The sequence below is a fragment of the Lepisosteus platostomus genome, chromosome 4 (assembly GCF_059453375.1).
Source record: "Lepisosteus platostomus isolate fLepPlt1 chromosome 4, fLepPlt1.hap1, whole genome shotgun sequence".
Taxonomy (NCBI): Eukaryota; Metazoa; Chordata; class Actinopteri; order Semionotiformes; family Lepisosteidae; genus Lepisosteus; species Lepisosteus platostomus.
In genome coordinates this window covers 47539096-47611184 of record NC_142614.1, presented here as the reverse complement: position 1 = coordinate 47611184, position 72089 = coordinate 47539096, and the positions used below count along the sequence as shown (strand labels likewise).

General features: G+C 41.3%; 7 long non-coding RNA genes across 9 annotated transcripts in view; 3 read left to right on the top strand and 4 right to left on the bottom strand.

The window, feature by feature from the left end:
• The window catches only part of LOC148673301 (uncharacterized), a 3331-nt gene extending 2503 nt beyond the window's left edge, over positions 1-828 (bottom strand). Inside the window, exon 1 of the long non-coding RNA XR_015935987.1 lies at positions 1-828. This exon is cut by the window's left edge and continues 2372 nt beyond it. This is a non-coding gene — a long non-coding RNA (uncharacterized LOC148673301).
• An 8237-nt stretch (positions 829-9065) lies between these two features.
• LOC148673300 (uncharacterized) lies at positions 9066-11760 on the bottom strand. Its single transcript, XR_015935982.1, has 2 exons — positions 10668-11760; positions 9066-9327 (listed from the first exon to the last, which is right to left on the bottom strand). It is a non-coding gene; the product is annotated as an uncharacterized LOC148673300 (long non-coding RNA).
• A 3240-nt stretch (positions 11761-15000) lies between these two features.
• Positions 15001-25237, bottom strand: LOC148673299 (uncharacterized). Of its 2 annotated transcripts, XR_015936190.1 has the most exons (4): positions 25163-25237; positions 17240-17351; positions 15576-15678; positions 15001-15173 (listed from the first exon to the last, which is right to left on the bottom strand). It is a non-coding gene; the product is annotated as an uncharacterized LOC148673299 (long non-coding RNA). The 2 variants fall into 2 exon arrangements; XR_015936189.1 differs by lacking the exon at positions 15001-15173 and having other exon boundaries at positions 15504-15678.
• Positions 25238-33581: 8344 nt separating this feature from the next.
• LOC148673298 (uncharacterized) lies at positions 33582-35712 on the top strand. Of its 2 annotated transcripts, none has more exons than XR_015936187.1 (3): positions 33582-34316; positions 34860-34912; positions 35557-35712. It is a non-coding gene; the product is annotated as an uncharacterized LOC148673298 (long non-coding RNA). The 2 variants fall into 2 exon arrangements; XR_015936188.1 differs by lacking the exon at positions 33582-34316 and adding an exon at positions 34725-34751.
• A 6649-nt stretch (positions 35713-42361) lies between these two features.
• LOC148673297 (uncharacterized) lies at positions 42362-44627 on the top strand. The gene is made up of 3 exons (XR_015936186.1): positions 42362-42671; positions 43712-43836; positions 44467-44627. It is a non-coding gene; the product is annotated as an uncharacterized LOC148673297 (long non-coding RNA).
• Positions 44628-58107: 13480 nt separating this feature from the next.
• Positions 58108-60348, top strand: LOC148673296 (uncharacterized). Its single transcript, XR_015936185.1, has 3 exons — positions 58108-58703; positions 58812-58864; positions 60124-60348. It is a non-coding gene; the product is annotated as an uncharacterized LOC148673296 (long non-coding RNA).
• A 2849-nt stretch (positions 60349-63197) lies between these two features.
• On the bottom strand, positions 63198-66115 carry LOC148673295 (uncharacterized). Its single transcript, XR_015935981.1, has 2 exons — positions 64196-66115; positions 63198-64037 (listed from the first exon to the last, which is right to left on the bottom strand). It is a non-coding gene; the product is annotated as an uncharacterized LOC148673295 (long non-coding RNA).
• Positions 66116-72089: the final 5974 nt, after the last annotated feature.

Below are 72089 nucleotides of genomic sequence, written 5' to 3'. Positions count from 1 at the left end.
TCCTTTTTCTCCTCTTTGGGAGCTTCCATATCTCCCATTTGCAGTGCTCGCACTTTAGCATACATGCTTTGCTCTATCTTCCTAGCTTCGCGAGTTATTAAATCAAATCTGTCTCCGCTCTCCGCAATGTCAGGAGAACGTAGCTGCACATGCTTGGCAACATCAGGTTTTACTGTAGCAGTCTTGGAGTATAATAAATGTATCTAATGTGAATCTGTTTTAAATTTGCACTATTTCTTCTTTTTGTAACCTGCATCAGAAATAAAGTATACAATAAGCATATTTTGTTCCATGTAAAGGTTCGTATTACAATTGCCACTAAATCTTACCGCAAAGCATCATTTTATATAGACTGAAATGCAAAAATAAGTGAGATTATCATGCAGAAAGTGTGTTTGCAAACTTTGAATTTTTGACCATTTTTGATTGACAGGTACATGGCTAAGCAAAAACTGCAAAATTGGGAAAATTTATTTGTTGAGGAGACAAAAAAACACCTTTCCTGGAATTTAAAAGGCATCTGAAAGCACGGAAAATGCATTAAAACATTTCCAGGAGTGTTTAAACCCTAACCCTAACCCTAGCTCGGGTACTTATAGAAAAAGTTTCAAAATCCCGGCATCAAAACACTGCTAAAAATGTTACCCAAATGACTCCAGATCACTCAGAAATACTTAATGTAGCAGTCTTGGAGTATAATAAATGTATCTAATGTGAATCTGTTTTAAATTTGCACTATTTCTTCTTTTTGTAACCTGCATCAGAAATAAAGTATACAATAGGCATATATTGTTCCATGTAAAGGTTCGTATTACAATTGCCACTAAATCTTACCACAAGACATCATTTTATATAGACTGAAATGCAAAAATAAGTGTATAAGAATAAGTGTATTTGCAAACTTTGGATTTTTGACCATTTTTGATTGTCAGGTACAGTAACCTACTCAAGCAAATTTGTTTTATTACTGTGGAAGTATCTTCATTCACTTCCTTTTCATCTGCTAACCCGGAGTATTCTATCCATAGAATTATAAACCTTTCTGTAAAATCTGAAACATCCTCACTTTCCTTCTGCTGACATGCTGTTACTTTTCTCCAATCAGTTTTCGGTGGGTAATGTTCTTTCAAAAATCTCCACACTAATTCCCACCCTTCTCCCAGGTTCTTTCTTTCACACACCTGTTTTAACTGCCCTGCCTTTCTTTCACCAACTCTTCTCAAAATCATTGCCGCTTCTATAGGTCTAATCCCATATGTATCCTTTCAGTCTTGAAGTGCACTCCAGGTTTGCTGCATGCCTGACTTAGGGTGAGGCACTTCTTTAGCCCATCGGTCTATATCCTCAGGTTTGGATTTGTACCCGTCTTTGTCTTCTGATCTTTCACTACTAGATCTCTCAGCCCTGCTTATACCCCTAACTGGGCTCGGAGACTCTTGTCTTTTCCCTGTAAAAACGTTATGACCTGGGGGTTGCCAGGACCCGTCTCTATCTCTATCATATGAAGTGTCTTCCCAATCCGACCCCCCTTCTGGATACGGCCAGTCGGGATATCTGTCCCAGTCCTCATTTTTGCCTTTTAAAGGTCTCAGATCTGGATATAATTTAGGTGTTACATTCACATTACTGCATTTCCCTAATTCGTTCTTGAGACGTTCTATTTCTTCTTTTGCTTTTTCTTTTTCACTGTATAGAACTTCATTTCGTTCTGCCAAAGCTTTTAGCTTCACATCAAGACATCAAAAACAATTTAGACATCAAGAACCATCAAACATAATTAGTAATTGTCTTCATCAGCATATGTACTCTGTGTACAGTATATAACTGTATTTTATATTAATTTAACTTTTATTCCAAGCATCTTATTCTGTTCTAATGCTGTATTAGGCAGTTTTCACAGGCAGTGACTGTAAAATGTATTTAATTGTTCAAGGATTTTCCAAAGAACTTGTTAAAACCTCCACCTTGCAGCTACCCCTCAGTTCACTCAAATGACTGGGGTTCGAGACTGCTTGTCTTTTGGCCAGGAGGCTGGCTGCCTACTAACCAAATGGGTTAAACCAAATGTTTCTAGGTAGTGTTTTAACAGAAAGAATACGGTTCTGGATCCGGAGATGAAGTTAAACAGAAGAGTTTACTGCATGCAAGGAACAATAAAGCCGAAGTCTTGTTTCCCGCAAGAAACAACAAAACAGAAGTATTGTTCCAAGTGTCGGTACAAACTTTTAGTTTATATAGCCCTTCCTTGCCACTTCTGATGTCACTCGTTATTATAGTAAAGGGGGGAGGTCATGTGTTTGGCCAGTTTACAGCCTTTTGGCCAAATGTTCAGGGATTAAGTCCCCAGGGAGTTTCCTAGCTCGCATCTGGAATCCTTATCAGTTAACCCCCTTCCTGCCATAAACTCCAGCCTTAGAAGTCTAATCTTCATGCAGAAAGGACTTAAAATAAACCTCGTCTTCACATCTTGTTTCTTACTTCATTCCCCCCTTATAAAATATGGCATACGTCAGTACTGCCTATTTTTTACACATACAATGTCAGGGCAGATCTTTCCTTTCTAGATGTACGGGCATGCATTACCATGACATTGTGTGTTCCACGGTTACAACAAGATGTGATTGATGTTTTTGTACAAGTGATAGTTACAATTATACATTTAAAACAATCCTAATCCTACAAATAAATAAAGTCCTATCCCAGGACCCAAATGCAGACCTCAGCCATGTGGAGATCTATCGTCAGGATCTTGGAATAGCAATATTGACCCAACTCTGATTATCATTTTTGGCTGATAGATATGACAACACCAGGAATGTATTGATACATATTCCCCAGTAATGCTCCTCAGGCCTAACAAGCACACTGTTGGTTCACCTTACGAAGCATCAGACACAGAAACAGTAACAACATTATTCTTTCTGTTCACTCAGTCTCTGGTGCAGTGGCTCGGTGACAGTGCAATGCGTGGATCCAGCGATCTCATCCTGTCGCTCAGATGGCAGAGTCAGTAGTTAGTGGCACTTGTATGGTCCCTCCCAGCAGGGTTGCAACGTCTGGCAGGGTATCTCTTCTTCACCCACACCCACTCGCCAGGTATCCGGTCATGTCTTCCCTGTACTGGAGGTCCCCAAGCGTCCGGCACCTGTTCACGAGCCCTGTGCAATGCTTCAATTAACAAACCTACAATACTGTAATAGAGAGTCAGTAAATTCAACAGTCCGTTAGCCAAACTTGGCCCTCCAGGGAGTTTCTTTGGCTGCCCGTGATGATCTCAAATGGGATCTCAGTCTCACAATTCCATTTGCTTCAGCCCTCAAACTGCACAGGACCACAGGTAGAGCATCTACTCACGGTGTTCCTTCGGTTGATATTTCCCTAGTTGGTCTTTCAGACTGTGGGTGATGGGGGCAATGTAACTTCCACCTCACCCCTAGTGATGCGATTACAACCTGGCACACCTTCCCAGTGTAGTATGCCCCTAGATCAGTATCCAAGGGGCAGGGCAGTCCGCACCACGGGATCATCTTTGTCATACACCTGGGTATCCGCCAGCATGAATTTCTGGCTACAAAATGGCATTAGGCTGTGAGGGCATGCAGGGCATCTGGTGTGCTGACGGCCCCACATCCCATCATCATGCAACCCCACATTCTTTTCACATTTTTTCTAACCACATCTATTAGAGGCCTCAACCTGAATTCTCCCTTTTCCCCAATAGAGGTTTCACAGGGGTCTCAGACTCAGACCCAGGATTATTTATTGTGTCATTTACACCTTACTACAGCTACTTCAGTTGGCAGCTGTAAAACTACAAATGAGATCAGAGACAAACCCAGTATTCTTAACTGGAGTCCCTGCCGTGGTGAGAGAATCCTATTTTTCCATAGCCATCCAGAATTGTGGCCTACATGCAACAAATACATAGATTATATACATATACAGTAACCCTTTAACATCTTTCTTTTTACAATCTTCCATCAGTGCTCTAAACTGGCTTGCTGTGCAGAGGCAGTGGAGGGGCATTTTCCGGTCGTTAGCACCTCGAATTCTGTTGCAACAGCTCAGCCTGTTCTCTGTTCTCCCTCATGCGCCAGACCCTTCAGTAAACAGTATTACATTTTCTTAAATTTTCACGGTCCCCCACCCTTTGGCTACAGCATCTAATGGTATAATAGTATCCCACCGGATGGTGCCTACCTCCATGCTCCTGCGTCAGCACAGCTGCCCAGAACCCATTTTCCACACTTACATACAAAGGAATGGTTGGTCCATCTGAGGAAACCCCAGTCTCAGCACCTGTAAGAGAGCTTGTTTCAAATTATTACAGGCGGCTTTTGCTGCTGGAACCAAGGCAATCCTGTCCTTGTACTGCACTTCCCCCTTAATTAGATCTGTTAAAAGTTGTGCTCACCCCGTAAAAACATTGCACCCAGGCCCTGTTAAAATTACACAATGCTAGACACAAAAGGGCCTTATCATAACTGCTTAATATTAGACACTCTAAACCTGAAGCAACTCAGACTTGTGGGTTTCCTCGTCAGGGGAAGCACTCAGAATACCATCAACATACTGAGTGATCACAGTCAGTTGAAGCCACGTGATACCCTGTTCTGGATAGTCATTACTTGTAATGCTGCATAACATCCCAACCCAACAGATCTGGGATAGAACCACCCACATTCGCATGATAAGTGCACGTAAATGGTAGAATCAATGTTAAAATCTGGTACTCAGGAAGTAAAACTCGCTGCCCCAATAGTCCTGTGGCCTCCTTCCGTCTCCCCATATACGTAACTCTATAGCACACTGTGAAGTGAGACAAGCATGACAGAAGTGCTCAAGTATCCCATAACAGAGAAACCAACACACCATTAACAGTTCACTTTAGGTTTAACCCCTTCTACGCACTGGACTGGGACAGACTTAGGGAGGCTATGAGGGATTTACAGGATCTAATCTTTAGGTAAACAAATCCCTCACAAGACTGTTTATTCTCCCCAGACAAAGCTCTTAGCTGGGTGATACATGTTTCACTGTTCTTCCCTGTCAGTTGAACCACAGGGTGTCACGATTATAGCTCCCCCTCCTTAAGGGTGCTCCAGCCCTTTCACTCAAGACTTTATTCTGCGCACCTGATTCCTATTCCTATTTGTGGGGGCTGGAGTGGAGAGTGTTGATAAAGATAGGTTGTTGTTCAAGCTGGCATCTTTTGTGGTTTTATGTGCTTCAAAGCAGGATTGTGAACTTGGCAAGGGAGTGAACAGAGTTGACAACACTGCTCGAACTCTATAAAGATGACAGAGCAGTGTTTATCATTTTTTCACTTTCCTCCACCGTGTCTCCTTTTGTGTCTTGTCTTCAGGTCCAATAACTCCCCTCCTTTAGTAGCAAGACCTCGCTTGGCTGGAATCCCCTCCAGTAAGCTGATGGCTGCTTCCAGAGTGGAGGACAGCCCCAACCAAGGTGCTGACAGCTGGAGCTGCTGGCCTGTCATTTGTTTGAATGAGTTTGCTTGTGTGTATGAGTGTGTGCTGAGAAACCAGCCGTGAGAGTAGGCAAAACTGAAAGTAACCTAGTAGCTCTAGGTTTGAACAGTACAGCACAGTAGAGATTGAAACTTCCTGTCTGCTGGGACTCAGTTAGAGTTATAGAGATAAAGAAGATAAAGACCTTGCCGATTATTCTTCTCAGTCAGTTCTTGCATTTGCCCTCCTTGTGTTGAGGTTGGTGTGTATGTCAGAGCGTCTGCTACTGTGGGCTGTGGTGTTGTGAGATTGGTGAAAAGGGTGACAGTTCTGAAGGGTGTTGAGAAACTTTGACCTTGTTTTCTAGGGGTGACCTCAGATGTGAGTGTAGCGGGACAACAACTGACCTATTGTAACGGGCCTGCTGAGCCTTAGGAGGACAGGCTGATAGTGGTGTCCCCACCTCCTGCCAGACCCCTTGGCCATGTGTCCCGCAGAGTTTCCAGAATCCCCACATGCGAGTCGGCTGCACCATTGGTTAAGATGTCACTAATGATAATAGGGACTGGTACCAGAGTTACATCCAAAACCTCACTTGTAACAAAAACTGTCTAATGGCCTGTGAAGAGGAATTTATTATAGACTTGACACTATTCCTTTCTAACAACCCACCTTCATAACTGTACAAAACGAAAATAAACTTACCTTTTTATCCATGATCCAGGATTCTCCAGCATCAGGGAAAAAAAAAATGTATTACTGTATACTTGGTTCTGCTCTGTCTTTTTAAACTGCCTTGCATCAAGAAAAGGCTCTTCTGCTGCTGCTGATGTGGTAAAAACATTATGTTTCTAACATTCGTTATCTTGAATGTTTTTAGGAGTCCTTTGGTAAAAGTTTAGAGGCTAGTAAGACTGGCCCCACTGTTCTTTCTCCTTTCTTTCATCTTGTTCAGTTTTTATTAAGTGATCATAAAAATTGAGGAACATTGATAATGGTAGTTTGGATGATTTTTGACAACTGCAGTTTTGATTCCAATTTTGGTGATAGTGATACTATTGATTACTGTTAAGTATCAGACTGAGGACTGATTGCCTATTATGAAGACTGGTAGAAGTTACAGTCAAGTTGGTTTGCACAATCTTGACCTCCATGTGGTGAAAGAGCAGGGGACTTGATGTAGTGTTTTAGCAACAATGGCAACTTGTTAGGAAGACTGCCATCCTGACTAACCACTAAAGCCTTCACAATAGACAAGCAGTCCTCACCCTTTATTCTTCTTAAAGGTCAAGTGGAAATATAGTTTCCTCTCAGAACGTTATGTTCAGACAGTATGTGTAAGCCCTGTCTGTGTTCTTCAGGGGAAGCCAGGGAAGGACCTTCCAAGAGCTCCTCAGAGCTTCTCAGATGTGCTCCACAACCTGCCGCTGTGTCTTCAATGGGATTGAACCCGTGCCCCCGATCTCTCAAGGAACCAAGCCCTTGCCTGACAGGGACTCAGGAAGGGCCGGCCAGACAGGGCGCCCCTTGGAGCGCCCAATGGAAAGTAACCTGCAGCTTTATGGAGAAGAGGAGGCAGTGGACTACGAGGAGGTCAGAACACACCAGTGGTGGACATCACAACATTCTTGCCTGTGGGGTTGGGGATCACAAAATTGGCAGCTCTGTAAAGATAACTGTCAGAGCAGTGCTGATTGTTATGATTTTTTTCATGTCTGCAGTTCCGATAACTCCCCTCCTTTAGTTGCAAGGCCTCGCTTGGCTGGAATCCCCTCCAGAAAGCTGATGGCTGCTTCCAGAGTGGAGGACAGCCCCAACCAAGGTGCTGACAGCTGGAGCTGCTGGCCTGTCATTTGTTTGAATGTGTTTGCTTGTGTGTATGAGTGTGTGCTGAGAAACCAGCCGTGAGACTGGGCAAAACTGAACAGTAATTAAACATTACAGCTTGGGTTTTGAATGGGGCACAGTCTGTTTCAGTTTTTTCTTTTCTAGACTAGATTATTGCATTTCCTAGTCATTTTCTTGAGTGAAAAAACTGTCTTTGTCCACAGAAAACACAGTTGCTGTTCATTATTGCTGCCTACTGGGTCTTATTTAGAGATAAAGAAATAAAGAATAACACCTGCCTACATTTTTCTCAGTTCATTTTGGCATTTGTACTTCGGCATGAGTGTCAGTGTGTCTGCTGCTGTGGGTTTTGACAGGTGAAGGTTGTCGAGAAATGCGGACTTTGTTTTGCAGGTGTGACCCCGGATGTGAGTGTAGTGGGGCAGTGGCTGACCTATTCTAATGGGCCTGGTGAGCCTGAGGAGGAAAGGCTGACAGTGGTGTCCCCTCCTGCTGCCACACCCGCGGGCCGATGGCCCCGCAGAGTGTCCAGAATCCCCAGACGTGAGTCGGCTGCACCATTGGTTAAGATGTTACTAATGATAACAAGGACTGGCTCTGAAGGATAATTAGTTTTTCTGAGGAAAAACAAAGGAAAATTGACTATTAAGCCTTGATTCTTTGTTAAATTATGTGTTATGTGATGCATTATGTGATAGTTAGTCCACAAAGGAATGATAATATCAGATGGGAATGCAGGCTTTAACTAATCTAATGTAGTCAATGGGACTCTGGATCATGATGATAGAGTTTTTGTAGTCAACAAATGTGTAACATAGGCAGAGATGTGATATTTTTAAAGTCATAACAATTTGTTGGTGTAATTTCTGAGCCTCAATTTGGTGAGTTGCTTTCAGTCGAATCTGGCTATTATCACATTATTATTTTAATATTGTTGCGTCCATTTCAGTGATGCCTGTCAGACCATGTAATTAAATCATATATTCCAACTCACTAACACTTTAAAAATAAAACAGGTGATGCAGTTATTAATATTGGTTCTGAAATATGTTCATATGTTCTCAAGAGCTCAGTGCAGGTCTAAGTCTCAGGGCCAGTGCTTTGGTCACTTTGTCTCTATAGGAGTGTTGGGGAGCTCCACTCGAGTTGCTTCTCAGCAGAGCCTGATGTCGTGCCCTGGGCAAGGCACCAGCACTGGCAACACAAGTGTCGAGCCCCTGGCGCGAGTCTATGGGCAGGCAGTCCAACAGAACAGTCACCCCCAGGTCGAGGAGGTGAGTAAGAGGCCTTTATTTCTCTTTGCTTTTGTTTTGAGTTTTTTACAAACAAAAATTTTGAGTTTGAAAATGCTCTGTAGGTCTTTCATTTTTGTGTTTCATCAATGTCTTAGTTTTTTATAATACCTTCTACAGTATATTTATTTATAAACACTTCACATCAAGACATCAAAAACAATCAAGATTGGTAATAATGTCTCCATCAGCACACGTGTGTACTCTGCATACTGTAATGCCATAGCACACAAGTGTAACTACAGTATATTATGATCAAGTCCTGTCTACGTACTGACCTAATATTCACAACTATAGTATTTGAAGCCCTATACAGACAGTATTCTGGAATAGAATATTAAAGTATTTTAGATGTAAAAATACAGCCTGGAAAGGAATTGACCCAATAATAACAAACAGCAAAAATGTGTTCAAGGGTTCACTATAAAGGAAATAATAATGATACAGGACTAATATGTTTCTTTTCCAACTATAATATATTTGGTATTTGAAGGATTTGATCATTTTGGGACCAGCCAGATTGCTTACAATGATCAGGCACAGTTATTTATCTCAGAAAGCTCAGAAATTAAAACATTTTTAATGTTTTTGTAGACCTTGGGGTTCAGTATATAGGAAATAACAATGAAACAGGACTAATAAGTTCTATTTTCATCTACAGTGGTATTTGCATCTTCGGTATTTGAGGGATTTGATCATCTTGGGACCAGCCAGATTGCCTACAATGATCAGGCACAGTTATTTATCTAAACATTTTTACATTTTTTGTAGACTCTAGTGGATAACTTGTGAAAGCCTTTAGCATGCTTTTAGAAAACACCTATCAAATCCCTTGCATGGCACTTTCATCTATGTACTGTACTTAATTTTATAAGCAGCATTATAAAGTTGCTGTCATATGGCTGTAAGTTATGTTACAGCAGCAAAATATAGAGGAAACTCAAAATAAAATGCAAGAAGGCTTGCCAGATATAGCAAACTATGGAAGATATTAACTGACGTTCGGGAGGGATAACAATGACAAGTCAATCTCACACAGCTGTTCCTAATCACCAGCATTATAAAACTAAGTACATACAGTATACTGAACTCCAACACCTCCCTTCGCATTTATCTCAAACATTCCTCCTACACCCCATCTCCACCTTGCAGCTACCCCTCGGTTCACTCAAATGACTGGGGTTCGAGACTGCTTGTCTTATGGCCAGGAGGCTGCCTATTAACCAGATGGGTTAAACCAAATTTTTCTAGGTAGGTATTGCTACAGTAGCATTCACAAAACATTCAGTTCTTGGATGTTGTTGTCCCTAGTGAAGTAAATGTTATGAACAACTCTAATGGCATCCAATAACAATAATTGTAAGACGCAGTACCCAAAAATATATAGCATTTATGGAAGTGTTTTTAAATTGTGTTTGTTTCTTTAATGATTGTGATTAGACTCTGAATATACTGTATTTGTACGCGAAATTTGTTTTATACTGTACTCCCCTAAAAATACACACAACAGCAACCAAGTCCTGAGGGTGACAAGTAGTTACGAAAGTGTTTTGTTCTTCTCTTTTTAGAAAACGTAAGTGAATTTAATCAGATCTGTTCTGTCAATTTGTATGGATTCTTTTTTTACACTCCAAGTTGTTTATGCTACAGATGATATATTCTTGTGCAATTTAGTTTTAGCTGAGATCTGAGCAGCTGATTACTCTTAACACTATCCTATCACTATCCTGTTCCCAGGGTGATTTTTTGCTGGCTACGCAATTGCAATTTCAGTTTCTAATTTGCTAATACTGGCACTGACATTGATATTGACAATACATCAGTACTGTTTTTTTAGGTGGAGCAAGTACAAGTAAATGTATATGTATATGAATACTATGAATCACTATTCAATGCTGTGAAACAATTGATGTCTTGGGGTCCTACAGTAAATATATCAGAGGACTGAAAGTAAAAACTTTTACCAGGACTGGTCCAGCTGGTCCCAAAACTGTGCTGAGCCTAGATTCCCCAGGGTTGACTTGTGCTTGTCTGTTATTACAGCAGAAAGCAAACCTACCAGTAACAGCCCACAAGATGGGGCACGTCCAGGACCAGAAGAGGAGCGCGGGGAGTGTTAAGAAACGCCTGCGCATGATAGGAGGGATGGATCTGCAGAGGAGAGGGATAACGTCATTTTTCTGCCTCTGAACAGTACCCCCCATATTGCAGGTCAGATCAGCATCTTCCTCACATCTGCACTGATTTTCTCACCTTCTTCCACCACTTTCTTTCAAGGTCAGGTTTTTTCCTTCTTCTAGAGCTTTTTTACTGATACCCTGAGGCAGAAGCCTTTCACGATCTGGTTTAGTCAAATCAGTGGTGACCAAACTGATCACAGAATGTTTCCCCACTCTGTTGTGACCTTTAGATGAGCTGTCCCCTGCCCTTAAAGGGAAGAGGAGAAATGGTCCAGAGCACCCTGGGCTGCGATGCTTCTCTAGGCCTGAGCTGACGCTCACCCAGAGCCTTCAGTTTCTGGCCTCTGACGACTGGTAGGCATAAAAGAGTACAATCAGCATCCACCTATTCCGTTTTCTATGAATACAATTCTGACTAGGGAAAATACAGACCTTGTTGCCCATAGCTCTATACAGTTAGACCTCTTTCCTTGTCCTGGTTGATGTATTTCTTTCTGTTTACTGAATTCAGGGAGAGGAAGGTTGACGGACTGACCTTCATAAGGCGTCTGTCCCAACACCACCCCGCCATCCTGATCAGCAGACTGCATGATGTCTCCCTAGAGCTTCTGCAGGAGGTGTGATTTCTCCAAAATATTAATTGTTAATTTGGATGATTGCTTTTCACCGTTTTTGTATCCATTTGACCCATTTATAGAGAGGGGTACAGACGAGGCTCTGCAGTGCTAACAGTGGTTTGCCTTTCCCCAGGTGAAGAACTTGCGATCAGTTGTGTCTAGGATGGCAGTGATGTGTCTGGGAGACATGTTCACCTACCTGCAGAGAGGGATGGACCCGAAACTGAGCAACACAGTTAAGGTGCTGCTGCACAAAGCCGGAGAATCCAACACCTTCATCCGACAAGGCGTAGACAGCACACTAGACTGCATGGTGCAGAGCTGTACCCCTGCTCGTGCAATCAACACACTGCTGAATGGAGGTTTGAGGTGAGGGCAGAAATATACAGAATAGAATAATACCCAGAATCTTTGGGTCTGACTCCAGGAGCTATGAAGGGTCATTTACGTTTCATGGAGCTTGAAATCAAAGCATGTAACAAAGAATATTTACTACAATGCTAATATCCATTCATTTTCTAACCACTTTCTCCAGTTCAGGGTCACAGGGTAGCTGGAGCCTATTTCTGCAAACAGCGGATGTAAATCCGGCCAAACCTTGGACACAGACACGTGCACACTCACACCAGAAACACATGAGAACACACAAGCAGATAGCACCCTACGTCCAAAATTGAACCCATTGGACACTGCGTGGCAGCAATGCTAACCACTGCGCCACCATGCTGCCATACAATGCTAAAATACTTAACAAAAATGTAAAAACAACATTAGACGGTGAAATACAAACTTTTATCATTTTAAAAGAAATCTGGTTAAGCACTGGAAAATGAGGTCCTCATTGGCAATGGTTAGGTCACAAGCTGATATGGTTTCAGTCAAAGTAACAGCTCAGTAATATACAATACACCTAAACTCCAGAGTGAGGGCGTGTATGGCACATCACCTGGCAGACCTGGTGGAGAGGATGGGTGCACGTAACCTCCCCAGGGATATCACCAACCGCATCCTGCCTGCTGCCACTCGGCTGGCACAAGACGACTCTCAGGAAACCAGGTACAACCTCGCGTTTTTCCAAGATGGGTAAGATGGTGATTTCCTTCAAGGAGCCAGCTTTGCAACTCCATAGTGCAATGAGTCTCATGCAAAGATTTGTCATTTCAGACACTTTGGACAGCGGTTGCTGTCTTCCCTGAAGCACCGACTTTGAGCAAAAGGTACTGTCTGTGGTCTGCGGTCCTGTATTTTACAGTACAGCTCTAATTTTAAAACGGAAACATTTCATTTCCTTTAAATTGAAAATGTAGGTCTAAAATGTCTAAAATCACAATCTACATTCACAAACACTTAATAGGGGACAATATACATCATTAATAGTCAGACTGTTTATTTTGTTAAAATGAATATTACATGTAGTATGTGCTCTAGAAACTTATAGATTATAGATATTAAATATTGTAATACTTTTCTACCAATGCATTATTTAGGTTATTCTTTTTACATTTATAGTACTAAGCACAAAAAAACTAATTTGGAATATGTTTAGCTTCCAATGTATTTAAAGGTATCACTCACTAATTAAAAACTACTTTATTTTTGTCAATGTATGTTATTCATAATCAGTGAATGAATTAGTCATTACTGAATTGTGTGAAAGATGAAAAATGAAAGTACTGTGGCAGGCCTGTTCTGGTACACCCTTAATTAAATGCAGGTGGGCTGGAGCTTGAGGCTCCCAGTGATGTTGCTTGACTGATTGATGGATGTATTGTATTCTGTATGCTTCATGCACATGATCACCCAGCCCGTCTGTCTATCCTGGTGCCAACTTCCACCTTTACCAACTCTCCCACCTTTGTGTCTGTTAGACTTCCAAGGGGAAGAAGAGACTTAATGGTGAAGAATGAAACATCACAGTGAAGACATCAGAAAGAGACAGAACTTGCGTTATTTGTGTTTAAACTATTCTCTGCTGTTTCTTGGTGGTTTCAGGTGCTTAATAAAGTCGTTATTTTGAAATCATAATTGACCTTGCTTCTCCATTCTTTATGTATTGCCTGTGGCTCATATGCCTTAGAATGTTGGCTCAGTACTTGTTCAAGCACATCACGGAAACTAAATGCAAGTACAGCAATACCACTGCATTTATTTCTCCACTCTTTCTGTACTGTATGTATTGTAATGCTGTAGTTATTTCTAGACCTAATTTCTGCCTCTTAAGACAGTGTATGAAGTTAACTCGATGTTCTGTTATTTTTAAGTTAAAAAATTAAGAACATAAGGTCTCCCAATGTGAAGAGCTCATTTTGTAGATTGCACCTAAATGATACAAGGATCTAATCCAAATATTTGTTGCAGGCTATCAGCTTCAGCAACGCTGAAGTACTGTAGCTTGTTCTTTACTTCATGGTTTTAGATGCACTTCCTTTATCGTTTCTACTTTTACTCCCAAGTTTGATTTACTGTTTATTATGAAGATGTCTATGGAGTTAATATAGTCCTGATTCCAATTTATCTTGATCATGTCCTCAGCTCTGACAGGGACAGCAGAAAATCTTTTTGTATAGCAACTGCTAATCGTGCAGGAGCTCTCAATGTGCCTGGTGTTTCATACATATACTGTAGCACTGCACACACACAGCCTACTTCATCTCCTCAAGCCCTGCCAACATACTGTTGCCCATTAATAACTCACCAAAATCAAAACGATCCTCAAAATAAATAAAACAATACAATGATCCCCAAGGCCAGTCTTACTATCCTCTAAACTTTTACCAAAGGACTCCTAAAAACATTCATGAAAACGAATGTTAGAAACATAATGTTTTTACCACATCAGCAGCAGCAGAAGAGCCTTTTCTTGATGAAAGGCAGTTTAAAAAGACAGAGCAGAACCAAGTATACAGTAATACAATTTTTTTTTCCCTGATGCTGGAGAATCCTGTATTACGAATAAAAAGGTAAGTTTATTTTCGTTTTGTACAGTTATGAAGGTGGGATGTTAGAAAGGAATAGTGTCAAGTCTGTAATAAATCCCTCTTCACAGGCCATTAGAGAGTTTTTGTTACCACTGAGGTTTTGCATGTAACTCTGGTACCAGTCCCTATTATCATTAGTGACATCTTAACCAATGGTGCAGCCGACTCACATGTGGGGATTATGGAAACTCTGCGGGGCACACAGCCAGGGGGTCTGGCAGCAGGTGGGGACACCACTATCAGCCTGTCCTCCTCAGGCTCACCAGGCCCATTAGAATGGGTCAGTCGTTGTCCCGCTACACTCACATCTGAGGTCACCCCTACAAAACAAGGTCAAAATTTCTCAACACCCTTCAGAACTGTCACCCTTTTCACCAATCTCACAACACCAAAGCCCACAGTAGCAGACGCACTGACACACACAGCAACCTCAACACAAGGAGGGCAAATGCAAAAACAGACTGAGAAGAATAATCGGCAAGGTCTTTATCCTCTTTATCTCTATAACTCTAACTGAGTCCCAGCAGACAGGAAGTTTCAATCTCTACTGTGCTGTACTGTTCAAACCTAGAGCTACTAGGTTACTTTCAGTTTTGCCTAGTTTCACGGATGGTTTCTCAGCACACACTCATACACACAAGCAAACTCATTCAAACAAATGACAGGCCAGCAGCTCCAGCTGTCAGCACCTTGGTTGGGGCTGTCCTCCACTCTGGAAGCAGCCATCAGCCTTCTGGAGGGGACTCCAGCCAAGCGAGGTCTTGCTACTAAAGGAGGGGAGTTATTGGACCTGCAGACAAGACACAAATGGAGACACAGTGGAGAAAAGTGAAAAAATAATAAACACTGCTCTGTCATCTTTACAGAGTTCGAGCAGTGTTGTCAACTCTGTTCACTCCCTTGCCAAGTTCACAATCCTGCTTTGAAGCACATAAAACCACAAAAGATGCCAGCTTGAACAACAACCTATCTTTATCAACACTCTCCACTCCAGCCCCCACAAAAAAACAGAAAAGATGTTCATAAAAGTAGGAGGCTACCTGTGTGGCAGTAAGCAAAAACAAAGTTACAAGTTTGGAAAACAAGCTTCAGTGCACTGTTTATGAAAGCCACAACCGTCTTGAGCTGTAAGGGCAGCATTTTAATTGCTCTGAATGTGTACATTTCTGAGGGCCGTGTGTTATGGACAGACCTGGGTTGGGCATTCGGCGGCACAGGTTTGATTCCATTGGAGAAATAGCGAGAACGCACAAGCGTGGCTTTAGTTAGCACAGGGCAATTCTCACGGGCTTCACCTGAAGGACAAAGTAGGAAAGGCATTCCTAAAAAATTATAAAAGCAACTAGATCACATTTATTTTCTAACCACTTTATTTAATTTAGTGTTGCAGATAGCACACCAGGAAGTGAGACACCAAGACAGCAATGCTCATCACTGTTTCACCATGCTGCCCATCAGATCTACACACTTATCTAGGATCCCCAGTGCAAGAGCAATCTACATATAGTTATTCCTAATAACTGTATATCCCAATGCAGACTTGATCAGTTATTTGGAACTAAACTATGGAAGAACCCAGGAAAATTCTACTGAAGTTTCTACAGATTTTAACTCAGTAAAAACTCATCCCCAGCACTGGAATACCACTGTGCCAGCTGAGCTCTTGATTAAGCTAATTCAAAAGTAGTTGGATACCATCAATGCTCAGTTTTTGAGTTTCACACCTGCCTTCTTTCAAGTAATGGACTGAATGAAGTGATTGGACCTTTTGAGATTAAATTCACATTGCAGTCTACAGTATGATACAATGATTGAAATCACCTGGTTTAAGTCTTTGACAAAGTGGCATCACCAAATACTAATTAACATCATACCATAATTTTGTCTCCTGTTAAGAGATGCTAAGAGACAAATAAGACAACTACCACTTAATAAGAAAACTGAGGGCAGAGTAGGTGGAATTTTATTTGTCAGGTTTTTTGTTGCATAACATGTCCATAGCAGAGTCTTTGAAACCAAAGTCTAAAAGTAGAAACAGGTTGAAGAGGTCAAATCACCAAATAAAAAGAATAATTCAGCCTCAATAATTTAGAGATCAGCCAGAAGGAAAAGTAAAAGACACTCCAGAAGCAGGGTTGAGAAGCATTACTTTAATAGACCGATCAGTAAATATTAGTCTCTGAAGAGGAATATTCTTACTCTCTAGCTTGATGGCAAGATCAGAACTAGCTGCTGTTTTGCCATGAGAGGGTTTGGGACAGGGAAGAAGAAATAGAAGCAGAAGAGGACAGATGCATTGAAAAGCCAGGAATCAACACAATAGGTGACCACACAAACACCAATAATGGGAATCAGTGCACTTTGGCAAAGCAGGTTAATCCCATCAAAGCTCTGTTAATATAGTCCTGATTCCAATTTATCTTGATCATGTCCTCAGCTCTGACAGGGACAGCAGAAAATCTTTTTGTATAGCAACTGCTAATCGTGCAGGAGCTCTCAATGTGCCTGGTGTTTCATACATATACTGTAGCACTGCACACGCACAGCCCACTTCATCTCCTCCAGCCCTGCCAACATACAGCATGTTACTGACACAGACTACTCCCTACCAGGAGCACATGTCTTTTTCCTCACACAAGGAGGGAAATGTACTTCACTTTCCTTTACCACACCATGGTCAGAAATGTTTGGAATGATTTTGGTGGAGTAATTGTGAACCTAAATTACTCTTTTTTCTCTGGGTTCAGAATTAGCTAAAGAATTCAAAACAGACTGTACACACAGTGATAACTACAGATCTCAACTCATCACTCATCTTGAAATTAAAAGTCTAGGAAGCATAAATCAGGTACTTACCAAAGTGTTTGGCACGTTTTGCATTTTCCTGACTTATATTCATTGTTCTAGTGAACTGCAGGTCTTTCTCAGAGGAGCCACTCGGTTGGGGAGACCAGGGATCTCTGTCCATCTGAGAGGCAGGAACAATGAAGTTCTCAGTGCTTGTTAATGCTTAATGTTTGATTTCAAGAAAACTGGCATAGTTTTTGTAGTAAATGCACGTTTTGCTAATTTCCATATCTTATCTTTTCCATGTACTGTAATTGAACCTTAATAATATCCTTACATATTTTAAGTAGAAAGACTGCAAGAGACATTTAAATCTGTAGATCATTTTTAGTAAACATGTTGACAGTTAGCTGATATAGTGATCATTTCTATTTAATTTAAGTAGAGGTCTTGGGCTCATCAATCCCACTTTCTTTTCTTTGGAGAACATGAACCTAAGGACTGCATGCAGAACAGTAGAAACTTATGCAATATCCTTTTCTTCCACAGAGTCCAAACAGTAAACTTCTCTTTATTTCAATAAAATGTCAAAATTCGGACAGAGAGATCACTGGTTCCAGTCTACTTACTTAACACAGTTTTCATTACAAACTATTCTGATTTACTTCATTATAAATGACGAGTACTGAAACTGGCACTCAATCAAAACTCCTCAAAGTGTTGTGATGTGTTATCAGTACTCAACTCAAGCATTACAACGGTAACATCGCATATTGATAGATGTAATGGAATGTATAAATCAAACATGAAAAATATGGGATTACAAACAATCAGACCTGTATGGAATTTCCTGAATCTCTTCTTAATGATTTTATAAACCAAAATGCAGCACACTCTAAGGAGGCAGTTCTATTCTATAATTTACAACTGGAGACACAGTAATAGGGGGCTGTACTTACTGCTAACATTGTCTATTTGCTGATTGGTAATTGTAGAGTTTAAAGGCAGCATGTTTATAAAAGAGGAGTGTTAATTCAAGTCAACTCCTTGATGATTATAAAACAACATGAAACATACAGATTGTAATCTGAAGAACAAAGAGAAGCCACCCCTAACTGTATATAGATCCCATTTCTAGCTGCTACTTCAAGGAGCCCAGATTGGGCCTTAAGACACCTAACTAGGAATCCTGTTGAAAGCACCCACAGCTCTCCAAAGTAACAAGCAGCCCAGCCATTTTATTGAAGCATCAATACCACGGCATTTTTCAAGAATTAATTCTCTTTTAGTTTCAAGTTGCGGCTCTTTTGCTACAAAAAAATGGTTGACCCCATCTACACTCCTTGGTTTTTTATAAACTGGAATATCTCTCACTACTTTTGTTTTTGGTTGGTTTTTTCTTTTTTCATTTTTATGAATTCACCAATCCACTGAACTTTAAAAGTGTGAACATTTAATTACCTAATGTAATTTTAGAGGTATGGTGAATAAAAATGAATGCAGTATTATAAATGCGATTTTACTAGTGTTGTAAACCTTATGTATAGTCTCAATGCTGAAGGGAGTAAGCTACACACTTCATGTTGTACCCAAACATTCTGTTTGTAATTTTATTGTTCTAATTTGACCATTAAAGAATCAACATAAACACCCAGATGCCTATAGTACAATCCTGTCTGGCGATTGATATTGCCCATGTGATATGTATACCAAGGCATTAAAAATCTATCAAAAATAAGTATTGGAATCACTAGCATGATCAATTTGTATAGGATATAGGATATGTTTCTATTTCCTCCATGAACCGCTTTGGACTTGTCTAATACTGGCATCTTAATTTCAAGATTTTTGAGTATGTATTTGAGCTAGAAATGGTGGAAAAACAGTATATGTCGAAATATTTCAGAAATTCCAATAAAAACAAAAAGGCCGAATCAGTGTGATTAAATAATGACTATTTGAACGGAAGTGATGATAACTGTGAAGCTGCATTAACAGTATAATGTATATAGCATATAACTGAGAGAACATGTGGAACAAACATTAGAAGACTCAAGGCCCTCCAGAAATTGAGTCTGACACTCCTGATTTAAAGAACTGTGCAAGTTACAAATTTAGTCTGCAGTTTTATTTTTTTAAAGAGATTCTCAATTATTAATCTTTATTTTACATAGCAGTTTTCAGAAGACATTGTTTTCTTAGGAAAGTGCACATTCACGAGAGATAATTTCACCAAATAAATCAATATACAGAAGACAATATACAGAATACATCATAAGATCTACTGTATGTGACTGCCAGGGTCTTAAGGTCAGATCTGAAAACAGACTACAAGGTGAGACTACTAGAAAGCCACTGCAAGTGAATGAAGTAAGCACACATCCAAAAGTAACAAGACCAGTGCTCGAATTCACACCCCACTCTTTACTCGTTATCGTTTTTGGATATGTTTGTATTTCAATTTATAAAAATATGAACGAAGATACTGCTTTGCTTGAAAAAAACGTTTCTGTTGCTTTGATCCTCGGACAATGATGCGCTTGCGACTTCCATCTCTTACAGGCGGTCGCATCGGTTCACCACGTGCTGGAAAGCGTCGCTACACCCCCATGCCCTCACACGAGTTTTTACAAATCTTGAACTGAACAAATTAACATCTTTATTGATATACACATCGATTTTTATCAAACGAATTAGCTGCTTTCAGGATAGTAAAATGGGAGCACTTAAAAGGGCACCGTTTGCATGATGTTTTACTGAAGCTGGTCTTAATGGAAAATCGACAGAGATTTCTGCTGACACCCAATGTAAAAAACAGTATTTTTTACCACTTTGGTTACACAGTGTAGAAAACCGGAATCTAATTTAGAAAATAGACTTCGCCTGACCTTTACCAGGTTGCAAGGTTGCAGATGCGCAGTAACCACACAAAAATAAAACTCTGTCGCTGCCATGCATGTTTTTTTTAGCTAAAGTAATAACATTTGAGAAACTACGATCAATTTAACCCCTTGAGCAATGCGTCACTCTCTCAGTAATAATGCAATTGTGAGTTCAGAGATGACACTTTGATTGCTGCGTGGCGCTTTACAGATTGAGAACGTGACCTACATAAGACGCGATCTAATACAAAATTAATACAAATTAAAATAAATTTGCAAGCTGGGAATTTGGAAAATGCAATTCCAATTACAAGATCCGACCTCGTTCATCTTTTTTGTGGAGTTAGAGTCGCGTTTTGAGATGAAGAAGGTGGAGGAGCTGCCACTGCGATGAATGTTTCAGTGAGGAGGAGTGGGAGATTTTTTCTTTTTTGTATTTCTTCTTGACTAAAAAAAGGTGCAAATCTGTTATTTTGGCGTAACACTATCGATGCTCCACCATCGTAATTATTCCCGTACTGCCCGTTCCACCCCTTAGTGTAATCAATGTAAGTTAATGCTTACGTGGCCTAAAAGAAACAACTAATACATTTTGGCTTTATTTGTTAACATGCCTGTGATTTTAAAGCCCATGGCAAGAGTTTGAAAGTTAAAACAGGTTAATTGAACTGCTGATTGTCGGGCAATTCAGACACCATTCCCTTTTGGGGCAAAGCACTGTATGCAGCCATATAGGTCAGGAAAAAAATGTTTAGAAAACATTGAAAGAACTGTATTCCTAAGTATGCTTTCAGCCCTAAAACACAGCCATGCCATCAAAAACTGTCTACATTGTATGGGAATAAAACCCTAACCCTAGTGTCACGCTGGGGCTGACTGCGGAGGATTGGGATCCAATGCGGTGCTCTAGGAAGGGATACCTAGCTTGGGGTTTTGTTAGTTAGGGTTAGGGTTCAAATATTTCTCAAAGGCTTTTCACAATATTACACTCAAAGAACTATATTCCTACAGATGCAGCCATTCAAAACGAGCGGATTATATTGCGGTAAAACGTGGTGGGAGTGTCCCAGAATAACACGGGTTATCGTATAATACCGCAAGTAAGATATTAGTGTCCGGAATTACCGCCAGGTGGAGCTAATAAAGCTCAACCTCTCATGTACAGCGTTTGAGCTTTCGCCATCAAAGTCTTTACAGAAGATATTACTCATAGTATTAATAATGAATGACCTTGGACAAGCTGTAAACTCAAAGTATTACCCTGGTCCACATTCTTTGTAAATCTAAAGACTATTGTTTTCTTTGACAAAAAATAACGCCACAGCATTTCATTGATCCAATCACACATTTGTTTCCAATCATACAAAGTAATTCTTGAGAATCTCCGATTCACCATGCCTTTCACATGCTCATTAAAGATATTAATTTAGGAACAAAAATATTACTGTATGTAAACTGTACTGTATATGGATGGTCTTGGTATTTGAAAGAAAAAATGCACACCAGTATTCCATTTCTCCCTAAACATTTTAAGAATCAAAGTCTTACATGTGGTTATTTTGGAAACGTTTTTACTTGCTCCTTGCTCCTTCTGACCATGTTACTGTACGTTTATACAGTATTCAGTACTTTGTGAGAAAAGTGATAGTTTTAAGCTTTTCTGTGAATACGCTCGATACCAGAGTAAACAGAAGCATACTTTTAGAATTTGATTAATAGGGAATATAATATGGAATCGCATATATAAAAAAATTATTAACAATATAATTATATTCATGTACTGTAGCACAGTAGTATATACACATATCTATTGATGTGTACGGCTGTTTCACCACTTGTTATGTGACTGTCTCAGTAGCGTGATGGTTTAAGTGCCTGACTTATAAGCAAAATAACCCAGCTATCGCAATGAGTTTTCTTTTATCAAACATTACCTTGAAAAACGAAAATAGCAATATTATGGACACTCTATTGACTTTTTTATATTTCTAAATATCACAACATGTTCGAATCTAAGTCATTTATTAACAACAATGGATAGTTTCAGACTGTTACCGATATCGTTATCATCAATATGTGAAAAAAGTGAATCCTGTTTTTTTATGGTCTGTAGCTCAAATCCTGCTTAACTAAAAATTAGACACAAGAAGCGTATTATTGGACAATGCTGTGAGGCTAAAGAAATCAATAATAATATTAATTCAAAGATCTAAATATATTTAACACATACTGTACGCCTGACTAGAGAGTGTGTCTGCTCGCCTGCACGGTGACGTCACCATCTTTCACGTCACACCGTCTGTGTGGTGTGACGCAGTGGTGGCCGGGCGCGGTGAGGTGCGCTGGCAGCTGTGTGACGCAGTGGTGGCCGGGCGCGGTGAGGTGCAGGAGAAGGGGTGTGTGCGGGTGGGTTTGTGGGGGTGTGTGCAGATGGGGCTGTGGGGCCCGGCGGGTCCTGGCTGTGGTCTGACCAAAAACTCAAAATAAGATACAATCGACAGACATTCCTAACATAGACATATCATAAAACATTTACATGCTGTGAATGTCTGGCGATTGTACCTGTATCTTATTTTTAGTTTTTGTTTTGTTTCACGTTAATTTTATACGGGAGAGTGTCATAGAGAAGACTCCCTTACCCCCATCTTGATTAAAATCGCAAACGTGTGTTTCATAAAATACTTTTATTTTTCACAATCTGGCAATGCCAGACGGAATCCACATTCGCTGCGGAAAAAACTGCCTTGGAGATCAGAACATCAAGGAAGAAAACAATTATTACACCCGGCTTTTCAACGTAATTGCTTTAACTTGCTAATGTGTTACTGTAACAGTCCGGGTGTGGCAAGCCTCTAATGTCTCCCGATTTGGGCAAAAGGAATAAAGCTTTGTTTGATTTCTGAAACCCTTTCTTTATGTCCTCAGTTTTCTTTTGACGTTTCATTTAACATTTATTTGTTTGTTTTGTGGTCTGGGTAATTGGAGGCTACGGTGTTATGCCTCCTATAGTGATATACGGCCGTATTTTAGCAGTATTTCTTGCGTTAAGAAAGTTAGGTGTTAGCATAAACTATTAGTAATCAATAATATTAAATTTAGCACTGTAATAAATTGTGCTAATAATAAATTCTATTCTACTCTGAGAACATAGGTGGGAGGAAAAATGCCCGTGGCCTTTTCACTGATAAACTTGTTAACAAAAACTACACTATGCTTAAGAGTTGTTCAATGGTTTTTTTTCAGCACAGCACAGACTGTGCCTGCTAGAGCACCACAATTCACACTCAACCACATCACAGATCACAGATCAGTCCCAGTGTGTGAGATCCTGCTGTTTGATCTGTGCTTGATCTTTGATCTGAACCAGTTCTAACCATTGACACATTTAGCCAATTTCTGCCTGGAATTTCCTCCCCCTTAAACATTTGTTATATCTCTGCAGCAGAACATAGCAAGAGCCTGGTTCGGGTCTTAAATTGAAACTAACCCCCTTGGCTTTGAGTGTGAACAAATCTCTTATATTTCTTAATGTGTCCACTCTGCAGACAAACATATGAAAAAACAAAAACAAAAACAGCAGGCAAAAATGGTTTTTTTTGTTGGTATTCAGAGGTCAGAATTTTCAATTCTAGGCCTGTCAGTGCCCTGGGGATGATTTGAAAACCTTGTTCTGGGTGACTACTAGCTTGGATAAAAATCTGGGACAAATTGATCAATAAGAAAAAATTCGACATCATGTTTTGAGAAGACTGTACCTGGAATTACATTTCAGGCCTATAATAAAAAAACATAAACATATTGAAAATAATAAGAATAAAAAACATTAGACACTGCTAAAGATCCTTTATCTGCTGTTATGTAATGAAGAAAACCTCAGAGTTCACTTCCAGTTTGTAAAAAAGGAGCACTGAGAAGACACTGATAAAAAACTGATTGATTAGCCCTTCTGAGTCAATGATTGACAGCTAATAGGCAGGCGGAATGAAGCCTGAGGCTTCTAGGGGAAGTCTTACCCCCTAAGGCCTCTGAATGGCTGAAAATACAATGACTGACAGCGCTTTTTACCAATCAGATCGCCTTATTTTTCGCGATTTACGTTATTTACGTTCAATAGCCTCCAGGTTTGGAGATAAGCTAGTCTGGGTTATTTTGGATATACATCATGCTTCAGAATAAGGTAAAAAAATGGGATATATATATATTTTTGCTGTTTTTTGCTTTTGCGGTTTTGTTGGTAAAAAGGTATGATATTGACATGTTGTGCTGGCCGGGTGTTTTTTTGGGGTTCTGCTAGTTCTTTAATTTATTGGTTTATTGCACAATAGTGTCATATCTGTGGAATAAACTTTATGGTTTTGTTGTGATGATATTGGAGAATACGTGCATATGAGAAAATGTGTGGAGCTATTTGAAAAAATCTTGCGTTTGTCTTTTAAAAAAAGAAACGACACGATCCGAAAGCTTACCTCTGTAAATATATTAATATCGAGTGGTATTAAATGCAACTTTTTTGTATAGACGTAGCCTGGCAAAGAATAATTAGCACAGGACACAAATATAATTTGGGGGTTCTTTTTTTCTATTTAAAAAATAAAAATAAAAGAAATGACATATAACGATATTTTTATATACACAAAATACGGCGCTGGTTCTTTCACGCAGAGGGGAAAACAAAGAAAACATGTTTAGTTTGACAGTTTTTTACATTCCATCTGCCCGTTACAGAAACGCATCTACACTGAACAACAAAAAAAGAAAGAAATGACATTACAGAAATAGGCCGCTCACAGGCTGCGCAGGTCACCTCACCGAGAACTACATTACGACAATAATTAGTATAAGACTCACAATTGCGTACACTTAACAAACGGTGCTAAACATAAGTCTCTGTAAAGAATGAAGGAACAGAAAATACAAGGAGCATGTGAAACCCATTACTTACAAATCAATAAACAGATATCCTTAGCCCGAGAAGTTGTCTAAAAACTGGCTACCGCCTCAGTGTACTCCGTTAAAATCTAATACCCCTCTTGCTAATCTTGTCTCAATCCTATGAAATACCGATTAATACTCAATTAGGGTGCAAATAGGGAAACAACACCGTATTTACCGTTACAACTCTCTGTAGTCATTTCGGGTTCTTTTTAACGGTCGCTCACTGCCTCTTAGTCCCTACTGCCCATGCGCAGAACGCTGAACTCAACTGACAGGAACCGCGAGCTAAGAGGTAGCGCCATCTAGTGGATTTGGCAGAACAGGCCGCTCTTCACCACTGGGTCACATAGATGACACTTTTCTAAAATGTCTTTAAAAATAAAAGCGATTACAATTGGCACGACTGTTGACTTTTCACGATAACTCCTAAAGTTATGAAAACACTTGTGTGCGTACAAAATACATGTGGCTGTTTCCACAGCCTTCACTGTCGTCTTTAAGCCATTTGTTGACCACGCTAGAATATTCTTCTGTCCATATCTTTGGAAGGGAAACGCAGAACCAAATGCATTTTAAAGACCACGACATGTGAAAGTGTTCACAGCCTCCACATAAAACTATCACTGAGCTTATTCTCTTTTTTTAAACCTCTGTATTCTCGTCGATGCACTGTAAAAAACATCCTGTAAAATTTACGGTAAGAAATTGGCAGCTGTGGTTGCCAGAAATCTACCGTAAAAAAATGTTTTTAACATCATACCATCATTTTTTCTCCTGTTAAGAGATGCTTAGACACAAATAAGGCAACTACCACTTAATAAGAAAACTGAGGGCAGAGTAGGTGGAATTTTATTTGTCAGTTGTTTTTGTTTGCATAACATGGCCATAGCAGAGTCTTTGAAACCAAAGTTTAAAAGTAGAAACAGGTTGAAAAGGTCAAATCACCAAATAAAAAGAATCATTCAGCCTCAATCATTTAGAGATCAGCCAGAAGGAAAAGTAAGACACTCCAGAAGCAGGGTTGAGAAGCATTGCTTTAATAGATCGATCAGTAAATATTATTCTCTGAAGAGGAACAATCTTACTCTCTAGCTTGATGGCGAGATCAGAAGAAGCTGCTGTTTTACCATGAGAGGGTTTGGGACAGGGGAGAAGAAATAGAAGCAGCAGAGGACAGATGCATTGAAAAGCCAGGAATCAACACAATAGGTGACCACACAAACACCAATAATGGGAATCAGTGCACTTTGGCAAAGCAGGTTAATCCCATCGATGCTCTGTTAATTAGTATTTGGTGATGCCACTTTGTCAAACACTTAAACCAGGTGATTTCAATCATTGTATCATACTGTAGACTGCAATGTGAATTTAATCTCAAAAGGTCCAGTCACTTCATTCAGTCAATTACTTGAAAGAAGGCAGGTGTGAAACTCAAAAACTGAGCATTGATGGTATCCAACTACTTTTGAATTAGCTTAATCAAGAGCTCTGCTGGCATGGTCGTACTCCAGTACTGGGGATGAGTTTTTACTGAGTTAAAATCTGTAGAAACTTCAGTAGAATTTTCCAGGATTCTTCCATAGTTTAGTTCCAAATAACTGATCAAGTCTGCATATGGATATACAGTAATTAGGAATAACTATATGTAGATCGCTATTGCACTGGGGTTCCTAGATAAGTGTGTAGATCTGATGGGCAGCATGGTGGTACAGTGATGAGCATTGCTGTCTTGCAGCACTGGGGCTCTTGGCTCACTTCCTGGTGTGCTATCTGCAACACTAAATTAAATAAAGTGGTTAGAAAATAAATGTGATCTAGTTGCTTTTATAATTTTTTAGGAATGCCTTTCCTACTGTGTCCTTCAGGTGAAGCCTGTGAGAATTGCCCTATGCTAACTAAAGCCACGCTTGTGCGTTCTCGCTGTTTCTCCAATGGAATCAAGCCTGTGCCGCCGAACCCCCAACCCAGGCTGTCCATGACACACGGCCCTCAGAAATGTACACATTGCAGACACATTCAGAGCAATTAAAATGCTGCCCTTACAGCTCAAGACGGTTGTGGCTTTTATAAACTGTGCACTGAAGCTCGTTTTCCAAACTTGTAACTTTGTTTTTGCTTACTGCCACACAGGTAGCCTCCTACTTTTATGAACATCTTTTCTGTTTTTTTGTGGCGGCTGGAGTGAAGAGTGTTGATAAAGTTAGGTTGTTGTTCAAGCTGGCATCTTTTGTGGTTTTATGTGCTTCAAAGCAGGGTTGTGAACTTGGCAAGGGAGTGAACAGAGTTGCCAACACTGCTCGAACTCTGTAAAGATGACACAGCAGTGTTTATCATTTTTTCACTTTTCTCCACTGTGTCTCCATTTGTGTCTTGTCTACAGGTCCAATAACTCCCCTTCATCAGTAGCAAGGCCTCGCTTGGCTGGAGTCCCCTCCAGAAAGCTGATGGCTGCTTCGAGAGTGGAGGACAGCCCCAACCAAGGTGCTGACAGCTGGAGCTGCTGGCCTGTCATTTGTTTGAATGAGTTTGCTTGTGTGTATGAGTGTGTGCTGAGAAACCAGCCGTGAGACTGGGCAGAACTGAAAGTAACCTAGTAGCTCTAGGTTTGAACAGTACAGCACAGTAGAGATTGAAACTTCCTGTCTGCTGGGACTCATTTAGAGTTAAAGAGATAAAGAAGATATAGACCTTGCCGATTATTCTTCTCCGTCAGTTCTTGCATTTGCCCTCCATGTGTTGAGGTTGCTGTGTGTGTCAGTGCGTCTGCTACTGTGGGCTCAGGTGTTGTGAGATTGGTGTAAAGGGTGACAGTTCTGAATGGTGTTGAGAAATTTTGACCTTGTTTTGTAGGGGTGACCTCAGATGTGAGTGTAGCGGGACAACAACTGACCTATTGTAACGGGCCTGCTGAGCCTGAGGAGGACAGGCTGATAGTGGTGTCCCCACCTGCTGCCAGACCCCCGGGCCGTGTGCCCCGCAGAGTTTCCAGAATCCCCACATGTGAGTCGGCTGCACCATTGGTTAAGATTTCACTAATGATAATAGGGACTGGTACCAGAGTTACATGCAAAACCTCACTGGTAACAAAAATTCTCTAATGGCCTGTGAAGAGGGATTTATTACAGACTTGACACTATTCCTTTCTAACATCCCACCTTCATAACTGTACAAAACGAAAATAAACTTACCTTTTTATCCATGATACAGGATTCTCCAGGATCAGGGAAAAAAATTGTATTACTGTATACTTGGTTCTGCTCTGTCTTTTTAAACTGCCTTACATCAAGAAAAGGCTCTTCTGCTGCTGCTGATGTGGTAAAAACATTATGTTTCTAACATTCGTTTTCTTGAATGTTTTTAGGAGTCCTTTGGTAAAAGTTTAGAGGATAGTAAGACTGGCCTTGGGGATCATTGTATTGTTTTATTTATTTTGAGGATCGTTCTGATTTTGGTGAGTTATTAATGGGCGGCATGTTGGCTCAGTGGTTGGCATTGCTGCCGCGCAGCACTAGTTTTTATGGGTTTCCAGGTATTCCAGTTTCCTCCCACAGTCCAAAGACATGGTGGTAGGTTAATTGGCTTCTGGAACAAGTGGCTTTGATGTGAGTATATGAGCATGTCTGTGTTTGTGTCTGTGTGCCCTGTGACTCCGGCTCCCTCCCTCATGACCTTGTATTGGATAAAGTGTTTAGAAAGTGGATGGATGGATGAATGAATTGAGAATTGATCAAAATTGGTTCTTGAAAAAGAAAATTGCCTGATAACTGCCCTATCAGAGGGGGTTGCAACAAGTCAGTTTCAAAGACCTTCAGAACTGTATCGTGAACTCTTACAGACATATGAACTGATCTGTAGACAATGGGCACAAATCAAGCCACGCTAGAGATAGCAGCACAACCCATTTATTGAACTCTTAGGAGTGGATATGCCAGTACACATTACTGTTCACATTTCAACTCCAGCTTTAGCAACACAGCAACAGATAGCGTGCCAGAGTTTTAGAGTATTGGGTGGGACGTTTTGGTTCTGTGAGGCAGTAGATCATCAGGTGACAAAAGCTCACAAGGTGATGATATCTCCAGATTTACAGAGAAAACCCCAAGGAGCTCCTTCAGAGTAAGCAAACTCATTTGCAGTAGATTCTGGCCAGAATACAGGTGGGTTTTGTTTTTGTTAACCCCAGCAACTCTGCTTCCCCCACCCAGTTATCAAAGAGCCTTGCCAGCCCCAGGTTTCAGGGAAGAAAGGGCTCCTGAGGATGTCACAGAACAGTGGTGGAGAGGACTCGGACATGCAGTTCCTGAGCCCCACCAACCCTTCCGACAGAGAGAGAGGTGTGCTCACAGAGGAGGGTCAGGCCTGAAAGGGGATCTGCAGTCCCAATTTCTCAGGCCGGTTATTAAACCGTGAAATTATTTTTTTTCACAAAGAAGAGAGAGGCTGTGAAATTTACAAAGCAAAAAGCAAATCCTTGATGAGTAGCCCAAGAGTCACAGCAGAAACTGATTCGGGGAGTGCTGCTTCCTGCTATTGACATTTCTTCTCTTCCCACCAGATTGCCTGTGCTTTGGTTGTGTCTTTGGCTCATAGATGTAACTGGACTTTTAGATGAAAAAGGATTTGATATCTCACAAGCTGTTAAATGTTTTTTTTTTATTTCTCAACAGAACTTTAGTCATAGCATTAAAACTCCCAATGGATTTTGGATACACAGTTCCACGCATATGCATTACTTAACAGCTAAGGCTTGGGCTGTCTAATGGTATACTTGATACTTGATGTCTAATGATATACAAATGATGCTTGGGCTGGTAATGACAATGCTATGCTAGTTAATTATATTAATCCTTAACATCTTTCAATGTTTGGGAAAACCAAGGAATGAGCTATGTTTGGCTGGTTTTGACAGCTCCCGTCCATGGTGGGGACAATGTGCCTACAAAGACTTCCTGCCCTCTCTGCGGACATTCCAGCGTAGAGCGTACATTTCTCACAGCCCCAGGAGCTGCTGGGGGTCTGGGCTCTCAGCCAGCTTGCAGGAATGTGGACCCTAATGTTGGCATGTCCAGCACCTGATCCAGCAGGAAGGAGAGCAGTCTTCTGTGCAGATCCCTCTGCCCCAGTTCCCAGAACACTGCAGGGAAGGATACACATCCATTCCTTTTCTTTCTCCTTTCTTTCATCTTGCTCTGTTTTTATTAAGTGATCATAAAAATTGAGGAACATTGATAATGGTAGTTTGGATGATTTTTGACAACTGCAGTTTTGATTCCAATTTTGGTGATAGTAGTACTATTGATTACTGTTAAGTATCAGACTGAGGACTGATTGCCTATTATGAAGACTGGTAGTGGTTACAGTCAAGTTGGTTTGCACAATCTTGACCTCCATGTGGTGAAAGAGCAGGGGACTTGATGTAGTGTTTTAGCAACAATGGCAACTTGTTAGGAAGACTGCCATCCTGACTAACCACTACAGCCTTCACAATAGACAAGCAGTCCTCACCCTTTATTCTTCTTAAAGGTCAAGTGGAAATATAGTTTCCTCTCAGAACGTTATGTTCAGACAGTATGTGTAAGCCCTGTCTGTGTTTTTCAGCTGAAGCCCAGGGAAGGACCTTCCCAGAGCTCCTCGGAGCCTCTCAGATGTGCTCCACAACCTGCCGCTGTGTCTTCAATGAATCAAACCCGTGCCCCCGATCTCTCGAGGCACCAAGCCCTTGCCCGACAGAGCCTAGGGTATGCCCAGGGACTCAGGAAAGGCAAGCCAGACAGGGCGCCCCTTGGAGCACCCAATGGAAAGTAACCTGCAGGTTTATGGAGAAGAGGAGGCAGTGGACTATGAGGAGGTCAGAACACACCAGTGGTGGACATCACAACATTCTTGCCTGTGGGGTTGGGGATCTCAAAATTGACAGCTCTGTTCCAGCTCTGTAAAGATAACTGTCAGAGCAGTGCTGATTGTTATTATTTTTTTCACTTTTCTCCTCTATGTCTCTGTGTCTTCCCTGCAGGTCCGATAACTCCCCTCCTTTAGTAGCAAGGCCTCGCTTGGATGGAATCCCCTCCAGAAAGCTGAAGGCTGCTTCCAGAGTGGAGGACAGCCCCAACCAAGGTGCTGACAGCTGGAGCTGCTGGCCTGTCATTTGTTTGAATGTGTTTTCTTCTGTGTATGAGTGTGTGCTGAGAAACCAGCTGTGAGACTGGGCAAAACTGAACAGTAATTAAACATTACAGCTTGGGTTTTGAATGGGGCACAGTCTGTTTCAGTTTTTTCTTTTCTAGACTAGATTACTGCATTTCCTACTCATTTTCATGAGTGAAAAAACTGTCTTTGTCCACAGAAAACACAGTAGCTGTTCATTATTGCTGCCTACTGGGTCTTATTTAGAGATAAAGAAATAAAGAATAACACCTGCCTACATTTTTCTCAGTTGATTTTGGCATTTGTACTTCTGCATGAGTGTCAGTGTGTCTGCTGATGTGGGTTTTGACAGGTGAAGGGTGTTGAGAAATGCGGACTTTGTTTTGTAGGTGTGACCCCGGATGTGAGTGTAGTGGGGCAGTGGCTGACCTATTCTAATGGGCCTGGTGAGCCTGAGGAGGACAGGTTGATAGTGGTGTCCCCTCCTGCTGCCACACCCCCGGCCCGAGTGCCCCGCAGAGTGTCCAGAATCCCCAGACGTGAGTCGGCTGCACCATTGGTTAAGATGTCACTAATGATAACAAGGACTGGCTCTGAAGGATAATTTGTTTTTCTGAGGAAAAACAAAGGAAAATTAACTATTAAGCCTTCATTCTTTGTTAAATTATGCATTATGTGATGCATTATGTGATAGTTAGCCCACAGAGGAATGATAATATCAGATAGGAATGCAGGCTTCAACTAATCTAATGTAGTCAATGGGACTCTGGATCATGATGATAGAGTTTTTGTAGTCAACAAATGTGTAACATAGGCAGAGATGTGATATTTTTAAAGTCATAACAATTTGTTGGTGTAATTTCTGAGCCTCAATTTGGTGAGTTGCTTTCAGTCGAATCTGGCTATTATCACATTATTATTTTAATATTGTTGCGTCCATTTCATTGATGCCTGTCAGACCAAGTAATTCAATCATATGTTCCAACTCACTAACACTTTAAAAATAAAACAGGTGATGCAGTTATTAATATCAGTTTTGAAATCTGTTCATAGGTTCTCAAGAGCTCAGTGCAGGTCTAAGTCTCAGGGCCATTGCTTTGGTCACTTTGTCTCTATAGGAGTGTTGGGGAGCTCCACTCGTGTTGCTTCTCAGCAGAGCCTGATGTCGTGCCCTGGGCAAGGCACCAGCACTGGCAACACAAGTGTCGAGCCCCTGGCGCGAGTCTATGGAAAGGCAGTCCAACACAACAGTCACCCCTACGTCGAGGAGGTGAGTAAGAGGCCTTTATTTCTCTTTGCTTTTGTTTTGAGTTTTTTACAAACAAAACTTTTGAGTTTGAAAATGCTCTGTAGATCTTTCATTTTTGTGTTTCATCAATGTCCTAGTTTTTTATAATACCTTCTACAGTATATTTATTTATAAACACTTCACATCAAGACATCAAAAACAATTTAGACATCAAAAACAATCAAGATTAGTAATAATGTCTCCATCAGCATACGTGTGTACTCTGTATACTGTAATGCCATAGCACACAAGTGTAACTACAGTATATTATGATCAAGTCCTGTCTACGTACTGACCTAATATTCAGAACTACAGTATTTGAAGCCCTATACAGACAGTATTCTGGAATAGAATACTAGAGTATTTTAGATGTAAAAATACAGCCTGGAAAGGAATTTACCCAATAATAACAAACAGCAAAAATCTGTTCAGGGGTTCACTATATAGGAAAAAACAATGATACAGGACTAATATGTTTCTTTTTCCATCTATAATATATTTGGTATTTGAGGGATTTGATCATTTTGGGACCAGCCAGATTGCTTACAATGATCAGTTATTTATCTCAGAAATCTCAGAAATTAAAACATTTTTAATTTTTTTGTAGACCTTGGGGTTCAGTATATATAGGGATTTGATCATTTTGGGACCAGCCAGATTTCCTACAATTATCAGGCACCGTTATTTATCTAAACATTTTTACATTTTTTGTAGACTCTGGTGGATAACTTGTGAAAGCCTTTAGCTTGCTTTTAGAAAACACCTATCAAATCCCTTGCATGGCACTTTCATCTATGTACTGTACTTAATTATATCAGCAGCATTATAGAGTTGCTGTCATATGGCTGTAAGTGTTACAGCAGCAAAATATAGAGGAAACTCAAAATAAAATGCAAGTATATGTATATGAATACTATGAATCACAATTCAGTGCTGTGAAACAATTTATGTCATGGGGTCCAACAGTAAATATTTCAGAGGACTCAAAGTAAAAACTTTTACCAGGACTGGTCCAGCTGGTCTCAAACTGAGCCGGGCCAGGATTCCCCAGGGTTAACTTGTGCTTTTCTGTTATTACAGACACACAAGATGGGGCACGTCCAGGACCAGTGGAGGAGCGTGGGGAGTCTTAAGAAATGCCTGCGCATGATGGGGGGGATGGATCTGCAGAGGAGAGGGATAACGTCTCTTTTCTGCCTCTGAACAGTACCCCCCATTTCGCAGGTCAGATCAGCATCTCCGAGCTGGCCCTCACCCAGAGCCTTCAGTTTCTGGCCTCTGACGACTGGTATGCATAAAGCAGTACAATCAGCATCCAACTATTCCGCTTTCTTTGAATACAGTTCTGACTAGTGAAAATACAGACCTTGTTGCCCATAGCTCTTTACAGTTAGACCTCTTTCTTTGTCCTGGTTGATATATTTCTTTCCTTTCACTGAATTAAGGGAGAGGAAGGTTGACGGACTGACCTTCATAAGGCGTCTGTTCCAGCATCACCCCGCCATCCTGATGAGCAGACTGCACAATGTCTCCCAGGCGCTCGTGCAGGAGGTGTGATCTCTCCAAAATATGAATTGTTCATTTGTATGATTGCTTTTCACTGTTTTTGTATCCATTCTGAACCATTTATAGAGAATGGTTCAAGAGAGGGGTACAGACGAGGCTCTGCAGTGCTGGCGGTGGTTTGCCTTTCCCCAGGTGAAGAACTTGCGATCAGCTGTGTCTAGGATGGCAGTGGTGTGTCTGAAAGACATGTTCACCTTCCTGCAGAGAGGGATGGACCCGGAACTGGGCAACACAGTTAAGGTGCTGCTGCACAAAGCCGGAGAATCCAACACATTCATCCTTCATGTACCCCTGCTCATGCAATCAACGCACTGCTGAATGGAGGTCTGAGGTGAGGGCAGAAATATACAGAATAGAATAATACCCAGAATCTTAGGGTCTGACTTCAAGAGCTGTGAAGGGTCATTTACGTTTCACGGAGCTTTAAATCAAAGCATGTAATAAAGAATGTTTACTACAATGCTAATATCCATTTATTTTCTAACCACTTTCTCCAGTTTATGGTCATGAGTTAGCTGGAGCCTATTTCTGCAAACAGTGGGTGTAAATCAGGCCAAACCTTGGACTTGTAACCAGTCCGTCACAGGACAGACACACAGACATGGACACGTGCACACTCACACCAGAAACACATGAGAACACACAAGCAGATAGCACCCCAGGTCCTGGTGGAGAGGATGGGCGCACGTAACCTCCCCAGGGAACTCACCAGCTGCATCCTGCCTGCTGCCACTCTGCTGGCACAAGACGCCTCCCAGGAAACCAGGTACAAGCTTGCTCTTTTCCTAGATGGGTAAGATGGTGATATGCTTCAAGGAGCCAGCTTTGCAACTCCGTGGTGCAATGAGTCTCATGCAAAGATTTGTCATTTCAGACACTTTGGACAGCGGTTGCTGTCTTCCCTGAAGCACCGACTTTGAGCAAAAGGTACTGTCTGTGGTCTGCGGTCCTGTATTTTACAGTACAGCTCTAATTTTAAAACAGAAACATTTCATTTCCTTTAAATTGAAAATGTAGGTCTAAAATGTATAAAATCACAATACATTCACAAACACTTAATAGGGGACAATATACATCATTAACAGCCGGACTGTTTAATTTATTAAAATGAATATTACATGTAGTATGTGCTCTAGAAACTTGCAGATGATTAAATATTGTAATACATTTCTACCAATGCATTTTTTAGGTTATTCTTTTTACATTTATAGTACTTAGCACAAAAAACTAATCTGGAATATATTTAGCTTCCAATGTATTTAAAGGTATCGCTTACTAATTAAAAACTACTTTATTTTTGTCAGTGTATGTTATTCATAATCAGTGAATGAATTAAAGTCATTACTGAATTGTGTGAAAGATGAAAAATGAAAGTACTGTGGCAGGCCTGTTCTGGTACACCCTTAATTAAATGCAGGTGGGCTGGAGCTTGAGGCTCCCAGTGATGTTGCTTGACTGATTGATGGACGTATTGTATTCTGTATGCTTCATGCACATGATCACCCAGCCCGTCTGTCTATCCTGGTGCCAACTTCCACCTTTACCAACTCTCCCACCTTTGTGTCTGTTAGACTTCCAAGTGGAAGAAGAGACTTAATGGTGGAGAATGAAACATCACAGTGAAGACATCAGAAAAGACAGAACTTGTGTTATTTGTGTTTATACTATTCTCTGCTGTTTCTTGGTGGTTTCAAGTGCTTAATAAAGTCGTTATTTTGAAATCATAATTGACCATGCTTCTCTATTCTTTATGTATTGCCTGTGGCTCATATGCCTTAGAATGTTGCCTCAGTACTTGTTCAAGCACATCATGGAAACATAAATGCAGAGGTATTGCTGTACTTACATTTATTCCCCACCCTTTCTGTACTGTATGTATTGTTATGTTATAGTTATTTCTTGAACTAATTTCTGCCACTAACGACAGTCTAAGTTAAGTTGCTGAAGTTGAAGTTGCACTTCCTTTTTAGTTTCTACTTTTACTCCCAAGTTTGATTTACTGTTTATTATGAAGATGTCTATGGCGTTAACTCTGTCTATCAATGCCTTTGAAGATTTGGAATACTTGAATGGGTCCTTCCGAGAGTTCTTTTAACCTGTCAGCTTAGGAAATTCCTTTCAATCCCAGAAAGTATCTGGCTATTTTCTTTTGACTGATTCAATAGATCTCTTGTGTAAACACCATTCAACACAAACTTTCCAATAACAGTATACTTGTCCAAAAACCGAATCTTACCATTGTTGATACAGTACAGTATGTTCTCTTCAGTTTGGCTTGGATGCGTGGTCCCTTCAGAAGTATATTTTGATTGAGTGAAGGATATTTTGCATGTAAATGAGTGAAAGATTGTGGAAACTCTGAAGCAATCTGAACCCTAACCCTAACGCAAATCTATAGCTTGGGTTATATACACTGCATTGCCCTGAGGGAGAATGTTGTCAAAAATGCCCTCAAAGAAAATGTTTGCAAGAAATTGATAACATTTATCAAACCCCTTGCATTTTGCATGGAATGTACATGTTTTTTATGGAATAAAGCCCAGAGTTTTAAGGTATACCTGACTGTTACCATAGTGCGTAACTAACTGGAACACTGCGGGACCGCTGTGTACATACTGTACATTCACACTGGGAGAAATACTGCTCAATATGGGTTCGTGCAAACAACCCGCATATGACCACAGGAAGTCAGAACAGCATTGAAACAAACTCAAAGTAGTCTCCAGTTATCTAGCCTGTAAGCAGGGAATAAAGCTTTGATTGATTTCTGAAACCCTTTCTTTATGTCCTGTTTTCATTCAGGTAAGAGTCAACTATATACTGTACACAATACTGCTGACAGACAGACACAGCCTTGTGGTGTGAATCTCTTTTTTTCTTGGTTTTATTTAATGTGGCACTATGCAGTGGGATGCTGCTCATAAGCCAATAGCATTTAAACGACAATACCTAGAATGCTGCAACTAAGTGTTTTACACACGAGGCAAGTCCTCTGACCTTTCCCAGCCGTGCTTTGGGTTGTGAAAGTTTTTCATTTTTTTAATGAATCGACACTTGACACATGCCTCCAATGTAATGAATCTTTATTACTTTTTCTTATCAAAAATCAATTTAAACTCTCTAGTTATTTTTAAACTTCTTACTGAACTATGGAACAGTTGCAGGGTTGCTATTTCTCTTCCATATTGGCAAACATGGAAAAAACTAAAATATAACCCTATTTTAAATGTAAAGTTTTTTTTTCTTTTTAAAACAACAGAAGTCTTCACATCTGAGGAAAAAATGAAGACATCATAACTTAGGAGAAGTCCTCATTGGTTGCAAAAATGATACATTTTAACGAAACATTTTGAAATATAATGAAACAAATTAAACATTGCTATTTCTCATGGCCATGAGAAACCCTACATTTCGCCTACCAGCCCAGAGTTGGTGTGGAGGATGCGATCATCTACATGCTGCAAAGGGCCTACTCACACCTGGACAGGGCTGGCAACACTGTAAGGATCATGTTTTTCGACTTCTCCAGTGCCCTCAATACCATCCAGCCCTTACTTCTAAGGAGGAAGGTGGAGGAGATGCAAGTCGATGCCTCCATGACCTCGTGGATCACTGACTACCTGACAGGCAGACCACAGTCTGTGAGACTTCAGAACTGTGTGTCTGAACAGGTAGTGAGTAACACAGGGGCACCTCAAGGGACAGTTCTTTCTCCATTCCTCTTCACCCTCCTATACTTCGGACTTTAAGCACAACTCAAAGTCATGCCACCTGCAGAAGTTCTCAGATGACTCTACAATTGTGGGATGTATCAAGGGTGAGCAGGAGGAGGAGTACAGAGGACTGGTCAGCAGCTTTGTGGAGTGGTCTGGGGTGGACCACTTGGAACTGAATGTAACAAAGACAAAGGAACTGGTGGTAGATTTCAGGAGGAAAAAGGTCAAACCTACTCCTGTCTACATCCATGGGAGTGGCGTGGAGATGGTGGACTCATACAAGTACCTGGGAGTGCACATCGACGATAGACTGGAATGGTCTAAGAACATCGAGGCCATCTATAAGAAGGGACAGAGCCGACTTTACTTCTTGAGGAAGCTCAGGTCCTTCAATGTATGTAGTAAGATGCTACATATGTTCTATCAGTCAGTGGTAGCGAGCGCCATTTTCTGCGCAGTGGTATGCTGGGGCCCTGGGATTAGAGCAGTGGATTCTAAAAGGCTGAACAAGCTCATCAGGAGAGCAAGCTCTGTCATACGGTCTGACTTGGACCCCTTGGAGGTAGTGGCTGAGAGGAGAATCATGTTGTCATGGACAACATCTCCCATCCCCTCTATGACAGGCTTGTAGAAATGAAGAGCACGTTCAGCAATAGACTGATTCATCCACGGTGCGACAGGGAGCGCTACAGGAGGTCATTCTTGCCTTCTGCTATAAGACTGTACAATTCATCCACCTTGTGTCTGAGCAGAGGCAACATTGACAGTGACCTGTTTCTGGACTAAACGCATCTACACATCTACTGCTACATCTGTTCTCTTTCTTTTCTTTTCCCGTTTACATCCGTTTGTTGTGCAATACATGCCAGGGACCCGTGCAATACATTTATATTTATATCTATATCTATATTTACTGTATATTCATATGTGTGATACAATTTTTCTGCTTACTGTTCTGTTCTAGTTTGTTCTTTGTGTGTCCGGACTGTGAGTAGCTCTTTTAGTGCACCCTCACTGTACTGATTGTATTGTATGTATTGTACTATTATTATTATTGTATCATTTGTTACACTGTGGCTGTGTTGACTGTGTAAAGCTGCTGTTGCACTGCAATTTCCCTCACGGGATCAATAAAGTATCTATCTATCATAAAAACAGCCACACACACACAAAAACCTTTTCAAGCTACGCTGCGTGTAAGTTCAAAACATCTACCGGTAATCCATGGAACTAATGAAAATATGTAGACTTATGTTTCTTTCACAGTCTGAGTAACAAGCAAAACAAAATCCAAAAAATGAAAATTTTTGGAATTTAATAAATCCCAGTCAGACCGATGTTTTAGGTCTCAAAAAGAGGACATGCTAAATGTCACACCCCACACTCTCCCTCACAAAGGCCATTACATTCCCAAACCCACTGTTTCACAATCTCATTCCTAATTGAACCCATCACATTCCCACATGCACCAGGTTCCATAAATTCTCACTCCCAGACCAATTATCCAACCACGTCCCTTTCCCTTTAGTATTTAAAGTTCCCTCACGCCAATTTATGCTCCCTATTGAGAAGCCTCCCAAAGTATCCTCTTGTGTGTTTCTAAATTTTTTGATTGATCTGCTGGTTCCTAATCTTTGCTCCTGCCTTTTTGACCATTCTCTTTGGATTTTGTTTTTTGGATTGTCTTTCTGGGATTTCCCTAGTTACTGGACTCAGTGCTTCTCCAATTGACTAAGTCCCTGGATTATGTGTTTGGATTTGTCCCTGTGCTACTCCACATTATACAGGATTTGTGGTTCTGCATAAGGATCCTCTTATTCTGCTGATTGGTTCCCTGACACTAAATACTCAGCAATGACATTCATTAAATGCTCTCTTTTAATCAAATTTACATACATTTTTTTTGTGTTGCCCTCTACTAATAAAGTGAGCAGAGTTAGGGTTTAAGGTGCATTCAGACCCAGCTAAAAGGCTTTGTTTTGGCTGTTCTGGATGACTTGGAGCATGCCCTGACTGGCCTGAAAGTTAAGGCATTATTTTCCCATGTTTTCAGCTTGTAGAAAAAGCGTAAAGATAATGTGCACACCTTCCTTTGATATGTCTAGTGTGGAGTTGTCTGTCTTTCTATAGCTCAGATAAACCTGAATGATTAATTGATGCAGAATTCAATGATACAGTAAAAGATGGGCATCTAACAAACTCAGTTTTATGTTCCACTCAAGGAAACTCAGTTATGATTGACCATTTATAAGAAAAGATCACTTTATTGGCCATATTCAACTTCTTGTATAAGGGATTTGTCTTTTTGCATACTCCAACTTGCTCTCCATGAGACACGGACTGGGAGAGAAGCTTGAGGCTCGAGCGCAGTGTCAGCCATTTACAGTATAAAGCACCCTGGAGCAGTGGGGGTTAAGGGGCCCTTACTCAGGGGTGTATGCTATCCTTGTATAATGTGTGATTGGATGTGCAGAAGGATTAATTTATTATCTATATGAGCCTAAGTGGGATTAAGATCCAGTTATAAGTGAGAAGAGATGGGAGTTCATGCCTAGTTATTTAGTAAACATAAACTAATTTTCGACCATAGTCTTTTGATGTTGTTAAGGAAGGGCTAAGGCATTAGCAGGACACAAGTGCCCTGCAGACTCCAAAGTTGTTACAACGCAAGCAATAGCACCTTGGTACAACTAACTGTTGTAATTCAGCACCTTAATTTCTACTGTTTTGTCAAATTAATTTGCCTTATTCTTTCAAAGACTGTACTGTGTGGAATGGGGGAGCTACACATTGAGATCATTCATGATCGAATAAGAAGAGAATATGGCATTGAGACTCACCTTGGACCACTACAGGTGGCTTACAGGGAAACCATCTTGCAGTCGGTTTCCACCACAGGTATCACATTCACACCTCGGCACAATATGCCAGTAATATCTTCACTTTGACAGGTAACAATTGCTTGTGCTGTATATCAGTGGTCATCAGTTTCTTAGAGGGCTCATCATTGATAACATGTCACAATTCCTCTGTAGTGATTCATAGCCGTTTCAGGGACGCCAAATATGTAATGTTAGTGGCTCTCTGAAGGCACCAGTTCTGTAGGGTTTGGGCATTTACTGAGACAATTATTAATTGTAGCAGTAAATCACAAAGTTGATTCTTTTGATGGCTTTAGAATCCAACCATGCGACATAACTCAAACAACGCGCACACACAGGTACTAATACACGAGGATACATTTATTAATACATAGAATATGCCTTAAACTAACAGATCTTATCGAGAGGGTTATCAGAATACAAAAGATATATATTCAATCAGTTACGAAGTGTTACATATATCAAGAGGACATACGTTCAGTATATCATTCATTAAGACCGTTTCATAAATGAACTTGGTTATAACTTCTACATTAGATACTCGAAACAAGTACATAACTCTTAGGAATTAAATTGATATCAACTGGTTGGGATAACAATTGAATTCTTGAGCTGTAATGCATTGAAGTTGAATACTCATCCAATCTTTGGGGATTCAGATCTCCTGCGGGCACAAAGAAACAGTTGCAGGCTGTTGCTGTCCAATCCGCGCTCTCTGGCTCGGTGCCAGGCTGTGCTGTGCGGCTCGCGACGGTGCGTTGCTGATGCTCACTGACCGGCTAGTTAGTGTTGGCATTAACTAGCAAAGTTTGTGCACAGGAGAAAAGATGACTGTGGGTCCCAGCAAGTCAGGAAGAGGACCGGTTCGTTCCTGATGAAGAGCTAGTTCTGAACAGTGATTCAGCTTTCCACAGTTCCGACCTGTTCACGAGGCCTGCTGCTGGCTACTCTCTGGCAACCTCCACTCTAGACTCTTAGAACAAAGGAAAGTTCTGGCACTCGGACACACTGGCCGTTCCGTGGTTGTCCGGGCTGAGTCTCAGGATGGTCAGGAGGCGCGCTGCGAGGATGTCCTGCCCTTGGGAGCCTTCTGCTCCTGGGCCGTCCTGCCCTGGAATTCTCCTTTGAATTCCCTTTAGAACAGTCCACAGAATCCTCTCCAGAATCCCTTCTGAATCTTGTTGAATCTGAATCTGAATCTGAATCTCCCAGGCTCTCTGTGTTGCCTGTTTTACCTGGAGGAACTTCAGCTCATTGATTGGCTGAAAGTTCCATGGGCATCAGAGTCCCACGTGGGTTACTCGGCCCTACCAGTCCCTGATTGGTTGATCAAGGTGAGATATGAGTCACTTAGTCCTGACACTTAGTAATGCAGTCCAGATGTCCAACTGGCACTCCCTAGACAGATAGGCGCCAATGGGTGACCATTGATCATGATAGCCAGGCTTAGCTAAGTGCATCCCCCTTTGGGAGCTGGTTTCTTATCACAAGAAAACATCTTAAATCAGCTTGCATGAATTCTTTCTCTGTGGCTGCACCACAGAGATGAACAGAGAAATGAGGCCTAATTTGGGAAAGCTCAGAAACACTTAATTCTGCCTTATTAATAAGCCTCACCGCTACACCTCTTTACAAGGATATACTGTAGGATGTGTGTTCTGCAAAATGACTGCAGTTTTTTTAGGTGTCCCAAATCACATGTCAGCATTTCTGCCTGGTGTGCATTCCAGCCAATATTTATGAAAGTATGGATTGTTTCTTTTTTCTGTGTCTGTTAGTAGAAAATGCTTTCGTTTTCTTTTTTCATTTCCCTACCCTCTACAGAAGCTTGACCCATTCTAATCTGCTGCAGAGCCTGCTGTTCTGAAACTATTCCTGTGTGTCGTTGTTCTCCTCTGTCAGACACATTGGACAGAAGCATTGGAGACAAGAGACACCTAGTGACAGTTGAGCTGGGAGTGAGCCCCTGCGCAGAGGGTAGCTCCACTGCTGCCCCTGCCATCAGCTTTGAGGACAGTGTGGAAGAGCAGCTTCCTTTGGATGTGAAACAGGCAGTGGAGAATGGAATACAAAGTGCTTATCTCCAAGGTAACGGGGCTCTTAAATGGATTTGGGCTATCAGTGACAGGCAGTTTTTTCTGGTTATTGAAGCACCATTATTTGGGTCAGTTTCAGATTCTGATACCAAGAATGGTTTCCAATATAGAGGATGTGTACTATAGCATGACAAAATGTCCAAAAAATGTTTATCCCATTTGATATTGCAATAATAAAGTCATGTATGTGAAGGCTCACCTTGAAGCATTATTTTTAAGCACTACAGTTTGCATAAACTCTGGTTGTTTACATATCTTTTGTTTTGAACAACTTTTCATTTAACTTCTTAAGAGTCAGTAGTGGAGATCAAGTTCTGGTGCTATGGTGTCATTTTTTACTGACGTGTTTGAAATAGTGATGTACATTCTGTACATTTTATAAGTCCTCTAGAATTATACTTTCATATGTTATGCTGTCTAATTAACTAAGGTAAGGAGTATTTCATATTTATGGTGTATACACAGCTGAAGAGAGGTTTTGAACTACTCAGCTTGAATTAGGTAGTGTTAAATGATGATGTATGGGTGTGAAAGCTAGACCCTGAAAAAAGCTGACCGAAAGAGGATGGATGCTTTCAAGCTTTTGGTGCTAGAGAAGACTGTTACGGATACCATGGACAGCAAGGGTCACCAATAAAGAGGTTCTGGAGCACATCAAGCCAGAAATCTTGCTTAGGGAAAGATCACCAGACTCCGGCAATTGGAGAAAGCAAATATGCTTGGAATGGTCAGTGGAACAAGAAGACGAGGCCACCAAAGAACGCGGTGGCTCGACGCCAACAAAACGGACACTGGTTTAGGTATAGAACAGCTGAAAGGGAAAGTCCAAGACCGGAAAGCGTGGCGAGAGATGGCCTATAGAACCGCCGAGAGTCGGATCCGACTGACCGGATAACATCATCATCATCAAATGGTGATGTGGATGTGTAGGTGCATTGTCAAAAAAGCTTCTAAAAAGCTGCAATTTTACATGTCTGTCCATGTGCTTTCTACATATGCAGCCATTTCCTGATTCTCCAATGCCATTCAAAGTAATTCCAGGTCCACTGCTGGGGTTCCCGGTGCAGGATGTGGTCACTACAGTTTACTCTGTCAGCATACAGCCTGGGACATCAATGGCCATGGTCTCAGCCTGTGTGTCTCGCTGTATGCACAAGGTAACATTTGCTCAAAAGGAAAAGATGAAGACTAGGATAATCATGCAGCACAATACAATTTCTTCAACCCGTTTGAAATCATGATGGAAGGCTCATTTCTAGAAAGTAGTCCCCTAAATGAATAAACCGATGAAAGAAAACATGAGAGAAATATATGTAGAAAGAAAAGTCATTGCTTATTGCAAGACAGAAGTTAAAGATGCAATTGTTAAATGTTCTGAGTAGCCCAGGGCACAATACATAGAGGTTAGAAGTGTTGTGCTGTTTTTTACAATTGGCTTTGTTAGACCAATATGCTAACAACAAAATCAGTTTTTCTTTCAATTTGATTTAAAAATACAACTCAAATATCAAATGCTATATTAAATGTTTATTGCTGCAATTTAGTCTTAATCTATTCAAATTTATCGATGAATAGACGGGCCAGAAGACTGGGTTTTTAGTGACAGAATAAATGTTTATATTTTTTATAGAACATTTAAGCTTGTTTGTCCTTCAGGTTTCATTACAATATGGGCATTGTTGTTTAAAAACATATTTAACAAAGTATTCATCAGGAAACAATGGAGTGTGATGGGAGTGAGCATTTCTTTACAAAAACGACTTTTCTTTTGTTCATCTTTCTCACAGGGTTACTTCACAGTCCTTTGCGCTCTGACATCTGGCACTGCCACCTTCACACTGGAACTGTCCAGCTACGAAGCCATGACTGCCCATGATCAGAACACCCTTCTCAGCCGAATGACAGGAGTGGCATGAAGCCTTCAGCCAAACATGTTTGAAACAAGGAGTACAAGAAACTGTTTAACTCTTGAAAGCATCAGGCTCATACAAAATGTAAACTGGGCTTTGTCTTTTAAGAAGGGGTTGAAAAGACCTGCATTTCCTTTCATGTGTTGTCATCCATTTTGCTGCAGGATATAACTTTGGAAACACACTAAACTGACTTCAAAGTTTGGAATTACCAGCTACAATTCTCTTAATAAATTATGTACAAAAGCTCTAAGAGTAGGATAGGTGATTGTTATGGATAAATTAAGATGTACTGAACAAAGTAACATTTTACACACATCAATAAAAAATTAAAATGCAGAAGCATTAAAAACGACCCCAAGAAAGCTAGTGCCTTCTTCTTTCAGTCTTATTTCCACAGTGGAGTCTTAGGTCATGGTTGAACTGAGTTTAACGGGACATATTTTAACATGGAGTGTTGCTAGGGCTGCAAATATCAGTACCTCTTCCAACAGGAGACACTTTAATGTTCAAATGCGGGACTTTCTGGGTCACAAGGGTCGGCTGGCAACCGTACTCGCCTCAAAAGCAAAGGAGTCCTCACGCGTCATTCTGTTGCGGTGGGAGACATGAGTGAGCACAGTGTTGATGAGCAAGTTGCTCAAACCTAACGTTTCCGAAGGGGTGGAACTGAAGTACGGGAATAATCACGAGGGTGGAGCATCGATAGTGTTACACCGAGATAACAGATTTGCAACTTTTTTTTTAGTCAAGAAGCAATGCAAAGAAGAACAATCTCCCACTCCTCCTCACTGAAACATTCACCGCAATGGCAGCTCCTCCACCTTCTTCATCTCAAAACGCGACTCTAGCTCCACAAAAAAGATGAACGAGGTCGGATTTTGTAATTGGAATTGCATTTTCCAAATTCCAAAGTTGCAAATTTATTTTTATTTCTATTAATAATGTTTAATCTTCGGGTAAAATATTTGTTTCACCGGAGCATTTGTTTTCAATTAACCTGAACGTCATTTTCGCAGATCGCGTCTTATATAGGTCACGTGCTCAATCTGTAAAGCGCCACGCAGCGATCAGCGCGTCATCTCTGAACTCACAATTGCATTATTACTGAGAGAGTGACGGATTGCTCAAGGGGTTAAAATGATCGTAGTTTCTCATAGGTTATTGCTTTACCTCATTCTCTTCGTCAGGGCATATATAAAAAAAACGTATTGTACGTCCGGTAGTAATGGTCAAGAGAGTGGCAAACTATTGCAGCAAAACCTTCCCGGATTACGAATACCGCAGCAAAGCAGAAAGGTACCTATAGATTTTAGGAGTAGTTACAGTACCCTTTAAGAGAAGTTGCTTTCACTGAGACTTTATCTGGTATAACATTAGTGTTTCACTATTTTTCTATTAGTTAGAAATAGTCTGGTATAATATTTTAAAAGTAAATTAATATGACGTGCGTGTAACACAAGAACAGTAAACTATGGTGCAGAAAAAAAACTTGCATGGCAGCGACAGTCTTTTATTTTTGTGCGGTTACTGCGCATCTGCAACCCTGCAACTTGGTAAAGATCAGGCGAAGTGTATTTTCTGAATTGGACTGCTTGTTTCTACACTGTGTAACCAAAGTGGTAAAAAATACTGTTTTTTTACATTGGGTGTCCGCGGAAATCTGTCGATTTTCCGTTACGACCAGCTTCAGTAAAATGTCGTGCAAACGGTGCCCTTCTACACGCTACTTTGTGCAGAAGGTATGCAGAGGAAGAAGCATGAGAGCACCAGAATGAGCTCCCGTTTAACTATCCTGAAAGCAACGAATTCGTTTGATAAAAATCGATGTGTATATCAATGAAGATGTAAATTTGTACAGTTCAAGATTTGTAAAAACTTGTGGGAGGGCATGGGGGTGTAGCGACGCTTTCCAGCACGTGGTGAACCGATGCGACCGCCTGTAAGAGATGGGAGTCGCAAACGCATCATTGTCCGAGGATCGGAGCAACAGAAACGTTTTTTTCAAGACAAGCAGTATCTTCATTCATATTTTTATCAATAAGAAATACAAACATATCCAAAAACGATAAAAAAACAGTGGGGTGTGAATTCGAGCACTGGTCTTGCTACTTTTGAATGTGTGCTTACTTCATTCACCTACTGTAAGACTTTTTTTACACCAGAACCACACATCGTATTAAGAAAATAAATCTTTCCCGTTAAACATCTAGTAGCCAGTTCTGTCTAGTTCTTCTTGTGCCAGTTCTTCTACAAAACGTCACCCATGTCATGAAATACAGTACATACTCTGTATGCACAATCCGTATCTCTACTGAATTTCTTTCAGACTTCAAAGTACCTTTTTTTCTTCTTATGTTTTATGGTCCCAATAAATTAATTCCCTGATCACACTGTCTTTTCTTCTGATATTGCCAAGTTTTTGTCCTTTCTACCAGATTATGAACAGTGCATGATAAGGCTTTCTAGTAGTCTCACCTTGTAGTCTGTTTTCAGATCTGACCTTAAGACCCTGGCAGTCACATAGATCTTATGATGTATTCTGCATGTTGTCTTCTGTATATTGATTTATTTGGTACAATGATCTCTCCTGAATGTGCACTTTCCTAAGAAACAATGTTTTCTGAAAACTGCTATGTAAAATAAAGATTAATAATCGGTATACATATCACATAGGTAATATCAATCGCCAGACAGGATTGTACTATAGGCATCTGGGTGTTTATGATGATTTTTTCATGTTAATTAGAACAATAAAATTACAAACAAAATGTTTGGGTATAAAACAAGAAGTGTGTAGCTTACTCCCTTCAGCATTGAAGCAATACATAAGGTTTGCAACAGTAGTAAAATCTCATTTATAATACTGCATTCATTTGTATTCACCATAGCTCTAAACTTACATTAGGTAATTAAATGTTCAGACTTTTATAGTTCAGTCGATTGGTGAATCCATAAAAATGAAAGATGTGAGAGATATTCTAGTTTTTAAAAATCCAAGGAGTGTAGATAGATAGGGTCAAGCAGTTTTTGTAGCAAAAGAGCCACAACTTGAAACTAAAAGAGAATTAATTCTTGAAACATGCTGTGGTGTTGATGCTTCAATAAAATGGCTGGGCTGCTTGTTACTTTGGAGAGCTGTGGGTGCTTTTAACAGGATTCCTAGTTAGGTGTCTTAAGGCCCAATCTGGGCTCCTTGAAGTAGCAGCTAGAAATGGGATCTATATACAGTTAGGGGTGGCTTCTCTTTGTTCTTCAGATTACAATCTGTATGTCTAATATTTTTTTTAAATCATCAAGGAGCTGAGTTGCATTAACATTCATCTTTTATAAACATGCTGCTTATAAACTCTGCAAGTACAAATCAGCAAATAGATAATATTAGCAGTAAGTACAGCCCCCTATTACTGTTTCTCCAGTTGTAAATTATAGAATAGAACTGCCTGCTTAGAGTTTGCTGCATTTTGGTTTATGAAATCATTAAGAAGAGATTTAGGACAGTCTATACAGGTCTGAATGTTTGTAATCCCATATTTTTCGTGTTTGATTTATACATTCCATTACATCTGTCAATATGCGATGTTACTATTGTAATGCTTGAGTTGAGTACAGATAACACATCACAACTCTTTGAGGAGTTTTGCTTGAGTGTCAGTTTTAATACTTGTCATTTTTAAAGTAGCAAATCAGAATAGTTTGTAAAGAAAACTGTGTTAAGTAAGTAGACTGGATCCAGTGATATCACTGTCCAAATTTGGACATTTTATTGAAGCAAACAGGATTTTACTGTTTGGACTCCTTGGAAGAGAAGGAGATTACATAAGCTACTACTGTTCTTGAGTCCTCAGGTTCATGTTCTCAAAAGAAATGAAAGTAGAGATGATGAGCTGAGAACTGTACTTAAATTGAATACAAATTATCACTATATCAGCTGTCTGTCAACATGGTAGCTAAAACTGATCTACATGTTTTAAATGTCTCTTGCACTCTTTCTACATCAAATATTTAAGGATATTCAGATTCAATTACAGTACATGGAAATGATAAAATATGTAAATTAGTAAAACATGCATTTGCTACAAAAACTGCTGTTTTTCTGGAAATCAGACATTGAGGATTAACAAGCACTAAGAACTTCATTGTTCCTGCCTCTCAGATGGACAGAGATCCCTGGTCTCCCCACCTGAGTGGCTCCTCTGAGAAAGACCTGCAGTTCACTAGAACAATGAATATAAGTCAGAAAAATGCCAAACGTGCCAAACACTTTGGTAAGTACCTGATTTATACTTTCTAGACTATTAATTTCAGGCTGAGTAATGAGTTGAGAACTGTAGTTATCAGTGTGTATACAGTCTATTTTGAATTCTTTAGCTAATTCTGAATCCAGAGAAAAAGGAGTAATTTAGGCTTGCATTAACTCCACCAAAATCATTCCAAACATTTCTGTCCATGGTGTGGTAAAAGAAAGTGAAGTACATTTCCCTCCTTGTGTGAGGAAAAAGACATGTGCTCCTGGTAGGGAGTAGTCTGTGTCAGTAACATGCAGTATGTTGGCAGGGCTTGAGGAGATGAAGTAGGCTGTGCGTGTGCAGTGCTATATGCATGAAACACCAGGCACATTGAGAGGTCTTGCATGATTAGCAGTTGCTGAACAAAAAGATTTTCTGCTGTCCCTGTCAGAGCTGAGGATGTGATCAAGATAAATTGAAATTAAGACTAAATTAACAGAGCTTTGATGGGATTAACCTGCTTTGCCAATGTGCACTGATTCCCATTATTGGTGTTTGTGTGGTCACCTGTTTTGTTGATTCCTGGCTTTTCAATGCATCTGCCCTCTGCTGCCTCTATTTCTTCTCCCCTGTCCCAAACTCTGTCATGGCAAAATACAGTAGCAGCTTGTTCTGAACTTGGCAGCAAGCTAGGGAGTAAGATTATTCCTCTTCAGAGACTGATATTTGTAACTGATCAGTATTAAAGCAATGTTTCTCAACCCTGCTTCTGGAGTATCTTTTAGTTTTCCTTCCAGCTGGTGGTACAGTGGTGAGCACTGGCTCACTTCCTGGCGTGCTATCTGCAACACTAAATTAAATAAAGTGGTTAGAAAATAAATGTGATCTAGTTGCTTTTTTTATTTTTCATGAATGCCTTTCCTACTGTGTCCTTCAGGTGAAGCCCTTGAGAATTGCCCTGTGCTAACTAAAGCCACGCTTGTGCGTTCTCGCTGCTTCTCCAATGGAATCAAGCCTGTGCCGCCGAACGCCCAACCCAGGTCTGTCCATGACACACGGCCCTCAGAAATGTACACATTGCAGACACATTCAGAGCAATTAAAATGCTGCCTTTACAACTCAAGACGGTTGTGGCTTTCATAAACAGTGCACTGAAGCTCGTTTTCCAAACTTGTTACTCAGTTTTTGCTTACTGCCACACAGGTAGCCTACTACTTTTAGAAACATCTTTTCTGTTTTTTTGTGGGGGCTGGAGTGAAGAGTGTTGATAAAATTAGCTTGTTGTTGTCCAAGCTTGCATCTTTTGTGGTTTTATGTGCTTCAAAGCAGGACTGTGAACTTGGCAAGGGAGTGAACACAGTTGACAACACTGCTCGAACTCTGTAAAGATGACAGAGCAGTGTTTATCATTTTTTCACTTTTCTCCACTGTCTCCATTTGTGTCTTGCCTGCAGGTCCGATAACTCCCCTTCATCAGTAGCAAGGCCTCGCTTGGCTGGAGTCCCCTCCAGAAGGCTGATGGCTGCTTCGAGAGTGGAGTACAGCCCCAACCAAGGTGCTGACAGCTGGAGCTGCTGGCCTGTCATTTGTTTGAATGTGTTTGGTTGTGTGTATGAGTGTGTGCTGAGTAACCATCTGTGGGACTGGGCAAAATGGAAAGTAACCTAATCAGTACAGCTCTAGGTTTGAGCAATACAGGACAGTAGAGGTTGAAACTTCCTGTCTGCTGGGACTCATTTAGAGTTAAAGAGATAAAGAAATAAAGAACTTGCCTATTTTCCTTCTTGGTCGGTTCTTGCATTTGCCCTCCTTGTGTTGAGGTTGGTGCGAGTGTCAGTGTGTCTGCTACTGTGGGCTGTGGTGTTGTGAGATTGGTGAAAAGGGTGACATTTCTGAAGGGTGTTGAGAAATTTTGACCTTGTTTTGCAGGGGTGACCTCAGATGTGAGTGAAGTGGGACAGCAACTGATCTATTCTAACGGGCCTGCTGAGCCTGAGGAGGACAGGCTGATAGTGGTGTCCCCTCCTGCTGCCAGACCCCCGGGCCGAGTGCCCCGCAGAGTGTCCAGAATCCCCACATGTGAGTCGGCAGCACCATTGGTTAAGATGTCACTAATGATAACAGGGACTGGTACCAGAGTTACATACTGTACAAAAGCTCACTGGTAACAAAAACTCTCTCATGGCCTGTAAAGAGGGATTTATTACAGACTTGATACTATTTCTTTCTGACATCCGACCTTCGTAACTGTATATAAAAAAAACTTACCTTTTTATCCCTGATCCAGGATTCTCCAGCAGCATTGAAAAGAAATGTTATTATAACTAATAACAACTAATCTGTTTCAAAGACCTTTAGAACTCTCAAGGACTTGTGAACTGATCTGTAGACAATGGGCACAAATCAAGCCGCGCTAGAGATAACAGCACAACCCAGGATTTATTGAACTCTGAGGTGTGGCCATGCCAGTTCACATTACTGTACACATTACAGTTCCAGCTGTACCAACACACCAACAGATGGCGTGACAGAGTTTTGAGTATTGGGTGTGAAGTTTTGGTTCTGTAAGGCAGTAGATCATCAGGTGACAAAAGCTCACAAGGTGATGATATCTCCAGATTCACCGAGAAAACCCCAAGGAGCTCCTTCAGAGTAAGCAAACTCATTTGCAGTAGATTCTGGCCAGAATACAGGTGGGTTTTGTTTTTGTTAACCCCAGCAACTCTGCTTCCCCCACCCAGTTATCCCAGAGCCTTGCCAGCCCCAGGTTTCAGGGAAGAAAGGGCTCCTGAGGATGTCACAGAACAGTGGTGGAGAGGACTCGGACATGCAGTTCCTGAGCCCCACCAACCCTTCTGACAGAGAGAGAGGTGGAAGACTGGTAGTGGTTACAGTCAGGTTGATTTGCACAACTTGACTTCCATGTGGTGAAAGAGCAGGGGACTTGATGTAGTGTTTTAGCAACAATGGCAACTTGTTAGGAAGACTGCCATCCTGACTAACCACTACAGCCTTCACAGTAGACAAGCAGTCCTCACCCTTTATTCTTCTTAAAGGTGAAGTGGAAATATAGTTTCCTCTCAGAACGTTATGTTCAGACAGTATGTGTAAGCCCTGTCTGTGTTCTTCAGGTGAAGCCCAGGGAAGGACCTTCCCAGAGCTCCTCAGAGCCTCTCAGATGTGCTCCACAACCTGCCGCTGTGTATTCAGTGGGATTAAACCCGTGCCCCCGATCTCTAGAGGCACCAAGCCCTTGCCCGACAGGGCCCAGGGCATGCCCAGGGACTCCGGAAAGGCCGGCCAGACAGGGCGCCCCTTGGAGCGCCCAATGGAAACTACCCTGCAGGTTTATGGAGAAGAGGAGGCAGTGGACTACGAGGAGGTCAGAACACACCAGGGCCTTTCTAACCCACATATCATCATTTAAATGTGCAGAAAAAGGAAGGGATAAGAGCTTGCTTGTGTAGTTTTATTTGGTTATGTTCTTCAGGAGGTTTCAAGGTTTCATTCCCAAGTCTTTTCTATTTTGCTTTGCACAAAAAGTACAATAAGCTGTGCGAATGCACTGGCAGTGAGAGCCCAGCTGGGTTAGGAACTGAGAAGGAATGTTAAAGGCTTGTGTCTTTTGTGTTCTTCAGAGGCCGAACTCCCTCAGGTTCCTGCAGTACACTGTGGCAGAGGAGCAAGACTTGCTCAGCTCACCCCCACACAACTTCCTCGATGGCATCAAAGCCGGGTCAGTCCACAACAGCTCATGGCCCACAGACACACGCCACCTTTACAAATAACAACGCCTTCAATAAAAGCTGAAACAAAAAAAAACAAAATATACTAAAAGCAACAGTTAACATAGTTCAGCTGCGTCAGCATGCGTAGGCTTCAAAGGAACAACTAATAGATTTATTCCATGCTGAAAAGAGAAGAAAGAAAACACAAAGTTTCGGCTGTGGAGCCTTCTTCAGGTGTGAGTTAGTTAACATATTCAGAATGATGAAGTTGTCTGCTTGTGGATCATGCTGGCATCTTTTTCTTTAGTGGCTTTTACATGCTCCATAGCAGGGCTGTGAACATGGTGATTTTTTAATGTCTCAATGACAGAGAGTGTCCTATATTTACAATGTTTTTTGTACAGATAAAACTTTGTGGAGGGCGCGGTGGACATCACAACATTCTTGCCTGTGGGGTTGGGGATCACAAAATTGACAGCTCTGTTCCAGCTCTGTAAAGATAACTGTCAGAGCAGTGCTGATTGTTATGATTTTTTTTCACTTTTCTCCTCTATGTCTCTGTGTCTTGCCTGCAGGTCCGATAACTCCCCTCCTTTAGCAGCAAGGCCTCGCTTGGCTGGAATCCCCTCCAGAAAGCTGATGGCTGCTTCCAGAGTGGAGGACAGCCCCAACCAAGGTGCTGACAGCTGGAGCTGCTGGCCTGTCATTTGTTTGAATGTGTTTGCTTGTGTGTTTGATTGTGTGCTGAGAAACCAGCCGTGAGACTGGGCAAAACTGAACAGTAATTAAACATTACAGCTTGGGTTTTGAATGGGGCAGTCTGTTTCAGTTTTTTCTTTTCTAGACTAGATTACTGCATTTCCTACACAGTAGCTGTTCATTATTGCTGCCTACTGGGTCTTATTTAGAGATAAAGAAATAAAGAATAACACCTGCCCACATTTTTCTCAGTTGATTTTGGCATTTGTACTTCGGCATGAGTGTCAGTGTGTCTGCTGATGTGGGTTTTGACAGGTGAAGGGTGTTGAGAAATGCGGACTTTGTTTTGCAGGGCCTGGTGAGCCTGAGGAGGACAGGCTGATAGTGGTGTCCCCTCCTGCTGCCAAACCCCCGGCCCGAGTGCCCCGCAGAGTGTCCAGAATCCCCAGACGTGAGTCGGCTGCACCATTGGTTAAGATGTCACTAATGATAACAAGGACTGGCTCCGAAGGATAATTTTCAAACACAGACATCCCATTCCAATTGGTCAAATTCCCATGCATGAACACAACCTACTGTACGTGATTTCTTCTCCTATTATTATTTTCTGAGGAAAACAGAGGAAAATTAACTATTAAGCTTTGATTCTTTGTTAAATTATGCGTTATGTGATGCATTATGTGATAGTTAGCCCACAGAGGAATGATAATATCAGATGGGAATGCAAGCTTTAACTAATCTAATGTAGTCAATGTGACTCTGGATCATGATGATAGACTGTGATAGACTCTGTGTCAACAAATGTGTAACTTTGGGAGAGATGTGATGTTTTTTAAGTCATAACAATTTGTTGGTATAATTTCTGAGCCTCAATTTGGTGTGTTGCTTTAAGTCTAATCTGGCTATTATCACATTATTACTTTAATATTGTTGTGTCCATTTCAGTGATGCCTATCAGACCATGTAATTAAATCATATATTCCAACTCACTAAAACATTGCTTTGGTCACTTTTCCTCTATAGGAGTGTTGGGGAGCTCCACTCGTGTTGCTTCTCATCAGAGCCTGATGTCGTGCCCTGGGCAAGGTATCAGCACTGGCAACACAAGTGTCGAGCCCCTGGCGCGAGTCTATGGGCAGGCAGTCCAACAGAACAGTTACCCCCAGGTCCAGGAGGTTAGTAAGAGGCCTTTATTTCTCTTTGCTTTTGTTTTGAGTTTTTTACAAACAAAACTTTTGAGTTTCAAAAAATGCTCTGTAGGTCTTTCATTTTTGTGTTTCACCAATGTCCTAGTTTTTTATAATACCTTCTACAGTATATTTATTTATAAACACTTCACATCAAGACATCAAAAACAATTTAGACATCAAAAACAATCAAGATTAGTAATAATGTCTCCATCAGCATATGTACTCTGTATACTGTAATGCCATAGCACACAAGTGTAACTACAATATATTTTGATCAAGTCCTGTCTACGTACTGACCTAATATTCACAACAACAGTATTTGAAGCCCTATATAGACAGTATTCTGGAATAGAATATTAGAGTATTTAGATATAAAAAATACTGCCTGGAAATGAATTGACCCAATAATAACAAACAGCAAAAATGTCTTCAGGGGTTCACTATATAGGAAATAATAATGATACAGGACTAATATGTTTCTTTTTCCATCTATAGTATATTTGGTATTTGAGGGATTTGATCATTTTGGGACCGGCCAGATTGCTTACAATGATCAGACGCAGTTATTTATCTCAGAAATTAAAACATTTTTACATTTTTGTAGACTCTGGTGGATAACTTGTGAAAGCCTTTAGCTTGCTTTTAGAAAACACCTATCAAATCCCTTGCATGGCACTTTCATCTATGTACTGTACTTAATTATATCAGCAGCATTATAGAGTTGCCGTCATATGGCTGTAAGTTATGTTACGGCAGCAAAATATAGAGGAAACTCAAAATAAAATGCAAAAAGGCTTGCCAGATATAATAATAAAAATAATAATAATAATAATAATAATAATTGCTTACACTTATATAGCGCTTTTCTGGACACTCCACTCAAAGCTCTTTACAGGTAATGGGGTCTCCCCTCCACCACCACCAATGTGCAGCATCCACCTGGATGATGCGACGGCAGCCATAGTGCGCCAGAACGCTCACCACACATCAGCTATCAGTGGGGAGAAGAGCAGAGAGTAATGAAGGCAATTCATAGATGGGGATTATTAGGAGGCCATGATTGGTATGGGCCAATGGGAAATTTGGCCAGGACGCCGGGGTTACACCCTTACTCTTTTCGAGAAACGCCCTGGGATTTTTAATGACCACAGAGAGTCAGGACCTCGGTTTTACGTCTCATCCGAGGGACGGCCCCTGTTTACAGTATAGTGTCCCCATCACTATACTGGGGCATTAGGACCCACTTGGACCACAGGGTGAGTGCCCCCTGCTGGCCCCACTAACACCTCTTCCAGCAGCAACCTTAGTTTTAGCAAACTATGGAAGATATTAACAGACGTTCGGGAGGGATAACAATGACAAGTCAATCTCACACAGCTGTTCCTAATCACCAGCATTATAAAACTAGCTACATACAGTATACTGAACTCCAACACCTCCCTTCGCATTTATCTCAAACATTCCTCCTACGCCCCATCTCCACCTTGCAGCTACCCCTCGGTTCACTCAAATGACTGGGGTTCGAGACTGCTTGTCTTATGGCCAGGAGGCTGCCTATTAACCAGATGGGTTAAACCAAATTTTCTAGGTAGGTATTGCTAGCATTCACAAAACATTCAGTTCTTGGATGTTGTTGTCCCTAGTGAAATAAATGTTATGAACACAACTCTACTGGCATCCAATAATAATATTTATAAGACGCAGTAGAAAAATATATATAGAATTTATGGAAATGTCTTTAAATTGTGTTTGTGTCTTTAATGATTGGGATTAGACTCTGAATATACTGTATGCGTATGTATAATAATTTTTTTTTATAGTAGAATTTTTTTTTATACTGTACTCCCCCAAAAATACACACAACAGCAACCAAGTCCTGAGGGTGACAAGTAGTTACAAAAATGTTTTGTTCTTCTCTTTTTAGAAAACGTAAGTAAATTAAATCATATCTGTTCTGTCAATTTGTATGATTTTTTTTTTACAATCCAAGTTGTTTATGCTACAGATGATATATTCTTGTGCAATTTAGTTTTAGCTGAGATCTGAGCAGTTGATTACTCTAAACACTATCCTTTCCTTTCCTTTCACTATCCTGTTCCCAGGGTGATTTTATTGCTGGCTACACAATTGCAATTTCTTTTTCTAATTTGCTAATACTGGCACTGACACTGATACTGACAATACATCAGTACTGTTTTTTTAGGTGGAGCAAGTACAAGTAAATGTATATGAATACTATGAATCACAATTCAGTGCTGTGAAACAATTTATGTCATGGGGTCCAACAGTAAATATTTCAGAGGACTCAAAGTAAAAAAGTTTACCAGGATTAGTCCAGCTTGTCTCAAAACTGAGCCGGGCCAGGATTCCCCAGGGTTAACTTTTGCTTTTCTGTTATTACAGACACACAAGATGGGGCACGTCCAGGACCGGTGGAGGAGCGTGGGGAGTCTTAAAAAACGCCTGCGCATGATAGGGGGGGATGGATCTGCAGAGGAGAGGGATAACATCTCTTTTCCCCCTCTGAAGAGTACCCCCCATATCGCAGGTCAGATCAGCATCTCCCACACATCTGCACTGATTTTCTTTCTCACTTTCTTCCACCACTTTCTTTCAAGGTCAGGTTTTTTTCCTTCTTCTAGAGCTTTTTTACTGATGCCCCGAGGCAGAAGCCTTTCACGATCTGCTTTTGTCAAATCAGTGGTGACCAAACTGATCACAGAACGTTTCCCCACTCTGTTGTGACCTTTAGATGAGCTGTCCCCTGCCCTTAAAGGGAAGACTAGAGATGGTCCAGAGCACCCTGGGCTGCAATCCTTCTCTAGGCCCGAGCTGGCCCTCACCCAGAGCCTTCAGTTTCTGGCCTCTGACGACTGGTAGGCATAAAGCAGTACAATCAGCATCCACCTATTCCGTTTTCTATGAATACAATTCTGACTAGTGAAAATACAGACCTTGTTGCCCATAGCTCTATACAGTTAGACCTCTTTCCTTGTCCTGGTTGATGTATTTCTTTCCGTTCACTGAATTCAGGGAGAGGAAGGTTGATGGACTGAGCTTTATAAGGCGTCTGTCCCAGCACCACCCTGCCATCCTGATCAGCAGACTGCACGATGTCTCCCTGGCGCTCGTGCAGGAGGTGTGATCTCTCCAAAATATTAATTGTTCATTTTTATGATTGCTTTTCACTGTTTTTGTATCCATTCTGAACCATTCATATAGAATGGTTCAAGAGAGGGGCACAGACGAGGCTCTGCAGTGCTGACGGTGGTTTGCCTTTCCCCAGGTGAAGAACTTGCGATCAGCTGTGTCTAGGATGGCAGTGGTGTGTCTGGGAGACGTGTTCACCTTCCTGAAGAGAAGGATGGACCCGGAACTGGGGAACACAGTGAAGGTGCTGCTAGAGAAAGCCGGAGAATCAAACACATTCATCCGACAAAGTGTAGACAGCACACTGGACTGCATGGTGCAGAGCTGTACCCCTGCTCGTGCAGTCAACGCGCTGCTGAATGGAGGTCTGCGGTGAGGGCAGAAATATACAGAATAGAATAATACCCAGAATCTTAGGGTCTGACTTCAGGAGCTGTGAAGGGTCATTTACGTTTCATTGAGCTTGAAATCAAAGCATGTAATAAAGAATGTTTACTACAATGTTAATATCCATTCGTTTTCTAACCACTTTCTCCAATTTAGGGTCATAGGGTAGCTGGAGCCTATTTCTGCAAACAGCGGGTGTAAATCAGCCCAAACCTTGGACTTGTCACCAGTCCGTCACAGGACAGACACACAGACACAGACACGTGCACACTCACACCAGAAACACATGAGAACACACAAGCAGATAGCACCCCAGGTCCGAAATTGAACCCATTGGACACTGCGTGGCAGCAATGCTAACCACTGCGCCACCATGCTGCCATACAATGCTAACATACAGTACTTAAAAAAATATAAAAACAACATTAGACGGTTAAATATAATTTTTTATCATTTTAAAAGAAATCTGGTTAAGCATTGGAAAATGAGGTCCACATTGCCAATGGTTAGGTGACAGGTTGATATGGTTTCAATCAAAGTAACAGCTCAGTAATATACAATACAATGTTCTGTGTGCACAGTCACCTGAACTCCAGAGTGAGGGCGTGTATGGCTCATCACCTGGCAGACCTGGTGGAGAGGATGGGTGCACATAACCTCCCCAGGGATATCACCAACCGCATCCTGCCTGCTGCCACTCGGCTGGCACAAGATGCCTCCCAGGAAACCAGGTACAAGCTTGCTCTTTTCCTAGACGGGTAAGATGGTGATATGCTTCAAGGAGCCAGCTTTGCAACTCCGTGGTGCAATGAGTCTCATGCAAAGATTTGTCATTTCAGACACTTTGGACAGCGGTTGCTGTCTTCCCTGAAGCACCGACTTTGAGCAAAAGGTACTGTCTGTGTTCTGCGGTCCTGTATTTTACAGTACAGCTCTAATTTTAAAACAGAAACATTTCATTTCCTTTTAATTGAAAATGTAGGTCTAAAATGTATAAAATCACAATCTACATTCACAAACACTTAATAGGGGACAATATACATCATTAATAGTCAGACTGTTTATTTTATTAAAATGAATATTACATTTAGTATGTGCTTTAGAAAGTTATAGAGTATTAAATATTGTAATACATTTCTACCAATGCATTTTTTAGGTTATCCTTTTACATTCATAGTACTAATCTGGAATATGTTTAGCTTCCAATGTATTTAAAGGTATCGCTCACTAATTAAAAACTACTTTATTTTTTAAAATGTCTGTTATTCATAATCAGTGAATGAATTAAAGCAATAACTGAATTGTGTGAAAGATGAAAAATGAAAGTACTGTGGCAGGCCTGTTCTGGTACACCCTTAATTAAATGTAGATGGGCTGGAGCTTGAGGCTCCCAGTGATGTTGCTTGACTGATTGATGGACGTATTGTATTCCGTATGCTTCATGTACATGATCACCCAGCCATTGTCTATCCTGGTGCCAACTTCCACCTTTACCAACTCTCCCACTTTTGTGTCTGTTAGACTTCCACAGAGAATAAAATCAGAAAGTTCACAAAAAGCTGGATGTGAGCTGTTGACTAAGTGCACTGGAAGCAAGCGCCCTTGATGGAAGGCTGATTTCTAGAAAGTAGTCCCCAAAATGAATAAACCGATATAAGAAAACATAAGAGAAATATATGTAGAAAGAAAAGTCATTGCTTATTTCAAGACAGAAGTTAAAGATGCAATTGTTAAATATTCTGAGCAGCCCAGGGCACAATACATAGAGGTTAGAAGAAGTGTTGTGCTGTTTTTTACAATTGGCTTTGTTAAACCAATATGCTAACAACAAAATCAGTTTGGTTTCTTTCAATTTGATTTAAAAATACTACTCAAATATCAAATGCTATATTAAATGTTTATTGCTGTATTTAGTCTTAATCTATTCAAATTTATCGAAAAATAGATGGGGCAAAAGACAGGGTTTTTAGTGACAGAATAAATATTTTTTATAGAACATTTAAGCTTGTCTGTCCTTCAGGTTTCATTACAATATGGGCTTTGTTGTTTAAAAACATGTTTAACAAAATATTCATCAGGAAACAATGGAGTGTGATGGGAGTGAGCATTTCTTTACAAAAATGATTTTTCTTTTGTTCATCTTTCTCACAGGGTTACTCCACCATCCTTCGCTCTTTGCCATCTAGCACTGCCACCTTCACACTGGAACTGTCCAGCTACAAAGCCACGAGTGCCCATGATCAGAACACCCTTCTCAGCCGAATGACAGGAGTGGCATGAAGCCTTCAGCCAAACTTGTTTGAACCAAGAAGTACAAGAAACTGTTTCACTCTTGAAAGCACCAGGCTCAAACAAAATACAAAATGGGCTTTGTCTTTTAAGGTGTTGAATAAACCTGCATTTCCTTTCATGTGTTGTCATCCATTTTGCTGCAGGATATAACCTTGGAAGCACACTTAACAAAACCTATGTACAAAACCTCTGACTAAGAGTAGGATAGGTGATTGTTATGGATAAGTTAAGATGTACTGAACAAAGTAACATTTTACACACATCAATAAAAATTTAAAATTCAGAAGCATTAAAAATTACCCCAAGAAAGCTAGCGCCTTTTTCTTTCAGTCTTACTTCCACCGTGGAGTCTTAGATCATGGTTGAACTGAATTTAACGGGACATATTTTAACATGGAGTGTTGCTAGGGCTGCAAACATCAGTACCTCTTCCAACAGGAGACACTTTTATGTTCAAATGCGGAACTTTGTGGGTCACAAGGGTCAGCTTGCAACCGTTCTCACCTCAAAAGCTGAGGGGTCCTCACGCGTCATTCTGTTGTGGTGGGAGACATGAGTGAGCACAGTGTCGTGTGTTGATGAGAAGTTGCTCAAACCTAACATTTCCGAAGCGGGGGAATGGGCAGTACGGGAATAAATATGATGGTGGAGCGTTGATAGTGCTACGCCGAAATAACAGATTTACAATTTTTTTTAGTCAAGAAGCAATACAAAAAGAAAAAAATCTCCCACTCCTCACTGAAACATTCATCGCAGTGGCAGCTCCTCCACCTTCTTCTAAATTAAATAAAGTGAACTAGCGCTTCATCAGTAAATCCCCGTAAATGCCCAAACCCTACAGAACTGGTGCCTTCAGAGAGCACACTACATCTGTAAAGATGACAAAGCAGTGTTTATCATTTTTTTCACTTTTCTCCACTGTCTCCATTAGTACCTCTAGGTTTGAACAGTAAAGCACAGTAGAGATTGAAACTTTCTGTCTGCTGGGACTCATTTAGAGTTAAAAAGATAAAGAAGATAAAGACCTTGCCTATGTCACGATTATAGTCCCCCCTCCTTAAGGGTGCTCCAGCCCTTTCACTTGTGACTTTATTCTATGCACCTGCTCCCTATTCCCAGCCCACCTTAAAAGCCAGGCGCTGACGCTCATCCGGACTCTGCATCTGATTTCCATATCGTGCGAGTCCGGGACCTGGAAGCGCCTGGTCCCGTTAAGGTTTTAATCTGTTCCCATTCCTGTTCCCCGTCCGCCGGTTCCGACCCGGCCTTCGTGGTTTTTATTCCTTGTTCTGATGGATCTCCTGGTTTTGGACTTTCTCGTGTGTTTTTGGATATTCCCTAAGGACTTCTCTTTTGGATTGTTCGCCTCGGCCACACCTCCCCCGTGCACCAGCGCACCTTGGACACGCCCCCCTGTCTTCAGCCCCATTTTCCTGCATGACGTTTCCCTAGTGTTTCCCCACTCCGTCGGACTGTGTCGTCCGCATAGGGTCCGGAAAGAACTGTTCGTTACAGCCTATTTTCCTTCTCAGTCAGTTCTTGCATTTGCCCTCATTGTGTTAAGGTTGGTGCGTGTGTCAGTGCGTATGCTGCTGTGGGTTTTGATAAGTGAAGGGTGTTGAGAAATGTTAACCTTGTTTTGCAGGGGTGACCTCAGATGTGAGTGTAGTGAGACAGCAACTGACCTATTGTAACGGGCCTGCTGAGCCTGAGGAGGACAGGCTGATAGTGGTGTCCCCTTCTGCTGCCAGACCCCCGCAGAGTGTCCAGAATCCCCACATGTGAGTCGGCTGCACCATTGGTTAAGATGTCACTACTGATAACAAGGACTGGCTCTGAAGAATAATTTAAAAACACAGACATCCCATACCAATTGGTCAAATTTCCATGCATCAACACAACCTTATGCATTATGTGATACTTAGCCCACAGAGGAATGATAATATCAGATGGGAATGCAGGTTTTAACTAATCTAATGTAATCAGTGGGACTCTGGATCATGATGATAGAGTGTTTGTAGACTCTGTGTCAACAAATGTGTAACCTAGGCAGAGATGTGATGTTTTTAAAGTCATAACAATTTGTTGGTGTAATTTCTGAGCCTCAATTTGGTGAGTTGCTTTCAGTCTAATCTGGCTATTACCATATTATTATTTTAATTTTTGTTGCGTCCATTTCAGTGATGCCTGTCAGACCATGCTTTTAAATCATATTTTCCAACTCACTTACACTTTAAAAATAAAACAGGTGATGCAGTTATTAATATTGTTTTTGAAATGTTGAGCATTTCTTATGTTGGGTACATAGAGGGTATCTTCTAAGAAACAAATTTGTAGAGAATGTTTAAACCAAAACATTTACATTAGTTCTTGTTATTGCTTATGACATGACTTGCTTCTACTGTGTTGCTTTTTATTTACTCAAACATTCCACTTTCATTTCTTTAATTCAAGTATCTCCTTTGCCCACAGAGGTATGGTGTTTTTCTTAAAAAGGCTCCTATGTATTTTCTCCATGAGATTTGTTTGAAATTGGGACAGAAAATCTGTATTTGTAAGGTTCAGTATGTAGCGATTAAGATTTAGAGTCTGTCAGTGTTGCAACTTGTAAATCAGTGTGATGGGCTGTGCTGCAGTTGTCTTTGAATAGGATGGAGTTCACCAACTGAACCAAAGGAGAGAAATGGCAGCTAGATGGAAGTGCATTTAAAACCAAGAACAGGAGGCCCATCTTTATGCAAAAGGTTGTAGGAGTCTGGATCAAGCTAACCAGCTATGTTGTCAGATCCAATCCAATACCCTGGTTTCAAATGAGCCACTAATTACCAAATAGGCTAAATTACCTGTGGGCAGGCAGTCCAACACAACAGTCAACCCTACATTGAGGACGTGAGTAAGAGGCTGTAGTGTCAAACAAATGACAAAGTTCAGGTGTCTGTGAAGCAGAAGTCTCTTTATTCATATGCATATGGAAGTCCGGCTTGCAACCACCAGACTTAAAAAATAAGTAGCTGAAGATGGTCCTTTATACCTTAAAACACAAAGAGTTACTATGACATATTCTAAACAAATGATGAAACAGCAACACCTGCCAATTAATTATATCTAAGTTGCGGACTAGACAACAGTTAGTTCTTTTCATATTCTGGGCGTACAGACAGCTTACCAAAATCTTACTGACCAAGGACAGGCAGCATCTTTATATACATTTGAGCACAAAGCCTACGTCAAGCCACTAGACTGCATAGTTTGCAAAAACATACAAAATCAAGAAAATGATATTATTATCTCACGTCCTGGGCATCTCTCATCTCTTCATTCTTCAGTCCTTTATAGCAATACAAACCCAACATGAGCTCTGATTATTATTTGTGGCTGATTGATAAAGTATTGATTCAATATCCCCATTTATCAAAGTAAAACTCCTTACACTTAACAGGCACACTGTCGGCCCCCCTCAGGAAGCCCATCAAACACAGAAACAGTAACAGCATAATAATTAATGTTCATTCAGTCTCTGGTGCAGTGGCTTGGTGGCAGTGCGAAGCGTAGATCCAGCGATCTCATCCTGTCACTCAGATGGCAGAGTCAGTTGTCAGTTGCACTTGATTTGGTCCCTCCCCAGCGGGGATGCAACATCTGGCAGGGTACATCTTCCTCACCCACAACCACTCGCGAGGTATCAGGTCGTGTCTTCCCTCTACTGGAGGTCTCCAAACGTCCAGCACCTGTTCACCAGCCTCATGCACTGCTTCAATTAACAATCTACAATACTACAATAGAGAATTAGCAAATTCAGTGATCCATTAGCCAGATTTGGCCCTCCAGGAAGGTTCGTTGGTTGGCCCGTGATGAATTCAAACAGGCTCTGTTACACAGTTCTGTTTGATCCAGCCCGCAGGCTACACAGAACCGCAGGCAGAACATCTACCCAAGGTGCTCCTTCAGTCTGATGTTTCGACGATCTTTCAGAGTTCTGTTCCTTTGTTCCACTGTTCCAGCAGACTGAGGGTGATCTCAGTCCATCTCACCCCAAACAATGCAGCCACAGCCTGACACTTTCCCTGTGAAGTGCGTCCCTTCATCATAATACAAGCGGCAGGGCACTGCCCAACGGGAAAACAGATTATAAGAGCCCAGGTTTCCCTTTACAATTGTCAACTTGCCAGTGCATGAAAGGTTCCTCAGGAGCAGGCCTTTTGAGCTGTTGCACCCGCACCTGAACTGTAGTTGAGTTCCTTTGATAAGCATCACATCGAGATATCACAGAAGTGGCTACTGCTTCAAATCAGGTCCCCACCCAGTTTTGGGTAACCAGCACACCATTTGTCTCACACCCGGGTGTCCGACAGAGTGCCTTTGTCGGGCTACAAAGGGCATTAGGCTGTGAGGGCATGCAGGGCGTCCAGTGTGCTGGCAGCACCATACCCAATCATCCTGCAGCCCCACATTCTTTTCTAACCATGTCCATTTCTCTGCTTTAGAGGCCTCAGCCTGAATGTCCTGTAGCTGTCCCCTTTTCACCAGCAGAGGTTTCACAGAGGTCTCAGACTCCTGCTCTACCAGGACTGCTCACCTGACAGCTGCATCTGCAAAGTTGTTCCCTCGAGTTACTGGAAACATTTCTTTATGATGTGATTTACACTTTACCACAGCTACTTCAGTCAATAGCTGCAAAGCGTCTAACAGTTCAGAGACAAACCCAACATTCTTAACTGGAGTCCCTGCCGTGTTGAGGAAATCCCTATTCCTCCACCACCATCCAAAATTGTGGCATACACCAAATGTATATATAGAGTCTATATAAAGCGCTACAATTTTCCATTTAGCATATTTACAAGTTTCAATTTACAGTTTATACAGGCACAACACATAAACATGGCCCCTTGGCCACCGCATCGAGGGGTCCTGAATAATAACCCACCAGACGCTGCCTACCTCCATGCTCCTGCGCCAGCACAGCAGCTCACAACCCATTTCTTTCACCCACACACAGATTACATACAGATGATCCGTCTGAGGGAATCCAGTCCAGGGCCAGTGCCTGCAAGAAAGCTTGTTTCAAAACATTAAAAACAGTTTCTACTGCAGGGGTCAAGGCAATTTTGTCTTTAGACTGCACTACCCCACTTAAGCCAGTTCGTCACCAGGCAAGCTCGCTCAGAGAAGGCATTCACCCTGGCTTTATCATGTAGTTGGTTTTATACCCTTTTTTCCGTCCGAAGATCTAATACTTGGAGTAGCCCGGCCTTATGGATTCCCTCATTAGGTAAAACAATCACAATATCACATAACTCTTTTGAGGTAGTTCACATAAATGCTATTTCATACAGAAATTCCTTATAAATGCTGCAGGGCATCCTAGCCCAATAGGTCTGGGGTGTCCCCCACCCACATCAGTAGTTGAAACTGTACATCTTTTCCCAAGCATACTGTGACAGCTTGTATCTGCTTTAAACACAACCCGTGCCCCCCTACTCCTGTAGCCTCTTGTTACCCGTTAGAAAACTTTATATCACATCTTTATGCTGTTTTAGTCGAAGAACAGGACAAATGTGCTCCTGTGTCCCGCCGTTACTGCACACTGTAAGATTATTTCACTTTTATTTAAATCCTGAGATAAACTTAGGAAGGCTACAAAGGGGCTTATTAGTTTAAATCTATTATTTCACGCAAGGCTCTCGTTTCAGCTTCTGACATGTTCTTTAATTGAGATATCAGCCCCTTCTGACCCTCACTATCAGTAGGGTTATGAGGGGGACCCCTTCCCCCTCTGTCACTCTGTCTTTTTGCTTTTAACAATTGTCTACAGGCTTTATAAAAATGGCCCGGTCTATTACAATAGCGACACACTGCCTGTTCCTTTTTCTCCTCTTTGGGAGCTTCCATATCTCCCATTTGCAGTGCTCGCACTTTAGCATACATGCTTTGCTCTATCTTCCTAGCTTCGCGAGTTATTAAATCAAATCTGTCTCCGCTCTCCGTAATGTCAGGAGAACGTAGCAGCACATGCTTGGCAACATCAGGTTTTACTGTAGCAGTCTTGGAGTATAATAAATGTATCTAATGTGAATCTGTTTTAAATTTGCACTATTTCTTCTTTTTGTAACCTGCATCAGAAATAAAGTATACAATAAGCATATTTTGTTCCATGTAAAGGTTCGTATTACAATTGCCACTAAATCTTACCGCAAAGCATCATTTTATATAGACTGAAATGCAAAAATAAGTGAGATTATCATGCAGAAAGTGTGTTTGCAAACTTTGAATTTTTGACCATTTTTGATTGACAGGTACATGGCTAAGCAAAAACTGCAAAATTGGGAAAATTTATTTGTTGAGGAGACAAAAAAACACCTTTCCTGGAATTTAAAAGGCATCTGAAAGCACAGAAAATGCATTAAAACATTTCCAGGAGTGTTTAAACCCTAGCCCTAACCCTAGCTCGGGTACTTATAGAAAAAGTTTCAAAATCCCGGCATCAAAACACTGCTAAAAATGTTACCCAAATGACTCCTGATCACTCAGAAATACTTAATGTAGCAGTCTTGGAGTATAATAAATGTATCTAATGTGAATCTGTTTTAAATTTGCACTATTTCTTCTTTTTGTAACCTGCATCAGAAATAAAGTATACAATAGGCATATATTGTTCCATGTAAAGGTTCGTATTACAATTGCCACTAAATCTTACCGCAAGACATCATTTTATATAGACTGAAATGCAAAAATAAGTGAGATCATCATGCAGAAAGTGTATTTGCAAACTTTGGATTTTTGACCATTTTTGATTGTCAGGTACAGTAACCTACTCAAGCAAATTTGTTTTATTACTGTGGAAGTATCTTCATTCACTTCCTTTTCATCTGCTAACCCGGAGTATTCTATCCATAGAATTATAAACCTTTCTGTAAAATCTGAAACATCCTCACTTTCCTTCTGCTGACATGCTGTTACTTTTCTCCAATCAGTTTTCGGTGGGTAATGTTCTTTCAAAAATCTCCACACTAATTCCCACCCTTCTCCCAGGTTCTTTCTTTCACACACCTGTTTTAACTGCCCTGCCTTTCTTTCACCAACTCTTCTCAAAATCATTGCCGCTTCTATAGGTCTAATCCCATATGTATCCTTTCAGTCTTGAAGTGCACTCCAGGTTTGCTGCATGCCTGACTTAGGGTGAGGCACTTCTTTAGCCCATCGGTCTATATCCTCAGGTTTGGATTTGTACCCGTCTTTGTCTTCTGATCTTTCACTACTAGATCTCTCAGCCCTGCTTATACCCCTAACTGGGCTCGGAGACTCTTGTCTTTTCCCTGTAAAAACGTTATGACCTGGGGGTTGCCAGGACCCGTCTCTATCTCTATCATATGAAGTGTCTTCCCAATCCGACCCCCCTTCTGGATACGGCCAGTCGGGATATCTGTCCCAGTCCTCATTTTTGCCTTTTAAAGGTCTCAGATCTGGATATAATTTAGGTGTTACATTCACATTACTGCATTTCCCTAATTCGTTCTTGAGACGTTCTATTTCTTCTTTTGCTTTTTCTTTTTCACTGTATAGAACTTCATTTCGTTCTGCCAAAGCTTTTAGCTTCACATCAAGACATCATAAACAATTTAGACATCAAGAACCATCAAACATAATTAGTAATTGTCTTCATCAGCATATGTACTCTGTATACAGTATATAACTGTATTTTATATTAATTTAACTTTTATTCCAAGCATCTTCTTCTGTTCTAATGCTGTATTAGGCAGTTTTCACAGGCAGTGACTGTAAAATGTATTTAATTGTTCAAGGATTTTCCAAAGAACTTGTTAAAACCTCCACCTTGCAGCTACCCCTCAGTTCACTCAAATGACTGGGGTTCGAGACTGCTTGTCTTTTGGCCAGGAGGCTGGCTGCCTACTAACCAAATGGGTTAAACCAAATTTTTCTAGGTAGTGTTTTAACAGAAAGAATACGGTTCTGGATCCCGAGATGAAGTTAAACAGAAGAGTTTACTGCATGCAAGGAACAATAAAGCCGAAGTCTTGTTTCCCGCAAGAAACAACAAAACCGAAGTATTGTTCCATGTGTCGGTACAAACTTTTAGTTTATATAGCCCTTCCTTGCCATTTCTGATGTCACTCGTTATTATAGTAAAGGGGGGAGGTCATGTGTTTGGCCAGTTTACAGCCTTTTGGCCAAATGTTCAGGGATTAAGTCCCCAGGGAGTTTCCTAGCTCCCATCTGGAATCCTTATCAGTTAACCCCCTTCCTGCCATAAACTCCAGCCTTAGAAGTCTAATCTTCATGCAGAAAGGACTTAAAATAAACCTCGTCTTCACATCTTGTTTCTTACTTCATTCCCCCCTTATAAAATATGGCATACGTCAGTACTGCCTATTTTTTACACATACAATGTCAGGGCAGATCTTTCCTTTCTAGATGTACGGGCATGCATTACCATGACATTGTGCGTTCCACGGTTACAACAAGATGTGATTGATGTTTTTGTACAAGTGATAGTTACAATTATACATTTAAAACAATCCTAATCCTACAAATAAATAAAGTCCTATCCCAGGACCCAAACGCAGACCTCAGCCATGTGGAGATCTATTGTCAGGATCTTGGAATAGCAATATTGACCCAACTCTGATTATCATTTTTGGCTGATAGATATGACAACACCAGGAATGTATTGATACATATTCCCCAGTAATGCTCCTCAGGCCTAACAAGCACACTGTTGGTTCACCTTACGAAGCATCAGACACAGAAACAGTAACAACATTATTCTTTCTGTTCACTCAGTCTCTGGTGCAGTGGCTCGGTGACAGTGCAATGCGTGGATCCAGCGATCTCATCCTGTCGCTCAGATGGCAGAGTCAGTAGTTAGTGGCACTTGTTATGGTCCCTCCCAGCAGGGTTGCAACGTCTGGCAGGGTATCTCTTCTTCACCCACACCCACTCGCCAGGTATCCGGTCATGTCTTCCCTGTACTGGAGGTCCCCAAGCGTCCGGCACCTGTTCACGAGCCCTGTGCACTGCTTCAATTAACAAACCTACAATACTGTAATAGAGAGTCAGTAAATTCAACAGTCCGTTAGCCAAACTTGGCCCTCCAGGGAGTTTCTTTGGCTGCCCGTGATGATCTCAAATGGGATCTCAGTCTCACAATTCCATTTGCTTCAGCCCTCAAACTGCACAGGACCACAGGTAGAGCATCTACTCACGGTGTTCCTTCGGTTGATATTTCCCTAGTTGGTCTTTCAGACTGTGGGTGATGGGGGCAATGTAACTTCCACCTCACCCCTAGGGAGGCGATTACAACCTGGCACACCTTCCCAGTGTAGTATGCCCCTAGATCAGTATCCAAGGGGCAGGGCAGTCCGCACCACGGGATCATCTTTGTCATACACCTGGGTATCCGCCAGCATGAATTTCTGGCTACAAAATGGCATTAGGCTGTGAGGGCATGCAGGGCATCTGGTGTGCTGACGGCCCCACATCCCATCATCATGCAACCCCACATTCTTTTCACATTTTTTCTAACCACATCTATTAGAGGCCTCAACCTGAATTCTCCCTTTTCCCCAATAGAGGTTTCACAGGGGTCTCAGACTCAGACCCAGGATTATTTATTGTGTCATTTACACCTTACTACAGCTACTTCAGTTGGCAGCTGTAAAACTACAAATGAGATCAGAGACAAACCCAGTATTCTTAACTGGAGTCCCTGCCGTGGTGAGAGAATCCTATTTTTCCATAGCCATCCAGAATTTTGGCCTACATGCAACAAATACATAGATTATATACATATACAGTAACCCTTTAACATCTTTCTTTTTACAATCTTCCATCAGTGCTCTAAACTGGCTTGCTGCGCAGAGGCAGTGGAGGGGCATTTTCCGGTCGTTAGCACCTCGAATTCTGTTGCAACAGCTCAGCCTGTTCTCTGTTCTCCCTCATGCGCCAGACCCATCAGTAAACAGTATTACATTTTCTTAAATTTTCACGGTCCCCCACCCTTTGGCTACAGCATCTAATGGTATAATAGTATCCCACCGGATGGTGCCTACCTCCATGCTCCTGCGTCAGCACAGCTGCCCAGAACCCATTTTCCACACTTACATACAAAGGAATGGTTGGTCCATCTGAGGAAACCCCAGTCTCAGCACCTGTAAGAGAGCTTGTTTCAAATTATTACAGGCGGCTTTTGCTGCTGGAACCAAGGCAATCCTGTCCTTGTACTGCACTTCCCCCTTAATTAGATCTGTTAAAAGTTGTGCTCACCCCGTAAAAACATTGCACCCAGGCCCTGTTAAAATTACACAATGCTAGACACAAAAGGGCCTTATCATAACTGCTTAATATTAGACACTCTAAACCTGAAGCAACTCAGACTTGTGGGTTTCCTCGTCAGGGGAAGCACTCAGAATACCATCAACATACTGAGTGATCACAGTCAGTTGAAGCCACGTGATACCCTGTTCTGGATAGTCATTACTTGTAATGCTGCATAACATCCCAACCCAACAGATCTGGGATAGAACCACCCACATTCGCATGAGAAGTGCACGTAAATGGTAGAATCAATGTTAAAATCTGGTACTCAGGAAGTAAAACTCGCTGCCCCAATAGTCCTGTGGCCTCCTTCCGTCTCCCCATATACGTAACTCTATAGCACACTGTGAAGTGAGACAAGCATGACAGAAGTGCTCAAGTATCCCATAACAGAGAAACCAACACACCATTAACAGTTCACTTTAGGTTTAACCCCTTCTACGCACTGGACTGGGACAGACTTAGGGAGGCTATGAGGGATTTACAGGATCTAATCTTTAGGTAAACAAATCCCTCACAAGACTGTTTATTCTCCCCAGACAAAGCTCTTAGCTGGGTGATACATGTTTCACTGTTCTTCCCTGTCAGTTGAACCACCGGGTGTCACGATTATAGCTCCCCCTCCTTAAGGGTGCTCCAGCCCTTTCACTCAAGACTTTATTCTGCGCACCTGATTCCTATTCCTATTTGTGGGGGCTGGAGTGAAGAGTGTTGATAAGTTAGGTTGTTGTTCAAGCTGGCATCTTTTGTGGTTTTATGTGCTTCAAAGCAGGATTGTGAACTTGGCAAGGGAGTGAACAGAGTTGACAACACTGCTCGAACTCTATAAAGATGACAGAGCAGTGTTTATCATTTTTTCACTTTCCTCCACCGTGTCTCCATTTGTGTCTTGTCTTCAGGTCCAATAACTCCCCTCCTTTAGTAGCAAGACCTCGCTTGGCTGGAATCCCCTCCAGTAAGCTGATGGCTGCTTCCAGAGTGGAGGACAGCCCCAACCAAGGTGCTGACAGCTGGAGCTGCTGGCCTGTCATTTGTTTGAATGAGTTTGCTTGTGTGTATGAGTGTGTGCTGAGAAACCAGCCGTGAGAGTAGGCAAAACTGAAAGTAACCTAGTAGCTCTAGGTTTGAACAGTACAGCACAGTAGAGATTGAAACTTCCTGTCTGCTGGGACTCAGTTAGAGTTATAGAGATAAAGAAGATAAAGACCTTGCCGCTTATTCTTCTCAGTCAGTTCTTGCATTTGCCCTCCTTGTGTTGAGGTTGGTGTGTATGTCAGAGCGTCTGCTACTGTGGGCTTTGGTGTTGTGAGATTGGTGAAAAGGGTGACAGTTCTGAAGGGTGTTTTGAGAAACTTTGACCTTGTTTTCTAGGGGTGACCTCAGATGTGAGTGTAGCGGGACAACAACTGACCTATTGTAACGGGCCTGCTGAGCCTGAGGAGGACAGGCTGATAGTGGTGTCCCCACCTCCTGCCAGACCCCTTGGCCATGTG